The 63274-nt window shown below is 42.3% G+C and overlaps 2 protein-coding genes across 2 annotated transcripts; one reads left to right on the top strand and one right to left on the bottom strand.

The window, feature by feature from the left end:
- The first annotated feature begins 14689 nt into the window (after nt 1-14689).
- Nucleotides 14690-39678, top strand: LOC115464447 (vomeronasal type-2 receptor 26-like). Its single transcript, XM_030194826.1, has 5 exons — nt 14690-14848; nt 19563-20360; nt 32269-32496; nt 33330-33456; nt 38750-39678. Exons 1-5 carry the CDS (start codon nt 14705-14707, stop codon nt 39676-39678), a joined length of 2226 nt encoding a protein of 741 aa, XP_030050686.1. The 5' UTR covers nt 14690-14704.
- A 7110-nt stretch (nt 39679-46788) lies between these two features.
- LOC115464445 (vomeronasal type-2 receptor 26-like) lies at nt 46789-60154 on the bottom strand. Its single transcript, XM_030194825.1, has 4 exons — nt 59312-60154; nt 51804-52031; nt 50379-50505; nt 46789-47693 (listed from the first exon to the last, which is right to left on the bottom strand). Exons 1-4 carry the CDS (start codon nt 60152-60154, stop codon nt 46789-46791), a joined length of 2103 nt encoding a protein of 700 aa, XP_030050685.1.
- Nucleotides 60155-63274: the final 3120 nt, after the last annotated feature.

Below are 63274 nucleotides of genomic sequence, written 5' to 3'. Positions count from 1 at the left end.
AGTTCCCCTAGTTCTCAGCCCACTATACTAACCATTAGGCTCCTCCTCCACTCTAAGCTTCATTAACTGTGAACATGAAAATTCAAATGTACCGATAGTATGGTACTTTAGCAACTATTACACATTAATTGTGACAATTACTGAAGAGAAGATGGATAAACTCACTGCAGTAAATAGCCTTTTCACTTAAATAGTTCAGTCGGCTTTTGGTTGCATTAAAAGTCAGTAAAAAACAGCAGTTTTGTTTGTATAGAAGAGGTGATGAGACAGATGATAATTTTCAAAGACATGGAGAAGAAGAGTAGCCTGGTGGTTAAAGTACTGGACTGACCTCCAAGGAAGGCTGGTCCAAATCCTACTGCTACTCCTTGTGATCCTGGGCAAGTCACTTAACTTTCCATTACTTCAGGTACAAACTTAGGGGCCCTTTTATTAAAGTGTGGTAAAATCTGGACTGAGTCCCCCCAATATTTAAAAACATTTAACTGGCCAGAAATGGCTCTTGATGGTTAATTGGCACTTAACAGCTTATCCGGCAATATCCAGCAGGACATAGCTGGTTATCTCCCACTGAAAATTGCTGATTAGAGCTTAGGGCCAATAAAAACCTGATGTAAATCCCTTCGCGTAAATTTAGGTGCACTGACCCTTAGTCTGTAATTATGAGTGGAAATCTTGGAATGTCCAAGAAATGCCCATAAATACACCCATAAACACACCCCTTTTAAGCTACAAATGTTTATTTTGAACTGCGCAGCGATGTCCATGCATAAATTGTAATTATTGCCAATTAGTGCTCATTATTGCTTAAAACGATTTCCTTGTTACACCAATTAAGTTAAGCGCATTGTTATAGAATATGCTTAGATTTCAGCGTGGATCTCTAGGCACTCTATATAGAATCCAGGGGTTAGTGAATAACTGGTTATATCGTGCAATATAATTGGCTATCTGCTAATATTCAGCACATCGCTGGCTAAGTTTGGCAGCCAAATTAGGCCACTGAAATAGCTGGCCTTTGTTTGGCTGGTTTAAACTTAACCAACCACGGCTGAATATTTGCTTGGCTGGTTAAGTTTAAACAGGTCAAACATAAATCAGATATTCAATGGCAGTCACCAGAAATGACCTGGCATTGATTGGGCTCAGAGCCGACTGCGGGAGGCAACCTAGCTAACTCCTGCGGTTTTGAGTATCGGACCCTTATTTATCTATATAATTTATTTAAAACACAGTTTCTAGATCACAGTATCCCAGGTTCTAGATGGTTTACAATATAAAAATATTCATAAAATGTTCTAATGTGGGACTTTCTTACATGCTAAACCCAGATTTAATGAGGCAGTTATAGGGAGAGGGGGTGTTGTACATATATTTTAGTAAAGGTTGTACACTAATCTTGTCTTTTGTGTGAAAGAAGATGAGTCAAAAGCAGCATTAATATCCAGCTAGACAGAAAGAGCAAACTTTCCTCCATCTAGTTGACTACAAATCTTGCTGCAGAGAGGCACCAAAATAGTTTCTAGACTGTAATTCTCATAAAAATCTAATTGATGTGGATGAAGACGATTCCGTTTATATACACAGTCGTTCAATGAAATACCACTTTCTCAATCAACTTTGCTAAGAAGGGAATGTTAAACATGGGTCAATACAGTAACTAGTCGGCAAAGAGAAATCCAACAGCCCTTTTTTCAAAATCTATTTTAAACACAGATGATTTCAATGAAGAGTGTAAAATGCCAGAATGGAGACCTGTGTTTATTTTAGATAGAATAAATGAATGGAGAGAATGACACCAATTTTTCATTAGTATTGACGATATAGGATCATTTTCAGAAGAAGTGGGATATGAAGCCAAATAAATTTTTGATAATCTGATAGAGGAGACAGAATTGAATGATGACCAACACACCATATGAATGACCAGAGAGGAGGCAGAATTTGAGGTATTTACTCGGACGTGACTAGATAGGTCAGAAAGCAAATGACAAAAGATACCACACTGTCTGGCCTGATTAAAGATGATGGCAAAGGAAATCCATCTAGATTGAAACATTGGCATATGTTTAAGATTTTATCAGGGAAGAAAGCATTGCAATAGGCAGCAATGCAGGATCTAACCTAGGAGCTTCATCTTTCCCTAACAGCTTTTGTACCACACAGAAAAGTTCCTTACCTGGAGAAGAACTAGTTTCTATCCCCTTCGTTCCATATAGTGTACCAAAAGTTAGATGCCAATTTAGCAAGTAACTTCCACTCTACAATGGCAATTACATGCCAAAATGGGGGTGAAATGGCAAATATTTGGGAAAGCACACTTATGCCCTATATGACACCTAAGTGTTCTAATGCATAACTACAACAGAGACATTCACCTGGCAAGGGCAGGGGCAGGTTCCAAGGAGTAGAGGATGACACACGACTTTACGTGTATAAGGAGATCATATATTCTTTATTCAAAGCACACAACTTGACCTGACACAGGTCCATGTTTCAGCGGGGCATACCACCTGCATCAGGGGTCAGATACAAATTGCTCCAGATGACAATGATCTCATATTTGGTGCTAAGGGAGGAAAGGCTGCTGAGAAGCAGACAAAGGCAAATTGAAACAGAGTATCATTGCTTCTCCATCACAAGTAAAATCACTATTCACCTGGGCGTATCACCAAGTAATGTATGCAACTTATAGAGTACTGTCAGTTGCACATGTTGGATGCCACATTTGGGTGTGCACATTTACACCTGCCATTGACATCACATAAGTGAGTGCACCTATATGTTGGTGCTCAGCAGTCGATTTATTCTAGTATCTATAACAGATTTGGCATGCAAATTTGCCATTATAGAATACTACCATGGTGCTTAGATTTTTGGCACGTATCTTTTTCTGCCCTTTGTAGAATTGTCTCCTTTATATTTAGAGAAATAATCAAGTTTTCACTGACTATCACAGCTCGATAGTCTTTGAGTCATACCTTGAATAGCTGAAGACAATCTTTGGTTTTAGATTTCCATCATAGACTTTCGGCTCTTCTCAGTTGTCTGTAAACAACAATCATCATGAAACCACAGATTTCCCTTTTTACCATGCGCAGCTGAAGACTTAGCAGGAACCATTGTATTGAAGGCAGGGCTGCATTGTGACTTTTCTGGGTCCTCACCATTTTTGCCTTCATGGGTCCCTCCCTCAGTGGCATTTACTATATTTTATTTATTTATTTATTTATTTATTGCATTTGTATCCCACATTTTCCCACCTCTTTGCGGGTTCAGTGTGGCTTACAATAAGATATGAATAGTGGAAATACAATTGTACAGCTTGGTTATGGGTTACATTGTACAGGTTATGCGAGAATATTGAACTATTAATTCAAACTGTATGCATATTTTACTACTATATCTACTGTATATTCTATTTATTGTGTATATTTTCAAGGCTGAATGGCAAGGCATGAAAATAAACAACTTATATTTAATTTTTATTCCTTCTGAGTTTAAAAAATGAAGGGCCCTATTTACAAAGGCATGCTAAAAATTAGCACACACTGTGTAGGTGCCTACAAAGTTAGCGTGAGCTAAAGAATGCTAGCGCACCTTTGTAAACAGAATCCTAAAACATTTTCATGGGCCCTAGGCATTGTGCTTAATGTATTTAATGGATAACTCTGCCCTGGTTGAGGGCCTCAGAAAAGAGAGAATTCCAAATGGATGCACACGTCATCGTTGATGATACGTTGAAACCTTCTGCTCAGAGTGCTGTGGCGGCTAAGAAAGCAAATAGAATGTTAGGTATTATTAGGAAAGGAATGGGAAAAAATGAGGACATTTTAATGCCTTTGTATCATTCCATGGTGCAACCACACCTCGAATATTGTGTTCAATTCTGGTCTCTGCATCTCAAAAAGATATAGTGGAATTAGAAAAGGTGCCGAGAAGGGTGACGAAAATGAAAAAGGGGATGGGATGACTTCCCTATGAGGACAGGCTAAAGTGGCTAGGGCTCTTCAGCTTGGAGAAAAGACAGCTGAGGGGAAAAAAGATAGAAGTCTATAAAATAATGAGTGGATTCGAATGGGTAGACGTGAAACGTCTGTTTACTCTTTCCAAAAATACTAGGACTAGGGGGCATGCAATGAAGCTACAAAAAGATTCTGAGAAAATTAAACTCTGGAATTTGTTGCCAGAGAATGTGGTAAAGGTGGTTAGCTTAGCAGGGTTTTAAAAAGGTCTGGCCAGCTTCCTCAAGGAAAAGTCCATAGACCATTATTAAAATTGACTTAGGGAAAATCCACTGCTTGTTTCTGGGATAAGGAACATAAAATGTTTTGTACTTTTTTGGGATCTTGCCAGGTATTTGTGACCTGGATTGGCCACTGTTGGAAACAGGATGCTGGGCTTGATGGACCTTTGGTCTGTCCCAATATGGCAATACTTATGTACTTATGTACCTATGCTTCAAATGGGAGAAAAAGTATCAGGAAAAAGACAAAGGGTGTAATCCAGCTGGCAGTGGCCAGCGTTTAACAAAATACTGACTGCCGCCAGCTGAATATTACCCCCATGTGTGTATGGAGCCACAGATGGAACCACAAGGCAGAGCCACAGACAAAAGAAGCAACTTTATTAAATGGCCCAGCACAGCCCGTGTTTTGGCAAATGCCTGCATCAGGGGTCGGGTAACATTCCAAGCAGGATGTATCGTCCTTTGAACTTCTTCACTTCATAACAAATGAGGGTATCAAATGCACCCACTTCAAGTTTCTGAAGCAAACAGGCAGAACATCCTGCATCATGCAAGAAACAAAATCCGGCAGAACTTCCTGCGTCATGCAAGAAATTGTGCAAGTACTTCACAAATCTGCCAAAATTTTGCTCTTAAACATACCTACAGTCTGTGCATAAGTGCTATCTTCTTGTCAGTACCCATAATTTTACACACTATGGATCAAATTCTGTAAATGGTGCCCAAAAGAAACCATGTTAAGCGCTATGCTATAAATGGTGCTCAAAGTTAGTCATCATTAATAGAATAGCGCTTAGCTCTGGAATCCAAGCCTAACTAGACATGAGGATTTAGAACAACTAAACCCTGGTATAAATCCTTGTGCCTAAATTAGGCGCAGACTTTCCTTACTCTATAACACTGCGCATAAATTGCAGGAACACCCCTGATCTGCCCATGACCCTCTTATGGTCGCGCTCCCTTTTGAAGCCACGCATACATTTTATGAGCAGATCATGATGCCTAAAATGCACATGCACACTTCAATTGATGCCAATTAGCACTGATAATTATTAGCACCCAATTATCAGCGCTAATTGGCTTGTTTAATTAAATTGCATGTACAATTCTGAACTTCTTGTATAGATTTTGGGTGTATATCATAGAGTAATTCTATAAAAGCCCTATTCCGTGGAATTTCTATTTTAGGGAAGCTATTTTCCCAAGAAGATCTTTTGAAGGTGTTGGGAATTTGGTTTGATTGTCATTTGTCCATCAAAGATCAGGTTTCATGTCTGGTTTATAAAGTGTTTGTTAAATTAAGACAATTGCAACTTATAAAAAAGATGTTGAGTCAGGAATATTTTCAACAAGTAGTTCAGGTATTAGTGTTATTGCGGTTGGACTACAGTAGGTTGTTAGAAGACATATATGAGGAGGTTACAAATTTTATAAAACACTACAATGAAGCTAATTTTCAGTAAATGGAGAACTGACCGGGTTACACCTTTACTATGGTGCATTCACTGGCTTCCAAAGGAGGACCATCGTCAGTTTAAGCACTGCACATTAGTTCACAGGATATTGTATGGATATTTCCCGGAATATTTGTTGAACTAGCTACGATAAGAACTACAGATCAATCTCTTCAATCAACAGATACCTGTATATTGCAATATCCACCTTTGAGGGAGGTGAAATTCAAGTCCATTTATTCATCATGCTTTGCTTATTAAACTGTTCAGTGTTGGAATCTACTTCCTTTGGAACTCAGATTGACCTCTTGTTACATGAGGTTTCACAAATTTCTGAAAACATATCTATTTTACAGGTACCTGGGATAATGGATTATTAATTCTATGGTTTACGGGTATTTCTAAAATATGTATCTTATGTTGTTTCAACATGTTGCATTTCCTAGTGATGGACTAGCTTCTTATCTATTGTGATCTGCATTGACTCTGAAAATGGCTTGCAGAAGAATATAGATCCTATTGGTAATGTTACTATAATTTGTAACCTGCCCTTATCCAGTGCAGCGATCAAAATAACATACATAAAATCACATACATTTAAAAAAAAGCAGTCACAAAACATACCTAGGAATACCCATAGCTACGACACTGGTTCAATCCCCTTTATCATTTGAATGTCACTATATCTTTTTTGAGATGCCGCAATCAGAAAAATACACAATAGTCAAGGTGCAATTGCAAGAGGAAAAGAAGGCCAATTTGATTCTCAAATGTAGTAGTTGAAAAGGTAAGGGGAGAAAGGTTAGCCTTTATAAATTATAAGACATCGCAGAAAGAGAAAGACAGGCAAAAATACTTAGAAAAGCAAAAAGAAGTTGGAAAAGCTGTCAGAAAAATGGAGATGCAATAGCCAATATGGCAAAATTGGGAGACAAGACATTTTTTAGATATGTAAGTGACAGGAGGAAGTGTCAAAATGGCATTCTGAGGCTCAAGGGTGAAGGGGAGGGATATGTAAAATCTGATATAGGTAAAGCCGAACTGCTTAACAATTACTTCTGTTCTGGCTTAACAATTACTTCTGTTCTGTGTTAACAGATGAAGGGCCGGGAGTAGGACCACAGAAATCAAATGCTAATGGGAATGGATATGTGGTAGACCAGGCACAATTCTTAGAAGACTGTATTTGTGAGGAGCTAGACAAAGCGATGGGACCTGATGGAATACATCTGAGGGTACTCAGGGAACTAGAAGAAATGCTGGTGGCTCTGTTGTCTGACCTAGTCAATGCTTCTTTAGAGTCTGGAGTGGCCCCAGATGATTGGAGAAGAGCAGATGTGATCCCTCTGCAAAAAAGCAGAAGTAAGGAGAAGGTTGGGAATTATAGGCCTGTTAGTCTAACCTCAGTAGTAAGTAAACTAATGGAAATGCTTCTAAAGCAAAGGATTGTGAGATTTCGAGAATCAAATGGACTGCAGCATCAGAGGCAACATAGTTATACTAGAGGCAAGTCTTCGCAGACAAATCTGATTGATTTCTTTGACTGGGTGACCAACCACTTGGATATGGGAGGGGTGCTAGATGTGGTGCACTTGGACTCTAGCAAAGCCCTTGACATGGTTTTGCATTGGTGACTGATAAATAAACTGAGTGTCCTTGGTACGCAGCCTAAAGTGACTGATTGGGTTAAAAACTGGTTAAGTGGAAAGAGTCAGAGGGTAGTAAATGGAGTTCGCTCTGAGGAAAAGTATATCAGTGGTGGGTCACAGGAATCGGTCCTTGGGCCAGCTCCTTTTATCATCTTTGTGAGTGGTATTGTCTGGTAAGGTTTGTCTCTTTGCGAATGATATGAAACTCTGTAATAGGATAGACACCCCAAAGGGGATGGATAGCATGAGGAGAGATCTAGCAAAGCTTGAAAAATGGCAACTAAGATTTACTGCTAAAAAAATGCAGGGTCATGCACTTGGGCTGCAAAATCCAAAGGAATAGTATAATATAGGGGGTGAGATACTTCTATGTAAAAAGAAGAGCTGGACTTGGGGGTGATCATATCTGATGATCTTAATGTGGTCAAACAGGTAGAAAAGGTGATGGTCCAAGCAAGAAGGATGCTAGGGTACATTGGGAGAGGAATGAACAGCATAAAAAAAAAAGAGATGATAGTGCCCTTGTATAAGACTCTGGTGAGCCCCATTTATAATGCTGTGTACAGTTCTGGAGACCACACCTTTAAAAAGATATAAACAGGATGGAGTGCTACAAAATTGATTAGCGGTCTCTGTCATAATGCATATAGGGACAGACTTATAGACCTCAATAGGTATACTGTGGAAGAAAGGTGGAAGAGGAGGGATATGATAGACATAGGCATTAATGTACAGTAAATGAGCCTTTTTCAAATGAAGGAAAACTCCAGAATGTGAGGGCATAAGATGAAGTTAAGAAGTTATTAACCAGGTTAAGTTAGAACATTGTTTTTGTTATTCCAGTTAGCTACCTGGTCAGTGATCTCAGTGGAGGAGTGGCCTAGTGGTTAGGGTGGTGGACTTTGGTCCTGGGGAACTGAGAACTGAGTTCAATTCCCACTTCAGGCACAGGCAGCTCCTTGTGACTCTGGGCAAGTCACTTAACCCTCCATTGCCCCAGGTACAAATAAGTACCTGTATACATTATGTAAGCCGCATTGAGCCTGCCATGAGTGGGAAAGTGCGGGGTACAAATGTAACAAAAAAAAATATGGCCACTAACTGGGCCCATCCAAGCTCTGTCTATAGCAGTGGCATAGCTAGGTGGGGCCATGGTGGCCTGCCCCCCCAAAAAAATTTGTTCTAGGCCCCTGGTTGGCTGGTGGGGGTCCCAACCTCCATCAGCTGAAGATTTCCTACAGCGTTGGGAGACTTCCTACAGCATTGGTCTGCGGCAGCGCCACCGCAATGCCTGCCTTGCTCTCTCTTCCCCTCATGTCAGGTATGCTCCTTTTAGTGAAATTGAGCATGCTCAGTTTCACTAAAAGGAGCATTCTGGACATGAGAGAAAGAGAAAGCAGGGCAGGCAATGCGTCGACGTCGGAGAACAGCGCTGGACGAAGTCTTCAGCTGGTAGGGGTTGGGGACCCCCGCCAGCCAAAATGTTACAGTGGCGGCAGTGGGTGTTGGAGGAGGGTTGGTGGCGGGTTGACGACCAAAATGTGTCCCCCTCACCTTGGGTTCTGGCCCCTCCCACCTTGAAGTCTGGCTACGCCCCTGGTCTATAGAAAGCCCCAGTACTGCCTCGATACAGCTGAGAAGGTCAGAGGGACTATTTAGCAACTGTCCAGTTAGTGCCACTGAATCTCACTCACTGGCACTCAGCGCCTGCTAACCAAGTAAGTGCTTTTGAATATCAGCCAATTAGCATTTTCAGCTCCCAAGGTATGCCAGCAAAAGGCCTGAAATCATTATGAAGTAGTCCAGGCCCAATTTTCTTGCACACCTTGATGTTGACCCAGAGATGACGCAGACCAGGAATTGTGGCCAGCTAAGAAATTGCATGAGGATGTGAGGGAGGAAACCTGGAGAAGACAGTGGACAGGACAGACCTGCACACATTCTTCAGCTTGGAATAGGGACGGCTGAAGGAGTATATGATTGAGATCAACAAAATCCTGAGTGAAGTAGAACAGGTAAAAATGAATCGATTTTTCACTCTTTAAAAAAGACCAATTCTGGCTCTTACATTAGAGGCCAACCGAAACTGCCTGAAGGGTTTTGGATGAATTTAAAACAGTTAAGCTCTGGAACTCGTTGCCAGAGGATGTGGTAATGGTGGTTAGCGTATTTGGGTATAATGGGAAAGGGAAAGGGAAATGGGACTTGATATACTACCTTCCTGTGGTTTTTGCAACTACATTCAAAGCAGTTTGCATAGTATATACAGGTACTTATTTGTACGTAGGGCAATGGAGGGTTAAGTGACTTGCCCAGACTCAGAAGGAGCTGCAGTGGGAATCAATCCCAGTTCTTCAGGATCAAAGTCTGCTGCACTAACCACTAGGCTACTCCTCCACTAGAAAAGAGTTGGGCAAGTTTCTGGAGGAAAAGTCAATAGTCTGTTTGTGAGATGGACATGGGGGAAGCCACTGCTCATCCTGGGATTGGTAGCATGGAATGTTGCTACTAATTGGGTTTCTGCCAGGTACTTGTGACCTGGATTGGCCACTGTTGGAAGCAGGATACTGGGCTAGATGGACCATTGGTCTGAGTCAGTATGGCTATTCTTATGTTATGTTCTTAAAAGTGAGACACAGGGAATAAGTGCACATGAGTGACTCAGAGAAAATCAGGGTAACAACAGTTTGAGACAAGAGACTGAATCAGCAGTACTGAGGGGTTAAGGGTGAGTGAAAACTGATCAGTTATTGTGCTCAGTGGTCAAGGTGTGTGAAATCATTGCCAAAGGAGAGAGAAGCAGAAGAGAAAGGACTGTTCACATTATGCTCATCTTGAGGAATCAATCAATCTTATAAATGATTTTCCACAAGTGAAACCTCTTTTATACAATCACATGCAATGAAACCACATATAAGCATCCATGCCAACAGGGTGTCATGCATTTATAAACGTGACACATGTAGGTGTTCCTAGGGACATAGTATGTGCAGTACATGGGGCAGAGTTACAGTAAACATATGTTTTATAAAATACTACTAAAAAAGGCCCGTTTCTGGAACGAATGAAACGGGCGCTAGCATGGTTTTCCTGGGAGTGTGTATGTTTGAGAGAGAGAGCCAAAGTGAATGTGCAGGTATGTGACAGAGTGAGACTGTCTGTGTGACAGTGTGTGTGTGAGAATGAGAGTGTGTGACAGGGCCCCCTCCCCTGTTCCTAATGCCCCTCACCCCGTTCCCTCCCCTCCATTTCCTCCTCCTTCCCACACTTTGGGTTCCTAAAGGCTTTCAAAAGTCTATGTACCCCCGTGGCCCTAACGCCCAGTATCCGGATATCCCACTGCTTTCCTCCTCACCCCTCCCCCAAGATGTAATACTTTCACGTCCTTCATTTTTTAAAAAAAGTGTCCTATCTACCCTGTGTACAAATGCCCGGCATTCAGATTGTGTTCCTCTCGTAAATTTTCATTTCTTTCATTCATTCAGAACTTGCCCCCCTCCCCCCATGAACACTTTTGGTTCCTTCAGTCTTTTAAAACTCTCCTATGTACCCTGTGTGCTAATGGCCAGCATTGAGATTGTTTTCCTGTCCCAAATTTGCATGTCTTTCAGTCATTCACAACTCCCATCCCCCTTCTCCAGTTTAACACTTTCGTTTCCTTCAGTCTTTTAGAAATCAAACAAAATAAAACATGGAAAAGAAAATAAGATGATACCTTTTTTATTGGACATAACTTAATACATTTCTTGATTAGCTTTCGAAGGTTGCCCTTCTTCCTCAGATCGGAAATAAGCAAATGTGCTAGCTGACAGTGTATATAAGTGAAAACATTCAAGCATTACTATGACAGTCTGACAGGGTGGGAGGAGGGGGGTGGGTAGGAAGTATGCATGGGGACATCAAAGCATATCATTGATATTCTAACAGGGTGGGTGTGGATAGGTGAGGGGAGGGTGATCAACAGAGACATACAGCTTTATGGTTTATAATGGGCTAGGAACCCCAGATCCTTGTTAAGTCCTTTCTGTTGGGTGTTAAAATATTCAATCATTCTGACTTCAAAGGTCTTACGTTCTTGTATGGTTTTAAAGTTACCTTACAAGAACGTAAGACCTTTCTGAGGAAGAAGGGCAACCTTCGAAAGCTAATCAAGAAATGTATTAAGTTATGTCCAATAAAAAAGGTATCATCTTATTTTCTTTTCCATGTTTTATTTTGTTTGATTTCTATTGATAACCTTAAGAGTGGACTAACACGGCTACCACACTCCTCTACCTTCAGTCTTTTAAAACTCTCCTATCTACCCTGTGTCCTAATGGCCAGCATTCAGATTGTTTTCCTTTCCCAAATGTTCATGTCTTTCAGAACTCCCCCCTCCCCCCATTTAACACTTTTGGTTCCTTCAGTCTTTTAAAACTCTCCTATCAACCCTGTGTCCTAATGGCCAGCACTCAGATTGTTTTGCTTTGCCAAATTGTCTGTCACTGATGTCGCTGAGGTCAGTGCCTGCCTGCCTAGCAGACCACTTCCGGCAGACACAGTCCCAAGCACATCCTGTTGGAGGTGAGAAGTATTATATAGGATGTGAGAACATGGTTACAGTACACACATATGTTGAAACCAGCATCAGAGCAGATGTGAATGTGTATCGGTATTTGCACATTACAAGAAATAACTTGATAAGTCAATCTATAAACAGTGACCCCTGCACTGTCCAACAAGCATCTTTTCCACACCTAATTTCTATTTTCTGTGGATCAAATGAACTATATTCTTTTTTGGTATAATTGTCTACTCCACCAAGAATTCCAGTCAAATTAGTATTTGTCCCGCTGTTAATGAAGACATAGCTTCTGCAAGGTTATTTTTTGTAAAGAAAAAAAACCCTATATTTAATATTAAATGTACAGATCTGAAACAGATATCCCTTGAGGCTGAACCTTTGAGCAGCAGGGCCAAATAACCACCACACGGTGTCTCTATAGACTTTGGATTTCAGCTAGAAATAGAGCTCACCTCGGTGTGTGCATTACACTTTCACTGTCTTCCCTCAAGCTGCTTTGTGGATATTTCAATATGTGATTGTTTTTCTGTCTGCAAATGAAAGTTAATATTGGGTGGAACCGTCAGGATCCGTACAGCATCCACCACCAAGTCCAAGACCCAACTGAAGGGCAGGAATTACCCAAAGAAATGCAGTTTCACGTCTTGAAAGATGAAAATTCACCCTCTTCTAATTTTAATGTTGCTTTATCATGTGCTGTGGAAGACTGCAGAGAACCAATGTAAGCTAAAATTCAACTGGGGGTATTTGCCAGGATATTACAAGAATGGGGACATCATGGCTGGGGTAATTGTAACTGTGAAACATTTTCATATAGAAGAACATTTGTCCTTCACAACACCCTTCGTCTATGGAGAAACCCAGTAAGTACCATCAGCGCTTAGTTCCCATCCAAGATCTAACCTGTGCCTGTTAGAAGCTTCTTTAGATGTAGGAGACTTTCCTTCAATTTTACATACAGTATCCCTACCAGTATCCTTTGGTCATCCTTCTATAATTTAAGACTTTATTAAAAACACATTATTTTATTGTAGCTTATTCTATCTTTGGACTTTACCTGCTACAACATTATTTTCTTTTGTCTTGTCTCTGTTCACTCCCTTCCCTCCTTTTTATGGTTTGTTTCCTTGTGTTGGCAAATCCATATTTTCTGGAATACAGAAACATAAAAAATGTCAGATCATACTAAGGGGTAGATCATCAAAATGATTAAACTGCTGCCCGGTCAAATTGCAGAAGCCAGCTCCCTCACTGATATTCAATGGCAGCCCACCCAGATAATGTCAATACCAGGATAACTCTATGTTTGATTTTCAAGGTTCTCAGATAAAATGGGCCCAGAGTACTTAATAAGTTTGCCCTTTAAACACCATTGAGGCTTCTAAGGTTCTCTCAAGGATCATCATTATATATCCCCTCATCAAAAGGAATTGTACGATGTGATACCCACCAGCGAACCTTCTCAGAAGTAGCCCCCATGTTCTGGAATTTACTCCTAGAAGAGCTATGTATAGCTCGATACTACCTCTACTTCAGGAAGCAGGTGAAAGCCTGTTTTTTTTTTCTAAGCCTTTAATACATAGGGTGACTGACTAACTCTGCATCTGTACTAGCTTGCTACACACACTGTAACTTAGATCAGTTCCTTATATCTTGTTTAACTGTAGAAAGAACTTCCCTTGAATTAAGCTGCCCATCTATTTATCCCAACTGCCATTGAATTACCCATCATGTCCCCATCTATATATCTGCACTTGGCCTCTCCACAAAGTACCTCTAACATCGTGTCTATGTTAGTTGAATATTCTAATGCAGGAATTTGTTGCCAGAGAATGCAGTAAAAGCAGTTAGCTCAGCGGGGTTTAAAATGGTTTAGATAATTTCCTAAAAAAAGAGTCTATAAGCCATTATTAAGATGGACTTAGGAAAATCTACTGCATATTCTATGATACGCAGCATAAAATCTGTTTTGCTGTTCTGGGATCTTGCGAGGTACTATGACCTGGATTGGCCACTGTTGGAAAGAGGATACTGGGCTTGATGGACTTTCTGTCTGTCCCAGTATGGCAATACTTACGTTTTTATTAGGTGTACCATTAGTATTTTGTTAACACTGTATTATATCTGTGGTATTTGAATTCCATTGCTGTTAAATGTGTATAGTTTTGATACTGTTTCACGGTAGTTCTATTATTAGGTTTCAATTTACTGCTTTCAAATTTACCTCTTTTATTGTATTTATGTTTATTCTTGGTTATTTTACTATTGTTATGTTGTTAACAAAATTACACATTTTATGTTAAACTATACGTGCTGGGTGACTCTCTTCATAAAGGTGATTAATAAATCCCAATAAATAAATAAATAGTCTTCTGGTCTTGATTGAACCAGTAGCAGTCAATATTTCTTTAACCTCTGACTACTGTTAGCTAAATTACCCGGAATATTCAGTCTCATACCCACAGTATTAGGATTGCCTTTTGTACGGTCATACATGCCTGCTTAGCTATACAGGCCAGTAAAGAATATCGCTGTGCCTGCAGAACTGTAAGCTCCTCCCCTTTTAAATCTCTTGAAATATCAACCTATACAATGTGTAATTATCTCTTTTATATTCTCTGACATTTAATGTCATACCAGTTTTTTTCCGGAGAACTACTTCAACTTCCTGGCTTTTGTTTATGCCATTGAGGAAATCAACAACAGCTCCAAGATCTTACCCAACCACACTCTGGGGTTCATTGTACATGAATCTTACACTAATCCAACCCTAACACTTCAGGCTGCCATGAAAATATTTTCAGGAATGGAAACCTGGATCCCTAATTATAAATGTGAATCATCTGGCACACTGGCTGCAATCATTGAAGGTCTTCCAGTGGAGGAATCAATTCATATATACAATATATTCAGTATATACCACTACCCACAGGTGAGGGGGATTGTTAATATTATTTTATACAATATTGCATAACCCAACCTTATGGAACATGATCCTCTGTCAAATTATTCCAAAATTATTATCTATGGACCAATTACATTGTTTAGGGATCTGCATTGGCTACCAGTTTGTGCATGCATAGGGCTAGATATGATGCCTGAAAAATGTGCACAGTAAAAAACATGTCTAGGCGTATTCTCTAAAATAGACCTAAATTTTATATAATAGGGTTAACTTTCCATGCGGTATATAGAATACAATGAGCACCTCTCCACACAACCAAATTTGGTCGCGTCCAATTAAGCCATGTTTTATTTGGTATAAATCTCAACATCTAAATTAGGTGAAAAGCGGGTGTATTCTATAATAATTTTTATTTATTTACTTATTGCCTTTGTATCCCACATTTTCCCACCTATTGGTAGGTTCAATGTGGCTTACATGTTCCCAGAGAGATGGTTATAGATTCTGGAGTAATTGAATACAGAGTGCTTAGTACAATTGATTAGAGATTATGTGGAGGGGCATAATCAAACGCAAACGCCTATCTCCATGGGCGTCTATGTTCAAAAATGGGTATGTGAAGAGGAAGGACAGACCGTATTTTCGAAAAAAAATGGATGTCTTTTTTTTGTTTCGAAAATACGGTTTGTATGGACCAAATGCCATGGATTTGTTCGTTTCTGAGCTGGGCGGGGTTTTTTGAGCGATAATGGAAACTAAAACCGGCCAGCTCAAAAACGTCCTAATCCGAGCCATTTGGTCGTGGGAGGGGCCAGGATTCATAGTACACTGGCCCCCCTGACATGCCAGGACACCAACTGGGCACCCTAGAGGTCAGTGCGGTGGACTTCAGAAACAGCTCCCACATGCATAGCTCCCTTACCACAGGTGCTGAGCCCCCAACCCCCTCCCCCAAAACCCACTACCCACAAATGTACAACACTACCATAGCTCTTAGGGGTGAAGGGGGCACCTACATGTGGGTACAGTGGGTTTTGGAGGCCTCCCATTTACCAGCACAAGTGTTACAGGTAGGGGGGATGGGCCTGGGTCCGCCTGCCTGAAGTGCACTGCGGTACCCACTAAAAGTGCTCCAGGGACCTGCATACACGCAGGCCTCTAGGACTTGTTGCTGCTGTAGAACCTTGCCACACCAGTTTACACCTGAAGACTAATCTCTCCGAAAACGTCCTTTATTGGAATAAGCACGTTTACTCACAGTTAACTGCAGATCAGAGGTTGTGCCCCACTGGCAAAGAGTCTCCCTGGTACTGAGATTAGCAGTAGGTCAGAGCTGGCAGAATGGTGTACAATGCCCACTTTCAGTAACGTGGGTAACACATGAAAGGGAGCTAAAACTGTGTTACAAAAATGGCCACTACCTCATGGACTACCGGAAACAAAACAGGGCACACTCTGATCCAGTAATCAGAGGGAAAAGCACCATGGGAGTAGAGCCTACCAACTACCAATATCGTGAGCATTTAACACAAGCTAGTGGAATCACGGAGCCCAATACCCTACACCCACCACAATGCATTGCTGATGTGACTCTGCAGTGTGCATAACAGAAAAGGTGTCACACTCACCCGAGAGCCACATCAGAACCAGGGAAAGGCTGTCAGAGGATAGAACACATTCTGCTGTCATGGAGGTGGGTATGGCATTTGAGGCTGGCATACAGGCTGGGAAAAAAGTTTGTAAAGTGGGTTTTTTTTTGGTGGGAGTGGGTTAGTGACCACTGGGGGAGTCAGGGGAGGTGATCCCCGATTCCCTCCGGTGGTCATCTGGTCAGTTGGGGCACTTTTTTGGGTACTTGGACCTGAAAAAAAGGGTCCAAATAAAGTGGACCAAATTCTCGTCAAAAATGCTCTTCTTGGTTCGATTATCAGCTAAAGATGCCATCTCTCCTCGCCGATAACCATGCCCCAGTCCCGCCTTCACCACGCCTGCGACATGCCCCTGTCCACTTTGTTCATTCCTGCGATGGAGTGCAGTTGAAGACGACCAAAATCGGCTTTCAATTATACCGATTTGTTCGCCCACGGGAGAAAGATGCCCATCTCCCGATTTGGGTTGAAATATGGGCGTCTTTCTCTTTCGAAAATAAGCTGGATAGTCTGTGTTTACAGTATGTATGGGATGGATTGGGCAGTAAAAAGGTTTGCATTGTTGTTGTCTGTTTTTGTGAATATTTAGGTTGTGTTTCGATGGTCTGGATGTTTAAGTTGGTTCTGTGTTGATGAACTTCCTTAGGAGGTGGGTCTTTAGGTTTTTTGGAAGTTTAGGTAATTGATCGTGATTATGTGCATAGATTTTCAAAATGCCCATGACCCATCCATTCCACACCCCCTTTTCAACTATGCAACTTGGAATTTATGTGCATCATGTTACAGAATACACTTACCCCTGGATTCTATATAGTGCGCCTAGAGAATTGCGCTGAAATCTATGTGGATTCTATAACAATACATGTAACTTAACAAGCTAATGAGAGCTGATAATAGCAATTAACAAGCAATAATGAGCATTAATTGGCACTGATTAGAATTTAGGCGTTCAACTTGCTAAGCATATTCTGTAACAATATGTGCTAAACTTCTAAAGTGCTCAGGCAAAAAGGGGGCATGGTTATGGGTGGGAAAATGGGCATTTTATGGGTTTCCAAAATTTATGCGCCTAGTTATAGAATATGACCTCGTGAACCTAGATCAACATGCAGGGATTTACACCAAGTTTTCGTTGGTGTAAATGGATGCACGTAGATTTAGGTGCTGAAATATAAACTAAGTATATTCTATAATCGGTGCCTAAATCTAGGCATCGATTATAGAACATGCTTAGTCAGAACTAATTTCTTAGGTGCCAAATATAGAATCTCCTCCTTAGCGAGTTGTGAGCTTAAATTGTAATGCCAATTAGTGCTGATAATTACTTGTTAACATCCAATTAACAGCGCTGATTAGCTTTATATTTATTTATTTATTGCATTTGTATCCCACATTATCCCACCTCTTTGCAGGCTCAATGTGGCTTACAATTCATCATGGATAAACTTATGTTTATGTTTTGATGTTGTTTACAGAAGTTGAGACTCCTGAGGCAGGCGCACTGCATGCCGAAATGCAGGACTGCATCGAGTCTTGATATTACATCTTTTTATAGATTTTATAGATCTCTATGGACTGTATATATTTTTTCACATGAATGTCTAACAAATATCCCTTGCTTGGTACTTCTCTGGTCATTCACCTTTTTGTTCTGTTGTTTCTCCTTGGTTAGTTTTACAGTGCACACATTGCCCCGTCTTTGGCCGTTTTCAAGTCCAAACTTAAAGCCCACCTCTTTACCACTGCTTTTGACTCCTAACCACTACTCACTTGCCCTGTCCTTTTATCCTCCTCTTTATTCCCTTTCCTTTCCCTTACCCTTAATTGTTCTGTCTGTCTACCTGTCTTATCTAGATTGTAAGCTCTTTGAGCAGGGACTGTCTTGTTTGTGTATGGTGTACAGCGCTGCGTATGCCTTGTAGCGCTATAGAAATGATAAGTAGTAGTGATATGGAGCAGCATTGATATCCAAGGCTAATTCTTTGTACTAACAAATATCTACTATATATTTACTTCCAGTGCTTCCTTGGCTCATTAGTTCTTGGTTGTGTTTTATTTCATAGAGAAGGAATTTCCTCTTCTTTTTCTTCTCTCAATAAGGTTGCGGCAGACCTGGATTCACACTGCCTTCTTTTATAAGGTGAGGTGGATCAAGGCAAAGAGGAGGGAATTTTTGGGCAAGTAAAAGAGCCTTCAAGACTTTTGGATAGGTCTCCATAGAGTATTGCTTGGAGACACAAGTACTTTCTCATGAAGCAATTACTACAAAATAATTTACAGGATGGATCCAGACTATATGTGTGACATGATAGATCTCTCCCAACTCAAAACTCAACTTTAACTGCAAAGGATTATCTTATTCTACACTTTCCTAATTACAAAAATATCAAATACAAATCCACTCTAACTTGAGATTTTATTTCTCATTTAGCCACTAAATGGTGGAATTCTATCCCAAGGGAAATACTACAGCTCAATAACTTTCTGACCTTTTGCAAATGATTGAAGGCTTTTATTTTCTATAAGTTCCTTCACTAGATGTTGAAATTGGTTATAGCCAAGATCTTTCTCCTCATTGCTACTTTTTCAGTAATGTTCCTTTAACTCTTACAGTTTTCATAACATGCATTATACATTAATTAGTGCTGTTTATTACTTATGTAAGCTAAATAGAGCTGAATAATTGTATTTGGATAATGTGGGATACAAGTATCAAATAAATAAATAAATTCCACATCTGTAGTCTTCTGTACATCTGTTTGTGGAAGGTGCTCCAAGAACAGATGAAATGTTGTTTCTTGCTGAGGAATGCCTCAGGAGGAACCTAGACCTGCAGAGATTCGTCTGCAAAGTATCTACAAGCTTTCAAGCTCTGAAGAGAGTAGAAAAAGTACCCCTCTGTTGCTTAATGCTGATTGAGTTTCCACCTTTCCATCAGATCTCAACCCAGCTGTAATACCAAGGTGATTTTATCACCTCTCACTTTTAGCCCTCTACCCTTCTGTGCAAAATACTGTTTTAAATATATCAGATTTCAAATGCTGTGGAAAATGGCAAAGATAGTTATGCATTAATTATCTTTTTCTCACCAGATCAGTTTCACTTCTCAGAATCTTTTTATGAGTGACACTGCTAAATTTCCTCATTTTTACCGAACTGTCCCCAGTGAGCTGCACCTCTGTGCTGGAATAGTGAAGTTACTGAAACATTTTGGCTGGAGCTGGATTGGTGTCATTGCATGTTATGAAGATAAGAGCCATAGGGCTATCCAGATCCTGAAAGAAGGGATTGAGCAGAATGGAGGCTGCATTGCATTTGAAGAAATCTTCAATCGTGACAATGTTATGACAACTGATTACTCACAATTTTATGAGAGAATCAATTCATCATCAACTAGTGTGATCATTCTCTATTGTAGTAGGGATTATATCTGGAATATACTTAGGAAAGGAAATTATTATTATACTTTATTAAATAAAAAAGTCTGGATTACCACATATGAGCAGGACTTTATCTCGATTTATCCATTGGGCATGAGTGTGAAGAACAACACCTTGGCATTCACAGCTGCAAAGAAGAATATTCCAAGTTTTTCAAAATTTGTCCGTGAGGTGAATCCTATCCTGCTTCCAAATGATTTATACACTTTGTCATGGTGGATGGACCTGTGTGACAGCCAGTGCCAAAAGAGCATCAGAAGATCTTGTGCCACTAATGAAGCAATATTCCATGCATCACATTGTTACACCAAATACTTGGGGAGCAGCTACAGTGTGTACAATGCTGTGAATGTCCTGGCACACGCTCTGCATGACATGATCACATCTGGTTTTGGAAATGATACTATGTGGAATGGAGAAAGGAGGTTGTTGGATTATTTGCCCTGGAAGGTAAGGTTATTTGTTAGAGAATTGATCACAGCACAGAGGAGGAGAGGAGGAGAAGACAGGGTGCTGTGGATATATTAAGCGGTAAATTCAATAACAGGTACTAGGATTTATGAGTCAGATGTATGTGTAAATGATTAGAATATGGGTGTATATGTGTGTATATACATATATCCGCTATAATCCATCTAAATATGCATATATCTTTAACAGTGCTTAGTTTGCAGGTGGAAATCCACCTCACTGATGTGCTGACTGACCTCTGTCCTTCTTTTTCCTGAGATTTTTAATATTTTTAATCTGCTTTGATCTTTTATTAGCAGTGGCAGCATATCAAGTACAACAATAAAGATAAACATGGGCAGGGTTTTGGCGGGGTCCACAGTTGGGCATGAAACTTAGAGATACTATAAGTTACCCACCAGATTCTATAAAAGTCATCCAAACTTGGATGCGCAAATTTTGGTCCAGATCACAGATTCACGTACAAACTAATTAGTTAATTAGGCAATAACAATCAATTATTGATGTTAACAAGCTCTTAATTAGCATTGATTAGGAGTGGATCTACTCTATGCTGCATGCCTAGATTTCATAGCACGTAACTCCAAAGATGATGTGGTCATAGGACGGGCATGGCTGGGTCAGGGATATTCCCAGAAATTAGGCAAATGTTATAGATTAAGAACGTAAGAATTTAAGAATAGCCATACTGGGTCAGACCAATGGTCCATCTCGCCCAGTATCCTGCTTTCAGCAGTGGCCAATCCAGATCACAAGTACCTTGCAGAAATCCCAATAGTAGCAAGATTCATTCTACGAATCCCAGGGCAAACAGTATCTTCCCTTGTCTGTCTCAATAGTAGTCTATGGACTTTTCTTCCAGGAACTTGCCCAAACCTTTTTTAAACCTAAATATGCAAACTGCTGTTACCATATCCTCTGTGAAAGCATTCCAGAGCTTAACTATTCATTCAGTTAAAAAAATATTTCCTCCTATTTGCTTTAAAAGTATTTCCATGTAACTTCCTTGACTTTCCCCTAGTCTTTGTACTTTTAGAATGAGTGAAAAAAATCGATTAACTTCTACTCGTCTTCATCACTCAAGACTTTGTAGACCTCAATTATATCCCCCCTCAGCCGTCTCTTTTCCAAGCTGAAGAGCCCTAACCTCTTTAGCCTTTCCTCATATGAGAGGACCTCCATCCCTTTTATCATTTTTGTTGCTCTTCTTGGAAACTTTTCTAATTACACTATCACGGGGCTCATTTTCAAATGAGAAAACCATCCAAAAAGTGACATGTCTGCATTTGGATGTTTATCTCACAAAAACGTCCAAATCAGTATTTTTGAAACCTTTTTTAGACGTTTTTCTCTGAAGTCTGTCAGAAGGACATCTAAATCTGAAGGGGCGTGCCAGGGGCATGTTCAAAGTGGGACTTGAACGTTCCTAAGACTTAGACATCTTTCATCCATAATGGAACAAAACAAAAATGTCCAGGACTACAATTTAGATGTTTTGAGCAAGATCTGTTTTTACAATGAATAGCTGCAGTGGGAATTGAACCCACTAACCCAGGATCAAAGTCCACTGCACTAACCACTAGACTACTCCTCCACTCCACACAAAAAAATGCCCTTACTCCCCCCAGTGGTCACTAACCCCCTCCCACCTCCAAAAAATGTGATTAAATATTACTTGCCAGATTCTGATGTTATACTCAGGTCCATTAGAAGAGCATGCAGGTTCCTGGAGTAGTCTAGTGTTGGGTGCAGTGCACTGCAGACAGTTGGACCCAGGCTTCTACCTCCCCGCTACCTGTTACACTTGTGGAGGAAACTGTGAGTCCTCCAAAACCCATCAGAAACCCACTGTATCCACATATTGGTACTCCCTTCACCTGTAAAGGCTATGGTAGTGGTGTACAGTTGGGGGTAGTGGGTTTTGGGTGGGTTTGGGGGGGGGGCTCAGCAGACAAGGTAAGGGAGCAATAGTGAGATGTGTACCTGAGGGCATTTTATAAAGTCCACTACAGTGCCCCCAAGGATGCCCTCTTGCTTTCCTGGGAAGTCACTTTTACACTGTTCTACCTGATGCCAAGCTTATTTTTTAATAACATCTGAGCCTTGTGTCTATTATTTATCAGTAAATTTGGGCTTTGAATGCAGATATATAGATAACAGGAGGTCTCATTATATATATATCTAAATACCAGAGTGCTATTTTTCCATACTTCATAGCAATAGTGTACATTCCCTAATTACCTGTCCTGAAGCTTTTACCTCCTCAGTGCATGTAAATGGTTTCATCCCTGTGTGGATTCTCTGATGCTGTGTGAGGCTTTCTTTCCAACCAAAGCTTTTACCACACTCAGGACATGTAAATGGTTTCACTCCTGTGTGTATTCTCTGATGCATTGTGAGGTTTACCTTCTGACCAAAGTTTTTACCAGACTCTATACATGCAAATGGTTTCTCTCCCATGTGGACTTTCTGATGTGCTTTGAGATTTACATTACAACCAATGCGTTTACCACACTTAGAACATGTGAATGGTTTCACTCTTTTGTAGATTTTCTTGTGTATTTTGTACATTTTGCATTTGGACGTTTTTTTGCTTGAAAATGGACCAAACAATAAAATGTCCAAATCACAAAATGTTTTTCCAAACAGCATTTTCAAAAGGAAAAGATTGACTTTTTTTTAGAAAATGACCTTTCCTGTTCTGATTTTGGACGTTTTACAAAAAAAGTCCAAATTCAGACTTAGATGTCATAGCCAAAAATGCCCCTTGGGCATTTGGCTTGCCCAAAGTCACAATGAGCAGCAGTGGGAATTGAACCCACGTTGCCAGGATCAAAGCCTGCTGCACTAACCATTAAGCCACTCCTCCTCTGTTTTGGATGTTTTGCATTTGGATGTTTTTTGATCGAAAATGGACCAAAAAAAACACAGTCCAAATCACAAGCGTCCATAGTATTTTCGAACACAAAAGATAGACGTCTATCTTTTTTGAAAATGACCTTCTTTCCTGTTCAGAATTTTCGATGTTTTTGTAAAATGTCCAAATTCTGATTTAGACGTTGTATCGAAAATGCCCCTCCACATCTTTTTTGAGATATGGCGACCAGAACTGAGCACAGTTCTCAAAGTGAGTTTGCACCATGGAGTGATACAGAGGCATTATAATATTCTTGGTCTTATCTTGCATCCCTTTCCTAATAATTCCTAGCATCCTGTTTGCTTTTTTGGCTACCAGCACACGCTGAGCAGAAGAATTCGCATATTATTTGTGTGCTTAAATGCAATTAGCTGGGCACAAGCATTTATACCAGCTTTAGGTAGGCATACATGCTTGTGCCCAAAATTAAGCATTGAATGAGCCCCAGTATTCTGTAAAGACCATTCTGTGCAGAGCGCCCTTTACAGAATACGAGCATGAATATTCCGGGGCCTATCTTTGGGCACCATTTACAGAATCTAACCCTATCAGGCTTATTTTCGAAAGAGAAGGACGCCCATCTTTCGACACAAATCGGGAGATGGGCGTCCTTCTCCCAGGGTCACCCAAATTGGCATAATTGAAAGCCAATTTTGGGCGTCCTCAACTGCAGTCCGTCGCGGGGCCGACGAAAGTTCACAGAGGCATGTTGGAGGCGTAGCAAAGGCGGGTCTGGGGCGTGCTTAACACATGGGCATCCTCGGCCCATAATGGAAAAAAGAAGGGTGTCCCTGATGAGCACTTGGCCGATTTTACTTGGTCCATTTTTTCTTGTGACCAAGCCTCAAAAAGGTGCCTGAACTGACCAGATGACCACCGGAGGGAATCGGGCATGACCTCCCCTTACTCCCCCAGTGGTCACTAACCCCCTCCCACCCTAAAAACAAAACTTTAAAAATATTTTTTCCCAGCCTCTATGCCAACCTCAAATGTCATACCCAGCTCCCTGACAGCAGTATGCAGGTCCCTGGAGCAGTTTTGATAGGTGCAGTGCACTTCAGGCAGGCGGACCCAGGCACATCCCCCCCTACCTGTTACATTTGTGGTGGTAAATGTGAGCCCACTGTATCCACATGTAGGTGCCCCCTTCACCCCTTAGGGCTATGGTAGTGTTGTATAGTTGTGGGGAGTGGGTTTTGGGGGGGGGGTTGGGGGGCTCAGCACTGAAGGTAAGGGAGCTATGCACCTGGGAGCAATTTGTGAAGTCCACTGCAGTGCCCCCTAGGGTGCCCGGTTGGTGTCCTGGCATATGAGGGGGACCAGTGCACTATGAATGCTGGCTCTTCCCATGACCAAATGAGTTGGATTTGGTCATTTCTGAGATGGGCGTCCTCGGTTTCCATTATCATCAAAAACCGAGGACGTCCATCTCTAAGGACGACCATCTCTAAGGTCGACCTTAATGTTGAGATTTGGGCGTCCCCGACCGTATTATTGAAACAAAAGATGGACACCCATCTTGTTTCGATAATACGGGTTTCTCCGCCCCTTCACAGGGACGTCCTGCGAGGACGTCCTTAGAAAAACTTGGGCGTCCCATTCAATTATGCCCCTCCACCCATGAATCTTCCACAACTCCCTACAAGCACTTATACCAGCACTATTGTTAACATAAATAGATGCCTACATTCCTTTCTGTGATAGGATCAAACTAGGAGACCTCTTATAGAGTAGCTCTCAAAATCCTCATAGAAGGAGGAGGAGGAGTGGCCTTGGCAGCAGGCTTTGATCCTGGCAACCTGGGTTCAATTCCCACTGCAGCTCCTTGTGCCTTGGGCAAGTCATCTAACCCTCCGTTGCCCCAGGTACAAAAACTGAGATTGTGAACCCTCTAAGGACAGAGAAAATACCTGTATATAATGTTTACAGTGCTGCATATGTCTAGTAGCACTATAGAAATGATTAGTAGTAGCCACAGAACTGATCAGCCATCAACACCTTAAGAATATGTATGTTCTCAAAGGCCAGATATATAGGTAGGGTGACTACTACTACTATTTAACATTTCTAGAGCGCTACTAGGGTTATGCAGCGCTGTACAGTTTAACAAAGAAGGACAGTCCCTGCTCAAAGGAGCTTACAATCTAAGGACGAAATGTCAAGTTGGGGCAGTCTAGATTTTCTGAATAGAGGTATGGTGGTTAGGTGCTGAAGGCGACATTGAAGAGGTGGGCTTTGAGCAAGGATTTGAAGATGGGAAGGGAGGGGGCCTGGCGAATGGGCTCAGGAAGTTTATTCCAAGCATGGGGTGAGGCGAGGCAGAAAGGGCGGAGCCTGGAGTTGGCTGTGATGGAGAAGGGTACTGAAAGGAGGGATTTGTCTTGAGAGCGGAGGTTACGGGTAGGAACGTAGGGGGAGATGAGGGTAGAGATGTAGGGAGGGGCTGCAGATCGAGTGCATTTGTAGGTTAGTAGGAGAAGCTTGAACTGTATGCGGTACCTAATCGGAAGCCAGTGCAGTGACTTGAGGAGAGGGGTGATATGAGTATATTGATCCAGGCGGAAGATAAGACGTTCAGCAGAGTTCTGAATGGACTGAAGGCGGGATAGATGGCTAAGTGGGAGGCCAGTGAGGAGTAGGTTGCAGTAGTCAAGGCGAGAGTAATGAGAGAGTGGATGAGAGTTCGGGTGGTGTGCTCAGACAGGAAAGGGCGAATTTTGCTAATGTTATAGAGGAAGAAGTGACAGGTCTTGGCTATCTGCTGGATATGCGCAGAGAAGGAGAGGGAGGAGTCGAAGATGACTCCGAGGTTGTGGGCAGATGAGACGGGGAGGATGAGGGTGTTATCAACTAAGATAGAGAGTGGAGGGAGAGGAGAAGTGGGTTTGGGTGAGAAGACAATAAGCTTGGTCTTGGCCATGTTCAGTTTCAGGTGGCGGTTGGACATCCATAAGCACATAAGCGCATAAACACTGCCACGCTGGGAAAAGACCAAAGGTCCATCAAGACCAGAACTCTGTCTCCGACAGCGGCCAATCCAGGCCCCAAGAACCTGGCAAAAAAACCCAAAATTTAATAACGATCAATGGACTTTTCCTTCAGAAATCTGTCCAGACCCCCTTTAAACTCAGCAAGGCCAGCTGCCCTCACTACCTTCTCCGGCAATGAGTTCCAGAGTCTAACTATGCGCTGAGTAAAGAAAAACTTTCTCCGATTTGTTTTAAACCTAACACATTCTAATTTCATCTTGTGTCCCCTGGTTCTATTATTGTTAGAAAGCGTAAACAAACGCTTCACATCCAGGCAACAATGTCGGATAAGCAGGCTGATATCTTGGCCTGGGTTTCCGCAGTGATGTCTGGTGTGGAGAGATAAAGCTGGGTGTCGTTGGCATAAAGATGATATTGGAAACTGTGAGATGAGATCAGGGAGCCCAGGAAAGAGGTGTAGATTGAAAAAAGAAGGGGACCAAGGACAGATCCCTGAGGAACTCCAACAGAGAGCGGGATGGGGGTGCAGGAAGAACCATGAGAATGTACTCTGAAGGTACGGTGGGAGAGATAAGAGGAGAACCAGGAGAGGACAGAGTCCTGGAACCCAAATGAGGACAGAGTGGCAAGAAGTAAATTGTGATTGACAGTGTCAAAAGCGGCGGATAGGTCGAGGAGGATGAGGATGGAGTAGTGGCCTTTGCATTTGGCAAGGAACAGGTCATTGCAGACTTTAGATAGTGCCGTTTCTGTTGAGTGTAGGGGGTGAAAGCCAGATTGAAGCGGATCGAGAATGGCGTAAGAGGAGAAAAAATCAAGGTAACGGCTTGGCGCGTTCAAGTATCTTGGCAACAGTGGAAGCAATAGAGACAGCTAGAAGGGGAAGGGTTGGAAGGGGGGGGAAGAGAGAAGATAAAGGATCTGAGCACCTTGGGGGGGGGGGGGGGGGACAAGGAAGGGGAAATGTTGGACACAGAGCAGGGGAAGGGAAGAGAAAGATAAAGCGAAGATAATTACCTGTAGCAGGTATTCTCCAAGGACAGCAGGCTGATTATTCTCACATGTGGGTCGACGTCCGCATCAGCCCAGGAATCGGCATTTTGCAAGCAAAATATAAAAAAAGTTTTGCCAGAGTCTTCTGGCGCGCAAACCACGCACACAGCGCATGTGTGGACTGATTTCCTGCCCGTCACGTGAGCGCGTTCCCTCAGTTAAATCAAAAAGCATAAAAAGAAGCAAATAACAGCTCCAAAGGGAAGGTGGGCGGGTTTGTGAGAACATTCAGCCTGCTGTCCTCGGAGAATACCTGCTACAGGTAAGTATCTTCGCTTTCTCCGAGGACAAGCAGGCTGCTTGTTCTCACATGTGGGGTATCCCAAGCAACCAGGCTCACTCAAAACAATGAACATTGGTTAATAGGGCCTTGCAATGGCGAGGGCATAACATAGATTGACCTGAAACCATAAACAACTAACTGAGAATACAGCCTGGAACAGAACAAAAATGGGTCTAGGGGGCTGGAGTTGGATTCTAAACCGCGAACAGATTCTGCAGCACTGACTGCCCAAACTGACTGTCACATTGGGTATCCTGCTGAAGGCAGTAGTGAGATGTGAATGTGTGGACTGATGACCACGTTACAGCCTTGCAAATCTCTTCAATGGAGGCTGACTTTAAGTGAGCCACTGACACAGCCATGGCTCTAACATTATGAGCCATCACATGGCCCTCTAGAGTCAGCCCAGCTTGGGCATAAGTGAAGGAAATGCAATCTACTAGCCAATTGGAGACTGTGTGTTTTCCGACAGCAACTCCCCACCTGTTGGGATCAAAGGATACAAATAACTGGGCAGACTGTGAAGGGCTTTGTCCGCTCCACTTAAAAGGCCAATGCTCTCTTGTAGTCCAAGGTATGCAAACTGCTTTCACCAGGGCGGGTATGAGGACGGGGAAAGAATGTTGGCACGACAATTGACTGGTTCAGATGGAACTCCGACACCACCTTCGGCAGGAACTTAGTGTGCGTGCAGAGGACTACTCTGTTGTGATGGAACTTGATATAAGGTGCATGCACTACCAAGGCCTGAAGCTCACTGACTCTACGAGCTGAAGTAACAGTCACCAAGAAAATGACCTTCCAGGTCAAGTACTTCAGATGGCAGGAATTCAGTGGCTCAAAAGGAGCTTTCATCAGCTGGTGAGAACGACGTTGAGATCCCATGACACTGGTGGAGGTTTGACAGGGGGCTTTAACAAAAGCAAACCTCTCATGAAGCAAACAACTAAAGGCTGTCCAGAGACAGGCTTACCCTCTACACGGCAATGAGAGCCGCCGGCAGACAAGGCTGCGGGGGCAGAATCTGTCGAGGCTCAGAAACAGGTTCCGGGCTGCCAGAATACCGACGCATTGTCACTTCCTGAATAGAAAGGGAGCGATCCTCTCGGCACAGTGTGTCGAAGGAGAACGATGACTGTGCTTCTTCACCTTTGCTTGACGCCCGTCGAGACTCCTCAGTACCGATGAGGAGGACGCGGAATCCTCACACCTCCTCGGTACTGGGGGGCCTGCAAAACAGGAGGCCTCGAGGCAGGTGGAGACCCTCTCGATGCCTCACTGCTCCCAGCGTGAATTGGTCTTTCAGCAGCCATTACCTCCGCTCCCGACGTCGATGCTTCACTAGATGTCGATGTCGACGCTGATGACCTCGGTACCAATGTCGATGTCAATGTCGAAGGACGGACCGAGCCCCAAAAAGCTCTTCTCGTTGGGCTTCTTGAGACGCTTGGGTCAGTTTCTTCATATGAAGAAACAGACTACAAGCGGCTGGGCTATGGTCGGGCCCAAGGCACTGGATACACCAGGCATGGGTATCGGTACCTGAGATGGTCCGGTTGCACCGAGTACAACGTCTGAAGCCGCTGGGTGTCTTCGATGACATGGAAGGAAAAACAGCTCTGGTGATATCAAAAGACACGATTGTGCCTGTTAAAAGAAAAAAGGGCACAAAAAATAAGGGAATAACCCGGCCGCGTCAAAAAACAAAGGAAACTTTAAAAAGTGAAGATATCTAAAAGACACTACGTTTTTTTTTTTTTGTGAAAACTGACAGAAGTGAAATAAAAAAATAAAATAAAGAACAAATAGCGAAAAATTCACGAAGACTCTTTTCCTGGACCTGAGAGGAACGGAGATAAAAACCTACCGCACCTCAATGTGGAAAAAAGAAAACTGGGAACGCGCTCCCGTGACGGGCGGGAAATCAGTCCGTGCATGCACGGTGCATGCTGCATGCACGCCAGAAGACTCTGGCAAAACTTTTTTTATATTTTGCTTGCAAAATGTCGATTCCTGGGCCGACGCGGACGTTGACTCACATGTGAGAACAAGCAGCCTGCTTGTCCTCGGAGAAATGCTGGATATGAATCAGAGGGGAGGGGAAGAAAAGGGGACCTATTGGATTATGGTGGAATAAAGATAGGAAGATGCTAAGCTGTAGGGAAAAGTGAAGAAAAGAAGCTTAAATTCAGGACATTGTGGTGGTGGTGGGGGGGGGGAGACAGAGAAAAAGGGGAAGCTTGTGAGACACTGGGTGAGGAGAGAAAGAGATGAATAGGAGGCTTGGGGGTAAGGAAATGGAAAGCTGTAGAGCGATGTAGTAGTGTTGATCGATCTAGTTAGTAAAAGAGAGAAATTGAGGACTAAACAGTGGGAAGGAGGGGTGAAATCTGAGTGGATAGAGAAGCAGAAAAATAAATTGAAAAAAGCTGAAATTGAAAGATGGATGTAGGATAGGAAGTGAAGACAGGAGGAGAGAAAAGGTATGACAAATGGATAGGATTTTCTAGGAATAGAAAACAGGAAAACAAAGTCTGGGGCTGAGATGATTAGAAAAGTAAAATGTGCAGACAAAATAGTAGAAATATGATTGGAATATGTCGGTTTATGGAACCTACATCTGCTGTATTCACATTTTTCACATTACAAGGGGAAATGCATCACTGTTTAAATTTCTCTGATGTTTGAACTCAGTATGTAAATGACTGATATTTTTCTTGGCATTCACAAACAGAAGGCAAATTGCTCCACTTGAAGGAAAAGTGCCAAACTTGAAACAGTAAAGCAAAGGAAAGCAACCTCTTGCAGATGGTGTCCAAACAAAGTCTTTATTAAAAAGTTCTTCTAAAACAGTTGGGGAGACCCGACACGACTCGTGTTTCGGCCTAAAACGACCTGCATCAGGGGTATAAAAAGTTTAAAAATTATACAAAAGAATCAAAAAAATGAACCATAAACATAGGTGTATACAAAACACATGTGAATAAACCATGTCAAATTAACTTAAGAACATCACGTTATAAAATAAAACCACAACATAAAAAATGACCATGTCAATGAATTCAAAAACGTTTACATGCCATCATTTATATATGTAAAATCATGTAGTACATATCCCACTCGGTAAGATTATACAAAAAAGTGATAGAATATAGTAACGTTAAAAAAATATAGATATAGAAATAAAAATATAAAAACTTTGAATGCACGGTGCACAAAAGAAAAGAAAATATAGTTGCATATGTCAAAGCACATGGAGAAATACCAACATATGTAGATAAAAAAACAATGTTGTCGTGCGGTGATATTTTTCTTGTGTAAATTCTGTACAGACGTTTATCTAGGGAGACGGAAATTCTCAAAGTTATATGTGCAATTAATTATTACCTGTGTAAATGGGCCATTTGGAAATTGTCTTATTGCATACACCTAATATTTTTTATGCACATCCTCGGCATGCATAATTCAACAACATTTGACAGAGGCATTCTGAGGCCCAGAGTTAGGATGGGATTTGAAACAAGGCATGTATTTCTCTCCTTTCTAAAGTAGCCATTTTGTTTTAGATGGAAGAGAACCTATAGGAAAAGCAGCTGCAAACATCTGTGGATATTTTTTAATTTGGTGAATTTTAAAGCTAATGTCTGCAGGTAGGAAAAAATCCACAGACTTTGCAGCTATGCAGTCAGTATGAAAATTATTCTCCAGAATCACTTTAAAAAGGGACATTGCCATAGGCGGTCGGTGGCCCAACTGTTTGGGGAGGCTAAAGGGGGCGGGGTTAGGGTTGGGGCCAGGGGTGGAGCTTAAATCCATAATTGTCTGATAACACACAGAAAAAAAATAAATAAAAATAAAAGTCACAATTAATACCTTTTATTAAATTTAGATATTAGATATGTATCATATGTCAAAGAATAAAGTGGTTGCTCAAAGCATATTCTAAGCACAATTGCTCAACTGCAAAACACTATGCACAACTTTGTGCAAAAACACACTCAGAACCTTACTGTACCATAAATATTACACTGGGCAGAACCTAATACACCAATATACCACCCATACGGAAAATGCAGACCGTCAACAATATGAAACAAGGGATCATATCATCACAATTCTCATGTAGAGCCACAAAACACCCTAATTCATGTTTAATGTGGGATAAAATGCCATAAATAAGTAAATAAATATAAACTTTTAATGTTGAGCACCTGATTCTCAAAGTGGACATATTCCAAACACTATAATGAAAATAAAATGATCTTTTCTACCTTTGTTGTCTGGTTGTCCGATTCTGCTGCTATCTGTTCTCAGTGCAGGTCAGGAAGTCATCCTCGTTAAATTTCTCCCTGGCAACCCAGCCAACCCCCCCCCCCCCCTCCCCCTGCTCTCCCAGCAGTAAGGTAAGCAAACCATAAACCAATTTCTACAATTGGTTACACAAGGCTAGAGGGCTTTCACTGTAGCTCCTGCTGTGAGGATGGAGGTAAATCAACAATTTAAACCTCTCAGAGCACAGCAGGGGAGGCTTAGCCTGTCCAAGCCTCTTATACCAGGCACCTATGGACATTGCTTTGCTTTTATATATGCTTGAAATTACATGGGTAACCTGGAACTATTGAACATTTACCCTTCATTCGTTAGCTACATCATTACCTGAAGAGTGTCCGCTTCAAGAATGGTGTTGGTGAAGAGATTTCTTTTGATGAGAATGGAGACCTCATCATTGGATACAATATCATAAATATTGTCTATCTACCCAATGGAACACAGAGGAATGAAATTGTCGGTAGTTATAACCCCTACGCTCCTCCTGGACAGGATTTCACCATTGATGAGAAGGTGATCGTATGGGAGAGTGATTTCACCCAGGTCAGAATTAAGTAACACTAGAGCATGATGAATGTGCTGAGTCTTGTTACAATGAGTTAGAGTTACAATGTGATTGGCTGACGTCAGTATTCAAAAGTTTGTCCAGGTAACTTCCTGAGTTCTATATACAAATCTTTACTTTTGAAATTCTATATCCTCTGCTCAGTTAAATTTTGCTCGGCCAACATATTGTCTGGGCAAATTGTACCCATTGCCAAATAGACTGAGGGCACATAGTTATCATTGTCAGCTACTGTTCAGTCATGTTATGCTATTTTAGCTCAGGTCTCAATTTATGCAATGAGTCCTAGTTACTAATAACTGAGGTTAACAGTAAAATAACACATCTTAACAGGATCCCTTGTTGATAACTTTCCCCTTTAAGAATAAAGAAATGTTTCTAGAAATGTAAATCATTGTCATGTGTAATAAAAGTGAGCTAAGTATAGGATAATGAAGCCATTGTGACATCACTGATGAGGTTGGCTCTTATTGGTGGAATGAGGCATTATGACATCACAATGTCAGCTCTGAAACTCTTCATACTAAGGAGGGGAAGTTATTAACATGGGCTACCATTAAGATGGATTATTTTACCACTAACTCATGCTGTTTTAGCACAGGTCCCATTTTATGCAATGAGATGTGGAGGGGCATAATCAAACGGCGCCAGCTAAATAGATGGCCGGCCATCTATATAGCTGGTGCCGAAAAGCGGTGGCAGAACCGTACTATCCATTCATTGTGTACAGACAAAATTTATGAACACTGCATTATAAAAATAACATCTAAACCTCAAATAAACCTATTTAGCTTGTTTTCTCAATCCTCAGACTCCTCCACAGTCCAGATGCAGCCCAGGCTGCCCTCTTGGTTACAGGAAATTAACCAGGGAAGGAGATCCCATCTGCTGCTATGACTGTATTCCTTGTCCAGAGGGAGAGATCTCCAACCAAACTGGTAAGTGATATCCTGGAACTTGTGGACTGCGCATGGCTATAGATTATTTTTATTTTAAGGAATTTACAAATTAATTCAAGAACGGTTCTTGAAACAGAAAAGATGACAATTATCAAAGCAAGTTCTATCACAAATACTCAATGTAACTTATCAGTTTACTCATCTACAGTCCACAATGAGAGAGGCAATTCACAATATTAGTGGAAATAGTAAAGAGAATTCTACCAATAAAGATTAGAAGGCTTGAAGAGAGATTCCAGGACTATTACTACTAATTACGGAGTTGAAGGAATTACAACTCTTGGATGTGACGCAGGTGTCACAGCTGTCTTAGATTCTAAGAAGGAACTTAATTGTTCAGGATCAAAAAATGCATATTTAACTGAGTTTAGCTTTAATACACATTTACAAGGGAAATTTAACCAAAAAAGAGCGCCCAATTGTAAAACTTTTGGGCGTAATTTAAGAAATTCAGAAAAAGCTGTTCCCTATGGAGGAAAAATTGCTTCAATATCCAGTCTCTATCAGGCTGTAATATGAATGTCACTATTAACGTTGCTGCTGTTAAACCCACATTATCATCTTCAAGTGTTTGAGTTATATTCAAGTCCAAAGTCTCAAAGGGCACTTCAGTCCCTACATCTTGTTCGGATTCCTTTTTTACATAAGGTAACAAATAATTAATTTTTGAAATTGGAGGATATGCATGGTCTAGAATCTTCAGAATTTCAGTTAAGTATTTTTTAAAAGTTATAAGAGGAGCAATTGAAACCTGTTTTGGAAACTTTATTAATCTCAGTGTGTTAGAACGCTGTTGATTTTCCAGGGTTTCAATCTTATTCTGAAGATACTTATTCTCTTTTATCAAGTTTACTTGAATTTGTTGACAAGTTTGTATGTTTTTAGAATTATTCCCAATCTCTTTGTCCATTGTGGATATCTTTTCTTTTAATTTAGGTATTTTTTTCCGATAGAATTTGAGATTGCTGAGTTAAGGGAATAAGCTTTTGTGAAAAAGAGGTTTCTAAGCCCATTACAGCCTCCCAAATAGTGTCTATAGTAATTGTAACTGTTTTTTGGGGGGGCAAGAAAGGCTTACTTAAGAAGCCAAACTCAGCAACAGGTTCCTTTGACGGCTGTGTCTCTCTCGTTGCACTATTTTTATTAAGAGCACTCTCTCCACTGTGACCTGCAGTTTGTGCGGAAATGCCTGGCGTTGTATTACTCGAGTTGGAGCCCGCGCCAGAGGCCCTGTTGCCTCTTGGGGACTAAGGGTTTCCTGGTCCCTTCTTGATGCGCCCGCCGGCATAGGAGGAGGAATCCGTACCTCGGGACTGAACAATAACTCTGCTTCAGGCTGGGGGTGCGGCATACCTCTCCCCGCGCTTTCCAGCAGCAAAGACATGGATCCCAGTGTTGTTCCTGGGCTAAAGAAACGATCCAACGCCCCCACCATTGGCGAGACAAGCGCCGCGGAGCTAGCGTGTTGTCTGCCCCTCCTCTTAGGTATACGGAAGAAGGAAAATCTTCAATTCTCCAGGAAGGCAGAGGTCAGTTTAGGAGCGACTTCTCTCTACTCCCTTCAGGCTGCCATCTTGCCTGCTATAGATTATTCATGATGGTTCATCTCTGGGAAATTAGGCAGGAGAGAAAATCTGTAGAAACTCTGAATAATCTAGTTTGGTTGGCATTATTTTTCTTTGGAGAATGAGAGAAAAATGTATAAAATGTATGGCCTCTAGCCTAAAAGAAGCCTCACTAGATGTTGGATTCTGTCAACACCAGAATGGACAGAGTTTAAAATTACAAGGGGATACATAGTTTAGGAGGGCATATAGGTGATATTTTATAAATACAACATGGACCCCTTTGTGTATTTATAAAATAATAGAATTAAGAGACAATATCTGTGTCTCACACGTTTCCAAGTTTATTCAAGTCTTGATATCCCACCCATCGTGAGAACATCTGAGCGGTTTACATATATTAAAAAGAGATAATTCTCAGAGAGAGAGAGAGAAATGTTAAGGGAAAGTGGATATGTAGCTAACAAAGGGACAGTAAAAGAAGAAAAGATCTACAATTTTCGATAGGAAAGATATAGGAGTTAGTAGAGAAGGAGACAGGAAATAAAAAAGGATGAATTATGTGTTGGAGTGTCAGCCAGGCACACTTTTCTATATGTTGTTTACAAGCTATACCACTGACAAACACAAGATATGTGCGGCTTTTGACATATTACAAAATTCTAGGAGTTGGATTATTTATTATATGTGGTTCACTGTAGCAGCTATTATCTAAGCTACAGTACGATTTTGCACTAATCGTGTGCTAGTTGCCAAAATTGACATGTGAAAACTGAAAAACCTCTGGTTTTTAAATTCATCTTAATTTAGGAGGTTAAAAGTTTGCAAATAAAGGGCTCTGCTTACCAAGGTGCGTTAGCATTTTTAGCGCATGCACAAAATTAGCATGCGCTGTGTAGCTGCCGACAATATTTCTATTCCACAGCTTAGTAAACGGGGCCCAAAGTTAGGCTTGAAATTCTTTTGCTTAGATTTTCAAACGACATACCATTGCATTTAGGTACAATATGAAAAGTACCCTTTTTCGATATAATTCCTATCAATTTTTATAAAAGGACCATCAGAAGGTGGCTACAGTCGTAGCATTCAGTTGCATCTTTTGACTCCAATGTTCTCACCCATTTTCTTCATCAGTCAAAGTATTTTTTTCAAAACATTTTGTTAAGCAGATAGCTTCTTTTTTTTCTTTTTTAAATATTCTTATTATCCCATCACATTTATAATATCTTAAAATAAGTACTCATCTCAAATGTATTGTTCTTTTTAGGAGCTTAATATCCAATCTAGTCATTCAATCCATCAACCTCATCCGACATAGCGCTACGTTTTGCTAATCCAACTGCATCAGGGAATTCGGGGTTATGATTAGCTGTTTTTTCCCGGCACCATTCCTTCTGTCAACATTAGAAAAGCTAATCATTAACCTTGAATTCCCTGATGCAGCTGGACTAGCGAAATGTAGCGCTATGTCGGATGGGGTTGTTGGATTGAATGACTGGATTGGATATCAAGGGCTCCTGTTACTAAGTGGCAGTAAGCCCAATGCAGACTTACCACTCGCTGTACAGGAAGTACCACTGGGCTACTGCAGCAGCCCAGTAGTAGTTCCCACCCCTAGTGCACCGTCATTTCCAGAGCTACAAAAATTCATTCATTGTAGTGTACCCAGTGGTAATCGGGGAGTGCCGCACGCTACCCAGTTACTGCTGGGTTAACTTGGGAGCCCTTACTGCTACCTCAATGGGTGGTGTTAAGGTCTTCCCACGAAATAGCCATACGGCAAGTGATTTAGTTGCCGCACGGTCATTTCCTGTAGGAAGGCAAGACTTCCCTTTTACCAGCTGCAGTAAAGGGAGGCCTCGGCATGCGTGTAAAACACGTACTAATGCCAGCACTGGCCCACTTTTGCTACAGCTTGGTAAAAAGGGGACCTAAGCTTCTAAAAAAGAACAATATATTTGAAATAAATACTTCTTTGAAGATATTATAAATGTGATGGGATTAATACAACAATTAAAAAAAGGAAAAAAAAAGAAGCTATCAGCTTAACAAAATGTTTTTAAAAAATACTTTGGACTGATGAAGTAAATGGGTGAGAACATTGCAGTCAAGAGATGCAACTGAATGTCGAGACTCTAGCCACCTTCTGATGGTCCTTTTATAAAATTTATAGGAATTATATCGTAAAAGAGTAGTCTTCATATAATGTTTGATATATTTGGAGTCCCTTGTTAAAGTATATTTTTCTACACCAATTAGTAATATATTGCACTTAGGTGTTATTATATAGAACAAGGTTGTCCAACCTCGGTCCTCTAGGACTGCAATCCAGTCTGGTTTTCAGGATTTCCCCAATGAATATGTATGAAATCTATTTGTACTCTCCCCTACCTTCATTGTATGCAAATAGATCTCATGCATATCCAATGGGGAAATCATGACAACCCGGTCTGGTGAGGGTCGAGGTTGGACACCCCTGAATATAGAATAAAAATTAGCATTTGCATGTATGCCAGTATTCTATTAACTAGGTTTTTTTGGGGTTTTTTTTTTACATTTTGTACCCTGCGCTTTCCCACTCATGACAGGCTCAATGCAGCTTACATGGGGCAATGGAGGGTTAAGTGACTTGCCCAGAGTCACAAGGAGCTGCCTGTGCCTGAAGTGAGAATTGAACTCAGTTCCTCAGGACCAAAGTCCACCACCCTAACCACTAGGCTACTTCCTCTTATAACATCATCCTCTACATGCATGAATTCACATGCACTAAAAAAGTAGTTCTATGAAAACGCTGCTAATTTGTACACTTGCATTATATGAGTATGGGACAGATTCAGTAAATTCCACCAAAGAGTAGGTGCCAGGAAAAATTCATGCTCGGTGCTATTCTAAGGTCACTCCGGGCTGAGCAGTCTTTAGAGAATAGTGCTTAGTGCATATTCTGATACCCCAACTTTGGGCATGAGGACTTACACCAACAGAAACCTGGTATAGCTTCAGTTGCACAACTTGAGTGCGCAACCTGCGTATAATTCTTTGGTATGCCCCTGACCCACCCATGCCCTTCCCACAGACATTCTCCCTTTTGGGTTGCACAAGAGGATTTGGGTGCAAATATTTATGGCATTGTGCACAACCAGATCCATGCGCAAACCCAAATTAGAGCCAATTAACATCAATAATTGTTTGTTAGCTGCTGATTAAATAATTTATTGGCGTGCAGATATCAGGATTGATCACAATTCGGGGGGCCCAAATTTGGGCACCATTTATAGAATCCAGGGGTAGATGTTTAGAATAACAGCATATATGTGTGTACATACAAGTGTGTAGGCCAAGTGGACACCTACATGCCATTTTGTAAATATCCACAGGTCTTGCATAGCACATATTTCCACAATGGGAATGCATAGGGCAGATCCTGGGCAGAGTGTAGGTGGGGTTCACACTTAACATACATATGTTTATACATATACAGTACTATCAGTTACTTGCTTATGTCCTACATTTAGGGGTGATCATTCGCACTAGCTCTATGACTATCATAGGGGATGCACCTAACTTCTAGGCTCATAATGTATATACCAGGACAATCAGCACCTACATTCCTGTATAGAACATTCTCCCATTGCTTCAACAGAAAATTATCCAGAATATAAGAAAACTACTTTCATTGTCCTAAAAATAATGCTATTCTTCATTCTTAGATGGTGACACCTGTTGGAAGTGCCCAGAAGACCAATGGCCCAATCAAAAAAGAGATGCCTGCATCCCCAAAGTGATAACCTTCCTGTCCTATGAAGAGCCTTTGGGGATAGTGTTGACTTCCATCAGCGTTTTCTTCTTTCTGATCACTGCTGTCATCCTGGGAATCTTTATTAATTACCGAGACACTCCCTTAGTGAGAGCCAACAACCAGGACCTCAGTTACATTCTCCTTACCTCCCTCATGCTCTGCTTTCTCTGCTCATTAATATTCATCGGCTGTCCAAACAAGGTGACCTGCATTCTCAGACAGACTGCTTTTGGGATCAATTTTTCCATTTCTCTCTCCTCTGTATTGGCAAAAACCATCACTGTGGTCACAGCCTTTCATGCCACCAAGCCTGGAAGCAAGCTGAGGAAATGGATGGGTTCCAGGGTCTCAGTTTCTATAGTTCTTTCCTGTTCACTTATTCAAACTGTTCTGTGTCTTGCCTGGTTGTTCACTGCTTCGCCATTCCCATATCTTAATATGCAATCAGAAACTGGAATGATATTAATTGAATGTAATGAAGGATCTATAATTGCATTTTATTGTGTTCTGGGTTATTTGGGAATTCTGGCCAGTCTCAGCTTCATTGTAGCTTTTCTAGCAAGAAATCTACCTGACAGGTTCAATGAAGCCAAGTACATCACCTTCAGCATGTTGGTGTTCTGCAGTGTCTGGATCTCCTTCATCCCAACGTACCTGAGCACCAAGGGCAAGTACATGGTGGCAGTGGAGATATTTGCTATTCTGGCCTCTAGTGCTGGACTCCTAGGCTGTATCTTTATCCCCAAGTGTTACATTATTCTGCTAAAACCTGATAGGAACAGCAGGAAATATCTAACAAAACCTACTGGAGGAAATATTGAAATACATGCTACAGAATAAAGATAAATTGATATGCTATCAGTTTGTCTTTATTTTAATATTCAGTGGAAATTTATTTAGGTATGACCACTGAATATCCAGTCCTCTGCTTAAATGGATAAATTGCATATTTGAACTTATAACTATCATTTGTGAGGTCCTTTTTGATCAGTGGTTCTCAAAGGATTCCTCAGGACGCACCTAGTAAGTCAGCTTTTCAGGATTTCAACAATTAATATGTGTACATCTGATTAGAAATGATATGTCATAGTAGCAGTAGTAATAGAATTTGGATACAGTGTGTAGAGGAGTAGCCTAATGGCTAGTGCAGTGGACTTTGATCCTGGCAACCTGGCTTAAATTCTTACTGCAGCTCCTTGTGACCTTGGGTAAGTCACTTAACCCTCCATTGCCCCAGGTACAAAAAGCTTAGATTGTGAGCCCTCTAGGGACAGAGAAAGTACCTGCATATAATGTGTACAGCGCTGCATATGTCTTGTAGTGCTATAGAAATGAGAAGTAGCAGTACAAATCTTTTTTCAAATCTATCTCATTCATGTTCATTGAGGTTATCCAGAACATCAAATTGACTAGATGCTGCCAATTAAGTAGAGACTATATATTTTTTTTAATGAGGGGCAAAAGTATGCAGTGGAGGATTAAGAACAATTAATAGTACTTTTCGACTACTGCAATGGAATTTACACCGGTTGTAAGGAGCACACCCTTAAGAAACTCCAGACAGCGCAGAACACGGCGGCGAGGCTGCTATTTGGCAAATCTCGATTTGAGGCAGCAACGCCCCTTCGTGAGAAGCTCCACTGGCTCCCAATCAAAGAACGGATTGAATTCAAAGTCTGTGCTCTTACCCACAAGATTGTATACGGGGACGTTCCAGCCTATATGTTCAGCCTGATCGACCTCCCGCCCAGAAATTCCAAGAAGTCGTCCCGCACCTATCTCAATCTCCACTTTCTTAACTGCAGAAACTTAAGATACAAGCTGCTCTTTGCCTCTTCATTTTGCTTCCAGTGTCCCCGTTATTGGAACGCTCTGCCATCAACGTTAAAAGAGACTACCGATCACAGACTATTCAAGAAATCCCTAAAGACCTACCTATGTGATCGATCACTCTCCTCAGTTGCTTGATCTTCTGCATCTCCGCCTTCCTTTCCCCTGCTGGTTCCCTCTCTTCCCCTCATCTACTTTATTCTCTGCTTTGCACTAGTACTATTATGTTGTACTTTTCATCAAACATTATAAGCCACATAGAGCCTGCCTTGGTGGGATTATGCGGGATATAAATGTTCACAATAAATAAATAAAATAAATCCCCTGTGTCAAGCCCAGGGCAAAATGAACACTTTTTAAAATCTATACATGTCCCTTAGCTAGTGCCATACCCAATGGGGAAAGTTTTTAACATGGATGTATATTTTCTAGGGAAGATGGATAATACAAGTGTAAATTTTAGACACACCTAAATCATGATCAATCCCAAGCAAACTGAGCCCCTCTGAAATCTCAGCATCCTTGTGTCCTCCATATGTAAAGAGAGTTTTTTCTGAAATTTCTGTTTACACACACAAGCAACCTATATATACAAATGCTGTTATATAGGGTGAAGATGCTCCTACAATAACGACCTTTGTATGGTAAAAAGCCTGTCTCCTCTCCAGACAATGGTGATTCAATGAAGGTTTTTGTAGTATTTTCTGGCCAGTCAATATTCTGCCTGTAACAGTCAGCGGTTTTTTAAGTGCTCACCTTGGACAGCTAAATTAACAGCTACTTTACATTACAAATGGTCTTATAATTCCACTAACACATAAAGTTCTATGTGGATTTCTACATAAGAAGTCAAGCTGTTCTTAGGAAGTACATTATAGTAAAACACCTGCCTCTAAATATTTCTTAAAAGAAAAAGATTTCAACAATTTTTGAAAAACTAAATAGTTTTCAACATTCTAATATGAGATGGTAATGAATTCCAAATAGTGGCTGCCTAATATGAAAAGCTACATGAGAAAGCTCTCTTAGATCTAAATAGTCTAGAATTGGGGAGATGCAATAGAAAAGTATCTCATAGAGTGCCAATCCTGTCCCTCTTTGGTGGAAGCCTCCCAAATATTATATTGTACATAATTTAAAATGAATAATAAAGATCTATCAATAGAGGTGTAATTTTGTCATATTTATATGCAGAATACATCTGTCTCCTCCCATATCAAGTTCAATATCTCTTGTTTATTTTTAAAGGTCATCTTCCTTCTGCTCCTGCATACTTCAACAATTTTCTTATTCCTTATGTTCCCTCCTGTTCCTTTGGCTCATCCCACTGTATCCTTCTTGTTCTTCCATTACCTTTTTCTCTCTGTCTGAACATCTCTCTATATAAAAAGCAACACCAACGTTCTATGAAGCCTCCAGCCGGAAGTGTGAAGGGGGCGAGATATCCGGTTTCCCTATGAGTGTCTGCCCCGCCTTCTCTGTAACACAGTCAGTGAAGGAAAACAGCAGAGCACGAAATCAAATCGCTGGCTCTGTAACAGTGAAGGACTCAGAGGGGGGAGGGGAGAGAGGCCCGAGGGCAGGGACACACACACTCCCACATGCACACAGAAGAAAACATTGCTAGCCCCCGTTTCATTTGCATCAGAAACGGGGCTTTTTTACTAGTATCCCATAAAACTGCTTTCAGCTACTTTGTGCTCATGTTTTGAAATCTTCCCCATCAGTATCAGATTTCAAACTTTTTTCGCTAAGTTCAAGTCCCTATTAAAAACCCATCTTTTTCTAGGAGTCCGTCAGACTCATCTCTGCCTAACTTACCTTCACTATCCTTTCCTCCTTTTTTCCTCCTTGCTTCCTTTCACTCTGTACTGATTTTAATTAGTAAACCGTATAGTTGTTGTGCTTTGGCTCTTTTAGCGATATATCAAGATACTGCGAGATTACCACTAAAGCTCACGGCAGCCATCTTACAGATGTAGCTTCTGGAGGCAGAAGATAGTGGGGATTGCTCCTGCCTGGGCTACAACATTGGACCACCAGAGAGTATAAGATAGGCCCTCGTTGGGGGAGGGGGAGTCTACAGGTGGGAGGGGGATTCACAGGATCTGTTTTCAAGAGGCTTGGTACCAGGAGGGGGAACTCCATCTATGTATATGTCTATCTGTAAAATGCATGCACTTAGATGGCTTTTTGGCATTTATGTGTGTATATGCCTATTGTAGTGTGGCTCGTGGCTGTTTGCAGGATCTCATTGAAATGTCACACACACACACACACACACACACACACACACACACATACACTGTAATCCCCTGGGGTGTGGCTAGTATCTAGGAGCAGCAGTGGGTCCTCCTCTGAATGCCTGTTTTCTCTCTCTCTCTCACACACACACACACACACACACACACACACACACACACACACACACACAAACAGTTCAATTCAAAAGACCACAAAGGGTCCAGGTTGGATTCCCCTTGAGTTCAGTTCCACTCGTCCAAGTTGGCTTTAGTTATGCAGCAGAGAAAAGTTCCTCTAATTATGATCCCAGTGAGCAAATTTTTTCCCACAGTTTATAAGCTTCCAGGCTGGCAGCCTGTAGCTATAACCTATAACTCTCTGGTAAGGCTTCACCCAATTCCCCCCCCCCCCCCCCCCCCCAAGCAGTTCAAACAGTTTATCTCAGTCAGTTCATCAATTAAGCCAAAAATATCAGCAAACATTTTACTTTCACTTCTCCAGCACACACAAGAAGCCCTTCTATAATAAGGGCTGGCAGCACACTACACAGTGCTCATTCACCTGTGTCCTCCCACGCTGCCTTTAATGGCTGGAGTTCTCTTGCTCGGTAGTTTCCCATTCCATAACTGCAGGCTCTGCTGAGGGTTCCAGAGGCACATCCTTCTCCTCCTCCATACACTCCATGGTTTCTTCCCCCTCAGAGCTGCTTTTCTGGGCCTCTTGTTCTCGGAGAGTCCTCAGAAATTCCTCCCTTTGCTCACCACACCCAGGAGGAATCACATACTGCTTTCTCAGCAGGGTTGCCAGCTGGGAAAAATTTTCCCAGCCTGAAACAGCCATAAACCCGCCCAAAAACCACCCATAGCCAATCCCCGTCTTCCGCGTCACCGAACCCCGCCCCCGTGTCACTAACCCCGCCTCCCACATCACTAACCCCGCCCCACATCACTAGCCCCGCCCCTACATCATCCCTGCCGTCAGCCCCGCCCCTGAAAGGCTTATATTGGTCCAATTTGGACCAATAGAAGCCCCGGAAAGCTTCTATTGGACTGAATTGGACTAATAGAAGCCCCGGAAAAAACTGCCGAACTCGCACAGCGGCGGCAGGAAAACCGCCCAAAAAACCGCATCCCGCGGCCGGCGAAATTTTCCAGCCGCCACTGGCGAAAACCCGCCCAATTGGGCGGTAAAACCGCCCACCTGGCAACCTTGTTTCTCAGCCATGGAATTGAGCTTTGTCCTGGCCAGTCCCTCTAGTGGGGACTGGGCAAATGGCAAGCCTTTCCCTCTACTACTCCTTCTCCATCTCTGCTAGGACTCCACTCCTGCCTTTTGGTCCTGCCCTTCCCATCCTGTCCCAAAAGGGGTTCTGAGTACTGTAGTCTGAGGGGATTTTGCCTCCTAATGGGGACTTGTGCACTAACCTCATCATGACATATACAGGTTGCAAGTAAAAGTCAAAAGGACTTCATTTATGTACACCAAAAAGGCTGCAGTCAGCTCTGTTACTTCACAGGCTTAGTCCTTTTAAGCAGAGTCTCACTCACTCAATATAGTCCCAGCCAATACTCTTCATGGGGCTGGCTCTGAGCCAGGCCCAAACACTATGGCAACAAATGCCATCTCAGGTCCATTCTGGACACACATCAAATGTATATACTTTAGGAATACTCTGCAAGGTTCTCTCTTGGCAGTCTTCTGTCCATGTATAATTAACTCATGGAGGCTGACTTGACTGCTTACAGTTTCCTACCCCAGGGAAACACTTAGCTCTGGCTTCTCACTCAATATAGGGAGGGAAGGCCAGAAGAGAGGCGATCTGTGACTGCTGCTTTGAATGCAGGGGGTCCGGAGCCATGGAGGCAGGCAGGTGAGACCGCGGACTGCAGCGGCGGGGGGTGGTGGCAGCAGTGGGGGGAGCGATGGGGGTGGCAGAGGCGGGGGGAGCAACGGGGGTGGCAGCGGCAGGGAGAGCGACGGGGTGGTGCCAGCGGCGGGGGGGGGGGTGCAGGTGGGGCGGCGGAGGCAGGGCGGCCTTGCCCCGGGCCCGGCCTAGTCTCTAGGTGGCCCTGAATCTAATCATTCAATAGGGTGTTACTCTTGAAACTATTTGCAAAAAGAACTTTAGGGGCTCATTTTCAAAACAAAAAATGTCCAAAACTTAGAAAAATAAAACTAAAGGATGGTATGAAACTTTTGTCTTACACAGATGATATTTTCTTGTTGGTTTCAGCTGCATCTCATGATAATTTGTTTTCTGAATTAGATATGGGATGTAGGAAATAAAATGCTGGTCCCTTTCTGTGAGACTAAATTAAATGCAGATAAGACTAAGGTCTTAAGGTTTAGTACAAACAAATTGAGTATACCTGGGTATGTTTCTTGCTCAGATGGTTCACAGTTGACTATTGATAGACAGTCGAGAGCATTAGGTGTCACAAGTCTGGGACAACAGGCCTGGGATTTTACAACATTGTAGTTTAAAGATGCAAAACACTACATCACATGCATGATGTAACAGAGCCACCCTGACCATGGAACACATTGTCCCAGTAAACATCAAGTTGTTGCATTCTGTTTCTGCAGCCATTATATTGGCTCAGTCACCAGGGGAATGTCCAGTGGTCCTTGGCTGGCTTGCAGTCTTTGATAATGTTTGTCATGCCCTTGCTGACTGCGCACATGGACACTGGCCTTAGCAGTGAAAGATAAAGTTAGACGAAGTCTATATTATAAAGTCAGGTTAGAAAAGATGAATAGTGCCATGTATTATAATCCCATATACCTTGGTTATATAGGAACATACAGTGCTATATATAGGGGTCCTTTTATAAAGGAGCACTAGCGTTTTTAGCGCATGCTAAAAATAAGCATGTCCTAAACGCTAGAGACACCCATATATTCCTATGGGTGTCTCTAACATTTAGCGCATGCTAATCAGCGCATGCTACAAATGTTAGTGTGCCTTTGTAAAATATCCCTATAGTGCTTTATGCAGGAACCATTTGCCTCCACGTGTCTACATAGTACATACACTTGTTCTAAGAGTCTATTATATCTCAGTTCAAAAGTAAAATGAAGGATCAGACTAGGTCAACTATGCAGAATCATGCTTGATGATCAAGATGTATAGGAAATGGATAGGGCAGAATTTTAGGGTATGTAGGGTACTTACAATCTGTGAGAGCTCATTGGTAGTATACTGAAAAGGATACTGTGGCTTATGGATGAGGTTTCCGTGATCCTCCTAGGGGCTTTGATGTAGGCTATCAACATGGGTATTAGATAAGCAAGCAGCATCCTATCAAGCTAAAAGATAATTCTCCAGCAGCCAACACAAGAAGAATCTATTCTCCTTGAATACACAGAAAGAACCCTCCTTTTTATGTTTAGAGATTTCACCACAGATAATTCACGTATCATAGAAATGACATAACGTTATAGAGCACAAGACTGGGGTGTAAAACTACTTTACATAAGCATTATTTATTTATTTTGCATATACCACCATTGAGGAGCCATCATGGCAGTTTACAAAATCCAGTGCATAAAACAGGCATTGAACAAATTATAAAACATTACTGAGACAAACCAAAGACAAAAAATAAAAGCAGGGGACTTGGCATAGAACAACATATCAACCCTATATACAACTAGTGAGTGGGAGACATTTGGAATGGAAGAAACCATCATTATGACATAATAAACATTCATAAAAATATGCTTAACCAATGAAAAGTCTGAATACAAAAATAGGTTTTCAAGGCAGTCTAATATTTCTTTTCAAATGACTCCAGTCCTCGAGGCACACCTAGCCAGTCAAGGTTTTCAGGATATCCCCATTGAATTTATGTTGCTATTATCATTTCTAGGCCTTTAGGTCATTACATGTTTTGTTAGGTATTTCCTACTGTTCTTTTCAGGACTCAGCAGAATAATGTAACATTTAGGGAGAAAGATACAGCCCAGAAGTCCAGCACTGGAGGCTAGAATAGCAAATATTTCCACTGCCACCATGTACTTGCCCTTGGTGCTCGAGTATGTCGGGATAAAGGAAATCCAGACGCTGCAGAACACCAGCATGCTGAAGGTGATATACTTGGCCTCATTGAAACTGTCAGGTAGATTTCTTGCTAGGAAAGCTACGATGAAGCTGAGACTGGCCAGAAATCCCAGGTAACCCAGAACACAGTAAAATGCAATTATTGACCCTTCGTTACATTCAATTATTATTATTCCAATTTCTGATCTCATATTAAGATATGGGAATGGAGGAGCAATGAACAACCAGGCAAGACACAGAACAATTTGAATAAAGGAACAAAAAAGGAGCATAGGAATTGAGACCCTGGAACCCATCCATTTCCGGAGCTTGCTTTCAGGCTTGGTGGCATGAAAAGCCATGACCACAGTGATGGTTTTTGCTAGTATGGAGGAGAGAGTGATAGAGAAAGTGATCCCAAATGTAATATGTCGAAGAATGCAGTTTACTTCCTTTGGATGACCAATGTATATCAAGGAGCAAAGGAAGCAGAGAATGAGGGAGATGAGGAGAATGTAACTGAGGTCTCGGTTATTGGCTCTCACTATGGGAGTGTCACGGTAATTAATAAAGACTCCTAGGATGGCAACATTGATCAGAACGAAGAAAATGCTGATGATCGTTAAAGCTATCCCCAAAGGATCTTCATAAGACAGGAAGGTTTTCATTTTTGGGATACAAGCATCTCTCTTCTGATTGGGCCATTGGTCCTCTGGACATGTTGTACAGGTGTCCATATCTGAGAAGGAGAATTATTGTCTCATTATTGCACAGTTACCATGGAGCCCATTTACTAATGTACACTGCAAGTTTAGTGCACAAAATAGCATGAGCATTGTAACTCTAATAATATGTTGCTTCTAAACAGACAGGGCATTTGCTACTTGAACCAACATGGCTGGCTGGCCAGCTGACTGGAAGAGGGGCGGTATTATCTGGAGTATTTTCTCTCATTTTCCAAAGGGAACAACAATGTCACCCAGCCTGTGGAATAATCAATCACATTTCCTCAAGATTTGCTTCCCTGATCAATTTCACAGAGCAGAGACCATAATGAATAACTTGTATCTATGTTTAACCCCATGTGTTTCATGATATCACTCACCATAGGCGCCGACTCCGTGGGTGCTCGAGCACCCCCAATATTTTGAAACCTGCCCTCCTTGCTTTCCTGCAGCTCAGCCAGCGCTTAAAACTGATTTTACCTGAACAGCAGTGAAAGCAAAGCAGGGCAGAGCATAGCAGGCTGCCTCTCTGAGCGTCCTGCCCTCATTTCCTGTTTACACAAGCGCGGGAGGCTGAGAGAGATAAGGAGAGAAGACAAGAGGCAGCCTGCTGTGCTGTGCTTTGTTTTTACTGCTCTTCAGTCAGGTAAATCAAAGCAATAGATTTTAAACTAACAGGAGGTAGAAAAAAAGTTTAATTTGTGTCCTCTTATTTCATGAAAAAATGTGTCTTTGAAAGTGAAACTAAAGTGTCCTAAAGGGCTCATGTTTAGGGTTATTTTTTTCTTTTAAGTTAATGGCCATGATTTGTCTTAATATTTATAATAAATTTCTCCTGCCTACACCCCTCAAACAGACTGCAAGCACTGAGTCTTTCCCGATTAAATGGTGCTCTGTTTTATCTCTGGCTGCTGTTACAAATGTTTAAAAAGGTCAAATGTCATTTGAACCTTAAACTGCTGTGACACATAACTGATGAGAAACCAAAAGGAGATTGTGCAATGGCAAGAAAAACATTTTTTTGTTCTCTGTTTTAAATTTTTAATTGAAATGCTAAAGAAGAGTTTATGGTTCTTGTAGCCAGAGAATGTAGAAAAATCACTTTGCATTTTGAAAAGAAGTAGCCTGTTCAGAAGTTTGGGCAGACATTAGCAAGGATCTGGGCAGGGTTAGTGTCTTTGTGCTGCACTTTTAATAGGAGTGGTATGTTAAGCCTTATTCATTTACTATTGGAACCAGCTGCTCCTGAGCTTTGTGTAGTAGACTATACATTGTATTCTCAGCATAATTTGAAGAATGGTGGTTGCACCAGGGAACTATCCATAAATAGTAAAATATGCACAGTGTTTCCTTTGAAATACAATCTCAAATGAGAATATGATGAAATATAGAATAAAAAGCACTGAATTTATTGCTCCTCAAAGAGCCTCAGTGCTGCTTTATGTCTTGGAACATGGTATGTGGAGAAAGTGCCCTGCAAAATCAGACAGGGTTCTGTATAAATGTGTGGTATGGTTACTCTTCACCTGTGCCACACTGCAGTGAACACAGAATGATGGATGCATCTGGTTCTAGATTGTAAGCGCTTTGAGCAGGGACTGTCTTTTTGTGTATGGTGTACAGCGCTGCGTATGCCTTGTAGCGCTTTAGAAATGATAAGTAGTAGTAGTAGTAGTATGGATGGGAGGGCAGGGGAGAGAGGAGAATTACTGGATATGGATGGGGGGAGAGGGCAGGGGAGAGAGGAGAAAAACTACACATGGATGGAGAAAATAGACGCTGGATGGAAAGAGGGAAGAGAGGGGGCAGACGCTGGATGGAAAGGAAAGAGAGAGGGGCAGATGCTGGATGGAAATGGGGAAGAGAGGGGGCAGATGGTAGAAGGAAAGGGGGGAGAGAGGGGGGAGACGCTGGATGGAAAGGGGGGAAAGTTAAAGATCGAGGAAAGAAGAAACAAGAGACTGGGACCAAAACAATTAGAAACAGTAAACGGCCAGACCACAAAGGTAGGAAAAAAATGAATTTTATTTTTAGTTTAGGATAAAGTAGTGTGGTAGCTGTGTTAATAAATACAGAAAATGGAAGTAAGGTGATATCTTTACTGGACTAATTTTAATACATTTTTGACTAATGTTTGGAGACCAAACCCTCCTTTCTTATGTCAGAACAGAATACCATAACAGCAGTATACTGTCCTGACCTGAGGACAGAGGTTTTGGCCTTTGAAAGCTAATTGAAAAATGTATTTAGTCCACTAAAATGATATCATATTTTCCATTTTTTGTTTTATTTGTATTTGTTAACCTATAGTATAGTGATTGAAATATGTCAGTTTTTAAAATTTGCATCTCTTTATATTTGCACAGTACAGGGGGACTGAGGGGTGGGACTATTACTACTACTACTACTACTACTATTTAGCATTTCTATAGCACTACAAGGCGTATGCAGCGCTGCACAAAAATAGAAGAAAGACAGTCCCTGCTCAAAGAGCTTACAATCTAATAGACAAAAAAAGAAAGTAAGCAAATCAATTCAATTAATGTGTACAGGAAGGAAGACTGTTCAGGGAAGACTACAGTAGACAGAATTTTAAGATGGGGGGGGGGGGGGGGGAGAGACGCACTGCCTGTAAAAAAAAGAAAAAAAAAATTCAGCACCCCCAATAATTTTGAAAAGTTGGCTCCTATGTCACTCACCGGTTTGGTTGGAGACCTCTCCCTCAGCACATGGAATACAGTCATAGCAACAGACGGGCTTTTCTTTCCTGGTTAACTTTCTGTAACCAGGATGGCAACTCGGGCTGCATCTGGATTGCGGAGGTGTCTGAGGATTGAGAAAACAGGTTATGTAACTTCATTTGACACTGATCGTTGCTTCTAAAATGGTGTGCTCCTTTTCTGATCACCAGTTGAGATATTTTCTTTGGATATCAGAAACCGAGCAGAATAAGCAGTCCACATAAGTGGGCCAACCACAAAATGTCCCAGGCTCAAGTTTCAATCAACCGTATATATCTGTTGCCTTTTACAAAATAGGCCTATGTGCCTTGATGGCCTAGGGAACCTGTTATCCAATTATCCTCAAGGGCCAGTTACAAAGGATCAAGCTACCTAACCATGGCTTGATTGGACTGGTTGAAAATGTTCCTTATGGAGCAGCTAATTACTACCGTCTGTTTTTGCTTTCAAAGTAGGAGTCCCTGGGGGCATGTTTACACTATGAAACAACAGCCAGCAAACTTGGATTTTCAGTTCTAACTGGCTAAGGGACCCTTTTAATAAGCCGTGTAAGCGTCTACGTGCGCCCAACGTGTGCCAAAGTGCAGGTACCGCATGGCTACCGTATGGCTCTTGCAGTAATTTCATTTTTGGAGTGCGTCTGATATGCATGTCTGAAAAATGTTTATTTTCGGATGCACGTATCGGACGCGTGCCAAGTGGCATTTGACGCACATAGGTCATTACTGCCCAGTTACCAATGAGTCTTTACCACTAGGTCAATGGCTGGTGGTAAGGACTAAGACTCAAAATGAATGCGCAGCAATTTTGATTTTGCTGCACGTCCATTTTCGGCAAAAAATTTTAAAAGGCCTTTTTTACAGGCGCGCTGAAAAATGGATTGGCATGTGCTCAAAACCCATTCCTACACTACCACAATCCATTTTCAACAAGCCTTTGTAAAAGGACCCCTAAATTTTTATCCCCTAGACCACTACTACTACTATTACTACTTATCATTTCTATAGCGCTACTAGACATACACAGTGCTGTATACTAAACACATATGAGGCGGTCCCTGCTCGGTAGATCTTACAACCTGTTCAAGACAAACAGGGCTAATAAGTGATTAGGGAATTACTTATAGTGGGAAGATTAAAACAGACATGGGCACTGAACAGGTGAATAGGAGTTAGGTGTTAAAAACAGCCTCAAAAAGGTGGGCTTTTAGCCTCGTTTTGAATATACAAAGCAGACAACTTTATCTGACAAGTGTTGCTGATGGGGCAGAATCTGTGGCAGCCAGTCGTTGACAATCATTCTTTTGATCATTTTATGGCAAGATTCATGATACCTGCTTGGATCAGCACCTCTCATCATGATCTAATATCACTTAAATCTGACCTGGGTGAATGAACTCTCCCATATGATCGCCTTTTCATTAATGGTGAAATCTTGTCCTGGAGGAACATGAGGGTTATAACTTCCAACAATTTCATATTTCCATGTCCCATCGGGAAGAAATAGCAAGGTAAAAATATCGTATCCAGTGGCGAGGTCTCCATTCTCATCCATGTACATCTCTTCCCCCAGACCGTTCTTAAAGTGGAGATTCCTCAGATAATGATGGAGCTAAAGATTGAGGTGAAAATTTACAGCGGTGCCAGTTACTCAGATAATTTCAAGTATACATAATAACAAAACCTTTTCTTTTCTTTTCTTTATAATTATTATAAGGGTAGCAAATTTCAAAGCCATTTCTGCAGATGGACTTTTGTGTGTGTGTGGGGGGGGGAGGGGGGGGGTTGAAAAATGTCCACCCTATATACAGTTAAAATTATATGTGTTGTGCTATTATGCAGAAAGTCACCAGAGTATTCAGTCAGGGATTGTCAATATTCCTTTAAATGGTGCCAGTTGTTTTAGTCACAGATATTTAGTGCAAGCCCCTATCCAGGTACCAGCATGGAATATCAAATTTGGGGTAGCTATCAGGACTTACCTTAGTATCAATCATATTCAGAGGCAGACCCAGGATAACTATCCAGTTAACTTTGGGCAGCTTTTTTGCCATCCTAAGTTAACTGGATAGTTATCTGGGTAATACTGCTGAAAACTGGCAGGATTCAGATAGCTGCTGGCTCTACCCAACCGCTCCAGGCTTCTCTGACATTAACCGAATCATGCCATTGAAAATCCATGGCTGCCTCCAGTGAGTAATCAAATTATATGGACAATAAATTTCAATGCAGGGCCTTCATATCAACATTGTCACATCATCCTCCTTCCTCAGGTCAATATGGTATAGTGGTGTTACAGTATCCTATCCTGACCTGAGGAAGGGGGTTTTGTTCTCCGAAAGTTAGTCAAAATGTATTGAAATTAGTCCAATAAAAAGATTACCTTATTTCCATGTTCTATTTTTAAACATTTATTAACACAGCTACAATACTACTTTATCCTAAAGCAAAAAAAGAAAAAAATATATTTTATTTACAGTTTGTTGTCTCTGGTTTCTGCTTTCCTTATCTTCTTTTCACTGTCTCCCTTCCATCCAGCATCTGTCTTCACTCTCTCCCTGCCACCCAGTATCTGTCCTCTCTCCTGTCCCCTCTATTCACTGTCTGCCCTCTCTCTCCCTGCCCCTTCCATCCACTGTCAGCCCTCTCTCTCCCATCCACTGTCTGCCCTCTCTAGCCATTCCATCCACTGTCTGCCCCTGTCTGCCCTCTCTCTCCCCCTTCCATCCACTGTCTGCCCTTTCTCTCCCTTCCATCCACTGTCTGCCCTTTCTCTCTGCCTTTTCGATCCAGTGGCATAGCCACAGGTGGGCCTGGGTGGGCCAGGGCCCATCCACTTAGGGCTCAGGCCCACCCAATAGCAGCACATATTTAGTGCTAGCTAGTGGGGATCCCAACCTCCGCCAGCTGAGGACCTCCCCCTGATGATGCTGAAAACACTGCTCTCCACTTCAGCAGTCTAAGCTTCCTAAGCTGCTGATACTGGCCTCATTGCATTGGGGGGGGGGGGGGGGGAGAACACTTGGTGCCCACCCACTTCTTGACTAGGCCCACCCAAAATCTGCTGTCTGGCTACGCCCCTGCTTCGATCCACCATTTGCCTTCAATTTCCCCCTTCCATCCAGGATCTGTCCTCTCTCTCTCTGCCCCCTCTTTTCGCCCCCCCCCCCCAGTTCTGGCCCCATTATCCCACCTGCCCCTAGTTCCAGCCCCAGCCCATATCTCCCACCTGATCCCCTTTTCAGCCCCCAGTTCCAGCCCCACTATCCTATCAGTCCCCAGTTTCAGCCCCAGCCCTTTTCTCCCATCAGTCCTGAGCTTCAGCCCCAGTCACTTCTCCCTGACCCCTTTTCAGCCCCCAGTCCCCACAGTTTCAGCCCCCAGTTCCAGTACTAGCCCCCTTATCCCACCTACCCTCCTTTTTAGCCCCCAGTTCCAGTCCCCTTCATTCACCTGCCTTGCATTAGGGCCCCCCTTTTCAGCTCCAGCCCCATTCTCTCACCTACCCTACTTTTCAGCCCCAGATCCATTCTGCCCCCGCCCCAGAGCCCCCCGACCCAGTACCCACCTGCCTACCCTCGGCTCCCTCGATGGCCCCCTTCTCTCTGCCACCTGACCCCCTGCATTTTAAAGGTCGTGCAATCGGCAGCACAGCACCTCACATCTGCCTGTAAAAGTGGAGCAAAGTGGAGGAGTGGCCTAGTGGTTAGAGTACCAGTCTTGAAATCCAGAGGTGGCTGGTTCAAATCCCATTACTGATCCTTGTGATCTTGGGCAAGTCACTTAACCCTCAATTGCCTCAGGCACAAACTTAGATTGGGAGCCCTCCTGGGACAGAGAAATGTCCAGTGTACCTGAATGTACCTCACCTTGAGTTACTACTGAAAAAGGTGTGAGCAAAATCCAAATTAATAATAATAACTAATTGCTTATATCACCAGTCACTATATACTCAATTATAACATCATAAAAAATGTTATTGACATCATAAAATAGCTTTTTTATGACCATCAGAATATGGCAGACTTAAAACATTTTAAATCCTTTATGCAGTAGCTTCCAAATTGACATCGGTCCTGTTTTAATTTTTTTTCTTCAGTATATCTATATGTTCTCAAAACTGGGGGGCCCTTTTAATAAGGTGCACGTAAAACTGGTCTGCGCTGGTGTAGGTGCATGTTTTGGACGCACACAGGTCCATTTTTCAGCACGCCAGGAAAAAAGGCATTTTTTTTGTGACCGAAAATGGACGTGTGGCAAAATTAAAATGAACACACGTCCATTTTCAGCCTGAGACCTTACTGCTACCCATTGACTTGGCAGTAAGGTCTCACGCACTAACTGGGTGGTATCAGTGTGCGTACATTGCTGATTACCACCGGGTAAGCGCCACGTGGTAGAAAATATTTTCTACCGCATGTTTTGGATGTGCGTCAAAAATGGAATTACTGCCCTGGGCACGCAGTAGGCGTGTTGGATGCACGTTGGAACCTATACGTGTCTTAGTAAAAGGGCCCCTAAATATTTAACTTTTAGCACTGTTGTCAACATTCAGACTTGCTGATATAAGTGATGAATTATGCTGGGATGGTTTGACAATGCCTCTAGTGAGGGGACTTTTCTAGTTCAGATTGCTCCTACCAAGCTGAATATCGACCCTTAGTTTACGCATGTAAAGGGCAGATTTTAGAAAAGCCACTGTGGCTCTATGGCTGGTGTAAGTGCTTACTCCTAAAATATAGGGATATATTTAGCTTTTACCCTAGTATTCTGTAAAGAAAAAGAGGTGCCTACTTTCCTTTATAGGATGGGGTCTATATATGTGAATTCTTGGCACCTAAAATAGGTTCCCCTTTATACACCGTGTTTCTAAAACAATGGGACCCTCAACATTTTTCCAAATAACTCAAAAACAAATATATTTAAAAAGTTATTACTATTACTGACAGGTGTTACTGCAAGATGCTGTAAAAGATCCCTGTTTTCAAAATGACATCATTCAGGAAGTGATCGTTAAGAGCCATTTTATCAAAATGGCATTTAGTGATTAAGCCAAGTAGAGAAGAGGGATTCAGTGGCGCAGTAGATCATCATAGCAAGAGAAAGGCGCAGAGGCCTCAAGAATTGGTGTGAAGAAACAGCAGAATGGCCATTTGGCCTTTATCTGCCATCATGTTGCTATGTTTCTAATGTTCTCATTAGTGCGTGGCCATTAGCGCATAAGCACTTACCAGCACCTTTTTTGTGTGCAGTAAGGGCTCATGTGCTAACCTCACGCTAATCGATTAGCATGTGGCAGTGTAGCTGCACTAACTGATTACCGCAGAACATGCCTACTGTCTGCTCCCAGACCTGCCCCAGTGCTAAAAAAAAATCCAATTTGAATTGGTACAAAAGCTACAGCAGGATGCCTGAGTGTGCTCAGTGGTAGTGCATGTTAACTTGCTGTAAGCGTGTGTTAGTACTTCCTGCAGGTTAGTTAAAGGAAGAGGGAATAACAGGAGAAGAAGGGCTAATGAGCCAATGCTCAAAACCTAATGCCAGCGTTAGAAGTGATAAAAATGCTAGTGCGCCTTTGTAAAAGGGGGCCCAATGATTAGCACAGATAGCATAGTGGACACTTTTTATTTTTTGCTTGTTATTTCCTAACGTTTTGTTTTTCTCCTCCACTTTCCTTTCTTCTCCCATTTCATTATGATTGACATTCCTTTCCTTTTCACGTTTTTTATTGTTGTGCATCACCTAGAGTCTCTTTTACTAAGCCGAGTAGGCGCCTATGCGCATCAGTTTGGAATTACCACCCGGCTACCGCGTGGCCCAATCGGTAATTTCATTTTTTACACACGTCCAGTAAGCATGCTGGAAAATATTTTTATTTTCCGGTGCATGGGCGGTAATTGGCATTTGAACGCGTGTTGACCATTACCACCTGGTTAACGCATGAGACCTTACTGCTAAGTCAATGGGTGGTGGTAAGGTCTCAGGCCCAAAATGGACATGCGTCATTTTCATTTAGCTGCATGTCCATTTTCAGCCCCCCCCCCCCCCCCAAAAAAAGGCATTTTTTTACAGGTGCGCTGAAAAATGGATCTGTGCACATCCAAAACGTGCGCCTAGAGTAGCGCAGGCCACTGTTCAGTGCACCTTAGTAAAAGGATCCCGTAGATTGTTGATTGAGTAGTATATCAAATTTTAAATAAACTTGGAAAATTGGAAATGTAGTCAAACAGAGGTTAATGAGGTCATTTTCTATTCCCTGTCAATGCTCAGAGAACAGCACACAAAACAAAGCCGCCTTTAACGCTGAAAACCTAACACCAGCTCAGAGCACACGTTGGGGTGTTAGTAGAGAAGATTTCTCATGTTTTCCAATTTTTATGTAATTTGAAAGCAGAAGGAAGCCTGTGGAAGCCTGTAAGCACTGGTAGTGAGAGACAAATTTATGCAGCTCAGAGCAAATCCAAAAGTGAAAGCACACAGTGGCACCTGTTTTCTGCCCTCAAATATAAGCTTTTCAGCTGAAAATATTTTTTTGAAAAGCTCATATTTAAAGCATAGAAGAATGGTCCCAGTGTGTGCTTTGCTTCCAGGTTTGCCAGGTGCATGCGTACAAGAGTTGTTTAACTCTTGTGCACATGCACCAGACACGTTCTTCCCCCTTGCTTTCAGTCAAACAGTGTGCATATCATTTGTATCCTTTTACAGTTGAGCAACGGGGAGCTATTTTTCAGCGCTGTGCTCGCGATATTGATCGGGCGCTGTTCCAGATAGTGTCAAATTCTGAGCATCGATCCCTAGGTTAGGGAGTACAGTGACCTTTCTCTGCTGTGTTCCAGGCTCACCCCCTTCCTTCATTTTACATAAAGACTGTCTGGAAGAGAGGGGCTGGAGTAAGACACCTCTGCTGCTCTGAATCTGAAAAGAAGTGGTAGAACTGCATTCCAGACTGTTCCCCCAGAAATTAAACTCTGGGTAGTGTGATGAGCAAGGTAGATATGGGGAGGGGGGAGATCTTTGGGAAAAGGCGCCCAAAAGCCTGGCATCTCCCAAAGGACTTAAGGGACTACAATTCCCAGTTTCCCCGAGGTAGAACCAGACATTTCTCAGAAGACTTAAGGGACTACAACTCCCAGTTTCCCCAGGGTAGGTCCCATGAATCTTTTAGAGAGGTTAGCCCTCACTATAAGCCCCAAGATCCCTGGGGCAAGTCACCAGGAAGGATAATACTGACTACACTTCCCAAGTTCCTGAGGGTGGGTCTCATGACCCTTTTAGGCCAGCTAATCATAAGGATTATCAGCTGCAGAAGAAGGGGAAAGGGGAGGAACCGATGGAGTGCCCATAGAAAAGGTTTCATTAATTCAAGGGGAGGGAGGAACACCTGAGCCAGAGCCCATGGACATTTCTGCTCTGGCAAAGGTGAAAGGAGAGCAGCCTAAGGGACTGATAAACTTGATTGTGTATTTCATCCAAAGGTGGAGGAAGGATCCCTAAAGAGAAAGCCTTTGGAATTACTGCAAGCATTTAAACCTGTTTCCTTTTGAAGTATATTAGGAACTTGATACTGCATTCAAGCCTGACCCATGTAGGTGGATATCAGATGTTAGGCTGCTGGTATGTTTAAGGGAGGGGTCCCCTATGCCTCAGAATGTTAACTGAGGAGAGGGTACAAAGGGCTCGAGTTTGCTGGAAGTAATTGTAGTATATGAACTTTTTCAAGTGAATGAACTTTCTTTAAAAGATAGCATTGAACTCTGTGCGAGACTGGAGCTATAAGCACTCTGGTGTGGCCAGCGAGTGCATCCGGTTGAAAGGGGGGCTTTTTTTGGCCACCCTTATAGGCAAAACCCGTAAGCGGGCTCCCTACATGAAATTAGCTGTTATATGATGTGAACCAGGAGAAGAAGGGCCCTGGAACAATAGAGCTTTATGTTTCTTAACTATTATAATTTCAAATAATTATAAACAAAGTTTTATATAGAAACCCCGCAAGGGAGCCGTGGACCTGGACTTACAAGTTACTAATTACACTTGAGAGGCATCACGGTGTGATAGTAGCCATCAAAAAAAAATAATAGATTATGTCAGCCTCACTAACTCAAGAAAACATCAGCATATTATCTTATCTGCAGGGAAAGGAGACACAGGCCTACATACAAAGCAAAATGTAATAATAAAAGTATGATGTACAACTATACAGCATTGTTGTGGGAGGGGTGGTGTTCAAATTATGATGATTGTTGTTTAATTATCAAAATCCTAGGGGAGAGATAGGATACGTAAGGCTAAAAGTTCAGCTGGAGCACTTAATACAATATACAGTCCCTGCTCTGACCACAAGAACTGAAAATCTATGAAGTCATACAGGGGCCCTTTTACTAAGCCGCATAGGTGCGTATGTGCATCCTACGCATGTCAGTTTTGAACTACCGCCTGGCTACTGTGTGCCCCTGGTGGTAATTTCATTTTTTATGTGCATTCGCTATGAGCGCCAGAAAAGTTTCTGGTGCGTGGCACTAACCGGGTGGTAACCAGCATTGTACATGCGCTGACAATTACCACCCAGTTAACACATGAGACCTTACTGCTAAGTCAATGGGTGGCAGTAAGGTCTCAGGCCCCAAATGGACGCATGCCAATTTTCATTTTGTTGCACATCCATTTTCGGCCAAAGAAGGGCCTTTTTTGCAGGTCCCCTTAAAAATTGAACTGTGCGCATCCAATACACGTGTCTATACCAGCACAGGCCAGTTTTTTGGTGCACCTTAGTAAAAGGACCCCACAATCTCCACAGCACTCTCCCTCCTCTGTGAAAGCTTCCATTTCACTCTGTTCCAAAGTATATCACTCTTTTTATTCTGAATAAAGAAGTCCTGTAACAAATGATATTACCTTCCATGGCAAATAATCCAAAAATTCCCAATTTTCTGTACTCCGTGTGGTGTCATTTCCTGAGCCAGACATGATCATGTTATGCAGTGCGTGTGCCACGGCATACATAGCATTGTACACATTATAGCTGCTTGCAAAGTGTGTGGTGTGACAGTGATCACTGAATTCGGATGAACCTGTATGGCTGGATATACTCCTAGGGCTGCATTGTCTTTTGATATTCTTTGGGCAGTTGCTGTCACACAGGCTCAGCCACCAATCCAAACTATAATAATCAGTTTTAAGCCAGATAGGATTCGTCTCACGGATAAATTTGAAAAACTTTGGCATATCCTTCCTATGCGTGGTAAATATCAAGGAGTTGTTCTTCATATGAAAACCCAATAGTATTTCTAAACTTAGCTCCATCTTATCTATGGAGATGAAAACCTTGCCAGGTATCTGTAGAAAGTAATACCTCATCACATCCTGTATTGTAAATACAGAATTTTCATTAAAGTAGAGAATGTTCACAGTAGAGGATTCATTAATTAAGCCGGCAATTTTCTCTAATTGCATATCTGGGATTCTGCCGTGGTGAGGGAAGGTTTCATGGAATGAGACGCAGCCACCGTTCTGTTCAATTCCTTCTCTCAGAATCCGCACAGCCCTCTCACTGCCTTCATCATTGGGTGCAATGATACCAACCCAGTTCCAGCCAAAATGCTTCAGGAGTTTGCCTATCCCAGCACAAAGATGCAACTCATTGGGGACAGTCCGGTAGAAATAAGGAAACGTATCAGTGTCGCTCATATAAAGATTCTGTGAGGTGTAGCTGATCTGTTGTAGAAAAATAATGAACATATTGTCATGATAGGTCTATAAAATAGTGAGTGGAGTGGAATGGGTAGATGTGAATCGCTTGTTTACTCTTTCCAAAAAATACTAGGACTAGGGGGCATGCGATGAAGCTACAAAGTAGTAAATTAAAAAGAATCAGAGAAAACTTTTCTTCACTCAACATGTAATTAAACTCTGGAATTCGTTGCCAGAGAATGTAGTAAAAGCAGTTAGCTTAGCGGGTTTTAAAAAAAACGTTTGGATGGCTTCCTAAACGAAAAGTCCATAGACCATTATTAAAATGGACTTGGGGAAAATCCACTGCTTATTTCTAGGATAAACAGCATAAAATGTATTGTACTTTTTGGGATCTTGCCAGGTACTTGTGACCTGGATTGGCCACTGTTGGAAATAGGATGCTGGGCTTGATGGACCTTCAGTCTGTCCCAGCATGGCAATACTTATGTTCTTATGTTCATCTTTGTCTCTGTGACATAACAGTTTAAATCACACAGACCATAGGCTTTGGTAGAACATAATTTGCAGGTGGTTGTTTATATGCACGGAGTCTGGATGGACTATGGAAAAATTAAGACATACCTGATAATTTTCTTTCCTTTAGTCACAGCAGATGAATCCAGGAACTGATGGGTTGTATCCGTCTACCAGCAGGAGGAGATAGAGAACACTAAAAGCAGGCATTGACCCTCTGTGTACTGGTCCCTCTATCTTTAGTATATCAAGAATTCCAAAGCAGGGAAAAGACATAGAAACATCACTTAACTCACAATAAAAGAAACACACTCAACTGGAGTGAACAATACTCACAACAGTAACCAACAGAACTGTGTAACTCAGATTTTGCTGAAATTGACCACAGACTGCAAACAGGAGGGATCCTGGATTCATCTGCTGTGACTAAAGGAAAGAAAATAATCAGGTATGTCTTAATTTTTCCTTCCTTAGCTTCAGCAGCAGATGAATCCAGGAACTGGTGGGATGTACCCAAGCACTCCCTAAGCCGGGCGGAAGTTGCAGCTCCCCAAGAGAGAATCGCTGCTCCAAAACGCACGTTCTCCCGTGCTGCAACATCCAAATGATGTTTAGCAAATGAAAGGTGCGACACCCACGTCGCCGCCCAACAGATGTCCAGAACGGAAAACAGGCAAATCTCCGCTCAAGAAGAAGCCTGTGCCCGCGTGGAATGCGCTTTTAAAGCCTGTGGCAGAGACTTCCCAGCCAAAAGGTAAGCCAAAGCAATCGCTTCTTTGAGCCAGCACGCAACTGTGGCCTTAGATGCTGGGAAACCTCTGTGCGGTCCCGAAAATAGGATGAACAAGTGATCCGAGCACTGAAACTCATTTGACATCTGTAAGTACTGCAAAAGAACACGCTGGACATCCAAAAGGCGCAGCTGCCGAAAAGACTCCAGGCATTCCTCCTTCCAAAATGAAGGAATAAAAAAAGAGGCTGATTCAGATGAAATGCCGACACCACTTTATGAAGAAATGAGGGCACCGTGCAAACCGTGACCCTCGATTCTGAAAATTGCAAGAAGGGATCTCGACATGACAGAGCCTGAATCTCAGACACCCTATGCGCTGACCCCAGGGCCACCAAAAATACCGCCTTAAGTGTAAGATCTTTTCTGAAGCCTAAGTGGCTCAAAGGGCGCTGACTGCAAAGCACGCAAAACAAGTCGCAAACTCCAAGTAGGGCACGGGACACGCAACGGAGGACGAAGCTTCAACAACCCGCGCAATAAGCGCACCACATCCGGATGAGCTGCAATCAAAGAATCAGCCACACAGCCCCGAAAACACGGCAGAGCTGCCATTTGCACCCGAAGAGAATTGTAGGCTGGACCTTTCTGCAGACCCTCCTGCAAAAAAGCCAACATCTGGGAAACCGAAGCCCGCATTGGCGACCACACATGCGCCGGACACCATGCTTCAAAAGTATGCCAGACCCGAGCATAGGCTGTAGTCGTGGATCACTTGCGAGCCCTCAGTAACGTAGCTATTACTTCATCAGAATAACCTTTCTTAACTTTGCCCTTCCAAGAGCCAAGCCGTAAGACCAAAGTGGGAGAGGAAGACGGAACGGATCCCCCACTAGAAGTTGCTGCAAATCTGCATACCATGGATGACGTGACCAGTCTGGAGCCACCAGGATCACCAGACCCGAGTGAAGGTGGATTCGTTGAAGAACTCGACCGATCAAGGGTCACGGAGGAAACACATACAGGTGTGGATGGCAGCCATGGCTGCAACAGGGAATTCAGCCCCGCGGACCCATGCTCCCTTCTTCTGCTGAAGAATCGAACGACTTTGGCATTGGAGCTGGATGCCATTAGATCAACCCCTGGCGTTCCACTCGTTGCAAATCTGCTGGAATGCTTCCGTCGCCAATTCCCACTCCGCCAGATCGCGGGCATGGCGACTGAGAAAGTCAGCGCGCAGATTGTCCAGACCGGCGATGTGGGCCGCTGATAACAGAAGAAGATGATGCTCCGCCCAAGTCAGAATGACAGCTGCCTTGTAAGTCAATGCTCTGTTCTGTGTGCTGCCTTGATGATTGATGTAGGCCGCCACTGTTTTATTGTCTGACAGAATTCGTACTGCTCGCCCTTCTAGGATCTTGTGAAATGCTAGAAAGGCTAGACGAAGAGCCTTCAGGTCCAGATGATTGATGGACCAACTGGACTCCACACTCCACCATAGGCCTTGCGCACAATGGTGTAGACAGTGAACCCCCCATCCCGAAAGACTGGCATCTGTAGTCACTAGAATCCATTGAGGGGAGGCAAGTGGCATTCCCCGCCTGAGATGGATTTCGGATAGCCACCAAGCCATGCTGTTCCTGGTTGCCGGAGTCCAAGGAAACTGACACTAATACTCCAGAGAAGTCGGAGACCATCGACTGAGTAAGGCATGCTGCAGGGGCCTCATTTGAGCCCTTGCCCATGGCACCACATCCAAAGTGGCTGCCATGAGCCCTAGCACCTGGACATAATCCCAAGCTCGAGGGCAAGGAAGTCCCATTAATCATCGAATCTGCGACTGTAACTTGAGGCGCCTGCCGTTGGGAAGAAATATGCAACTCAGTTCTGTGTTCAAGGAAACCCCCAAATATTCTAGAGAC

The sequence above is a fragment of the Microcaecilia unicolor genome, chromosome 3, assembly GCF_901765095.1.
Source record: "Microcaecilia unicolor chromosome 3, aMicUni1.1, whole genome shotgun sequence".
Lineage (NCBI taxonomy): Eukaryota > Metazoa > Chordata > Amphibia > Gymnophiona > Siphonopidae > Microcaecilia > Microcaecilia unicolor.
The sequence above is the reverse complement of the archived record's forward strand: the minus strand, read 5'-3'. Positions and strand labels throughout refer to the sequence as shown.

Coding starts and splice junctions, on each gene's coding strand:
- LOC115464445 (XM_030194825.1), bottom strand. CDS start 60,154: ATGTTCATTATTTTTCTACAACAGATCAGCTACACCTCACAGAATCTT. Junction 52,032..59,311: donor TGGATTATTTGCCATGGAAG/GTAATATCATTT, acceptor CTCAATCTTTAG/CTCCATCATTATCTGAGGAA. Junction 50,506..51,803: donor GGGAGAGTTCATTCACCCAG/GTCAGATTTAAG, acceptor CTCAATCCTCAG/ACACCTCCGCAATCCAGATG.
- LOC115464447 (XM_030194826.1), top strand. CDS start 14,705: ATGAAAATATTTTCAGGAATGGAAACCTGGATCCCTAATTATAAATGT. Junction 32,497..33,329: donor GGGAGAGTGATTTCACCCAG/GTCAGAATTAAG, acceptor CTCAATCCTCAG/ACTCCTCCACAGTCCAGATG. Junction 33,457..38,749: donor AGAGATCTCCAACCAAACTG/GTAAGTGATATC, acceptor CTTCATTCTTAG/ATGGTGACACCTGTTGGAAG.